Genomic DNA, 55101 nt, shown 5'->3' with positions numbered 1-55101 from the left:
GACAACGACTTCCAGATCCAAGTGAGTTTAGCTTCACTCATAATGTTTTTTTTTATCTTGTAGGGTTTCAGGCGGTTTTAGGGTTTCAGAGTCAGTGCGAGTTTTATTTTTTGTTTAATGGATAGCTGTGGCATTTGTTTGGGTTTATCGGAGGTTTAATTAGTTGATTTAATACTTACTTTAGTTGTTTATCAGAGGGATACTTCTGGCAATTGTCTCATTACTTGTGTTTAACCAGTTGTTTCTTTGGTTTTATCGGAGTGTTACTTTAGTGGTTTTTAGTTTATTTGAAGTTGTTGTCGTTGTAACTGTTTATGTTATTTTGGCATTTAGTCTGGGGTAATAGTTATAAGTGTTACCGCAGTATTATCTCGGTGGTATTCTCGTGTTATTTTTGTTAACGATGAATGTTGGTATTATTGTGGGCTATTGTGGTATTATTATGATTTTATTGTTGCGTCATTGTACTGTTGAAGATAATTTTATTGTTATGTTTTTTGTAGTTTTATTGTTGTGTGGTTATAGTTTTATAGTCATTGTTGTTTCAGTAGACGCACTTGTTTTACTATAGTGTTTGTATTTTGAAAATTTATTTTTCTTTAGAGTATTACATTTCTATAACTTAAATCATTGCATGCAGGAAAAGAGTAACAAGGGTGAACAAGCCAAGTACAGTTTTTTAAACCATTTGATACAAATTTGCGGGCAATGAGGTCATAGTTATTTAACGACTAATTGAGGGCTTGGTTATAATCATGAAGAAGCTGAAAATTGCAATATGTGTAATATTCATTTTAGTGGAAGGGATAGTTCCTTGATTACTCGAAATAAATGAGATGAAGTTATTTAGTGATTCAGCTAATCTTGAAAGATAAACAGTCGAAAAATCATTCACATCAATGATCAAATGTTGATTAAGAGGAAGTTTCAGGTTGTTCGCACATCTAAAGTTGAGGTAGTTATAATATTTGGTGCCAATGACGAAGATGTGATTTGTATCAGTAAGTCGTAATGTGTTTGCTAAATTGTGAAAACAAAATAAAATATAATTATAAGTTATGATGTTCTAGACTTTTTAAGTCTCATGTGAGTGGTGTTCCGTCAGGTGAACCAGTTGGAATACCAGTCACATGAGACTTTAGAAGTCCAGAACATCATAACTTGCAATACATTTTAGTCTATTTTCTCAATTTAGCAAACCCATTACCCTGAATTACCCAATATAAATCACATCATCGACATTGACATCATATTCTATAACTCCATCAACTTTAGACGTGCGAACAACATGAAATTTCTTCTTAATCAACCTTTGATCATTGACGTGAATAATTTTTCGACTGCTTATCTTTCAAGATTATCTGAATCACTAAATAACTCATTCTCATTGCCTCAAAGCAATCAAGGAATTCTCTATTCCACTAAAATGAATATTACAAATGTTGCAAATTTCTGCTTCTTCACTGATTCTAACCTAGCCCTTAATGAGTCGTTAAATAAATCTAATCACATTGCCCACAAATTTGACCAATAGAGTTGGAGCTAAATCTACAAACCAACGGACTGACCTCCCCTTTGCCGCATACTATTGATGTTTATTCGACTATCATAGATGTATGAAACCGTGGTTATTGTTTTATATTTCATTATGTTTATTCGACCGCCTGTAATATCATGGTATTATTAGTGAATTATTCGAGTATTATTGTTCTATATTTCGTTATGTAGTATTATTGTTTTATTGTGGAGTGATTGGAGTGTTATTAACATTGCAGTGATGTATTGGTATGGTTATACTATGGTATTATTCGAGTTTTCTTGTGGTGTCATTGAGGTTATCAGCTCTACTGTATTTTTGTTATGCATTGTGATGTTATCGTGGTTTTATTATTGCATTATTATGTATTTATTAAGTCGAGTATTAGTATGGTTGTATTATTGTAACATTTGAGTGTTCCTTGAAATTAAAAAATACTTTTATCATGTGGGACCCGACTTTACTCCCGCTCGAGCGCTCCGAATAAATTGATCGGAAACAGAATACGAAACACCTATCGGAAAAAAACACCGGAGAAAAACCGACAGGCGCACCACCTCTTCTGTCATTCGCCATATATTTAGGATTTCGAGTCTCCGTTCGCCGGTCAAAGTACATTCGTCAGTTCACCGTTAGAGTTCAGCTTATCAAGATGGAAGCCGAGCCTTCTGAGATGGAAACCCAAGAAAACCTTATGATAGAGGAAACCAAAGAGCCGTTGAGAGCCGAGCCTTGTATTTTTGTTATGCGTTGAGAATGGAAATCAAAGATGAGCCGTCGAGAATGGAAACCAAAGATGAGCCGTCAAGAATGGAGTCCGATGAACATAAGAAGAAAAAAACCAATGACCGTAAGTAGAAGGTTATTGAAGAGGGTTCCTCAAGGTAATATTTTATTTTCTTAGTTGTTTTTATTTGAAAAGATTATCAACAGTTCTTTTAAATAAAATGTAGTTCCTTTAATTAAAATGCAGTTCTCCTAGACAAAACTTGATTAATATTGAATAATAAAGGCAGAATAAAACTGTAATAATTTTATAATACTAGTTCAATAGTTAATACCGTAATATAACGGAAATATAACTGTAATAATGCCATAATAGTAAAAAAACAATACCATTGAAATATAACCTTAATAATACCATAATATAACTGTGACAATACTGTAATAATACTGCAATACTACATGAATAATATAACCGGAATATAATCATAATAATACCGTAATAATACCATAATAATACAACCACACCCAAATAACATCTTAATTATGACATTGAAATTTAAGGTTATAACACCTGATATTTGTTGCATTGTATTTGTTTTGTAGGTTTGTAAACCTAATGTCAATGAGCTATAGATGTTGTCCATCTGTAGTGAAAGATGTGTTGGATAAGGTTAGGCATTTAATATCTGAGGGCACGAAAAATGAGCTTAGAGCAATGAATGTTGAGCAGTTCTTGGAGCTCCCTCTTATCCTCAAGAGAATGACTTGACACTATAAATTTTGCAATGTTGGCAACACGATAAAATTGGTTTTCAAAATTGGAGGGAATGAGCTAAGACTGTTGCCCGATGAAGTTACCCTGCTAATTGGCATGCCCAATAGAGGTGTAGTGTCAAAGTAGAGTAAACATTCATCTTTTGGCATGAATGCCCAACAGGTGAAGAATAATTTATTGGACTTCACAAGAGGGGAGGTCTTCTACCCTTTTTACTATATTGTTTATAAAATTTTTGTTATCAAATATATTTTTTCCCTTTAGTAATTTTAGTGTACTCGAAGGACTTAACAACTTTGGAGAGAACATTCAAAATTTTGTCTTATTTAATTGACCGGTTGCACTCTGTGATTTTCTTATAAAGCAAATAAATGCAGTGACCATCAAATTATTGCGGAACCGGCCTATTGGATACATAAATGGGTTTCTTTATTTGCTTATGGTTAGTATATAGTATAAGATGAATATCGTTACTGTTTATTAATTATCTTTTATGTTGAATATTTAGTAAATTTTATGCAGCTCTGGTTTTTTTAGCATACATCTGTGACAACTTCTGGCCACCCAGAATATTGAGATGATCAACAACTATTAGTTTGAACTCCTCACAAATAGATGTGACATTTAAGAAGCTAACCACTAAACATGTCAGTCATTCGCACTGTTGTTAAATAATTTATTTCTGTAATAGTGATTAAGGTATTTTTATCCTGAAACAAATTGCAGGTCGATGATAAATTCCTGGATCTGAAAGAGGAGGAATTCAATTTGTTGGCCAATCCATATGAGGGACTATCCAATCCAGCGCCAGTTATACATTTTCAAAACCGTCAGCCTGAAGTTAGAGGAGAACCTCCTGTTACATTTGATATGGTTAAGGGCGTACCAACTCAAAGTAACAGCATTGACTGCGACATGTTTGTCTGTAAGTACATCAAAAAACTTATTCAAGCGGACCCAATTGATTGGAGTAAGGAGCTGTGCTAGCAGGAAGAAATGCCAAGGTTTCGAGCATAGTTAGCATATGAACTTTGCAGCTTGTATGTATTTGTGGTTATATTGCAAATGAAACATTAATCTCGGCCATCTGTAGTTTGGTTGTATTCTATTTAGAGTCACGTTTTATTAGAATATTCAAATCGGGTCTATCTCCGTTTTATTATAGTGGCATTTATGAAGCATTTGATTTAATGAGATAAATGTTGTATTGTGGTTTTATCTCTGTAGTATTCCCATTTTATTAGAAGGTTATGTTGTTTAACGACCGAGGTTTTACACATATTTTATTTCAAAATAATATTACAGTTTTATTATTTGAAGAAATATACACAGATTTTGACAACATCGAGTTCCCGAATTATTTGATTTACTGTAATGGATGTTGTATTGTGGTTGTATCTCAGCAGTATTGTAGTTTTATTATAATTTATTGTTCATCGACTATTTTTTAAGAATATGCGATTGTACTTCAGTATTTTTATGGTCGTGTTTAGGTTGTATTCTTATATATTGTGCTACGGCACTGGTTTTGTTGGAATATGCTGTCAGAGATTTCAATCAAACCAGACGGAGAGACATAAATTTTGTCAAGGTTTTATCTACAGCGGTTGTACTTTGGTATTATTACGGTCGTGTTTGGGTTGTATTCTAATATACTATTGTTCCAAGAGCGTTGGTTTTATTGGAATATGCCACCAGAGATTTCAATCAAACCAGACGAAGCGACATAAATTTTATCAATGTTTTATCCACAACGGTTATACTTCGGTATTATTATGGTCGGGTTTGGGTTGTATTCTAATATACTATTGTTCCAAGAGCGCTGATTTTATTGGAATATGCCTCTAAAGATTCCAATCAAACCAGGCAGAGAGACAAAAATTTTATCAAGTTTTTATCCGCAACAGTTGTACTTCGGTATTATTACGGTCGTGTTTGGGTTGTATTCTAATATACTATTGTTCCACGAGCGCTAGTTTTATTAGAATATGCCGCAATAGATTCCAATCAAACCAGACAGAGTGGAAGAAATTTTATCAAGGTTTTATCCGCAGCGGTTGTACTTCGATATTTTTACGGTCGTGTTTGAGTTGTATTCTAATATATGTAAAACAATAATATTACAATAGATCTATACAATAATAAACCCATAATAAACCCTGAATAAAACTACAATAATATAAAAGTCTTTACAGTTTAAACACTAATAATACAACAATAATAACTCCTAAATAAATAGTCTCTTACATTTTAAACATTAAATATAATGATAAACTTGTATTATGACAACACATTCTATATATTATCATCTATGTCCATTAATAAGCTCGTACATGTCCTTTTGTGTTGTGTTTCAGAAAATTCATGTTCATTGATAGTCGTAATGAGTAAATGTCAGGAAATAAGTATACCTGAAAATAATGGAAATCGCAAGACAAAAATTTCAGCAACATCGAGTTCTCAACATGACTAAAGTGATATGCCATTAAAAAAATATTTAGCTCGCATTGTCGAACGCTATCATGACTTAAACCAGTATCTTTCTCCTTTCCTGTATACAATATTACATGTTATCGAGTAATGATTCAACGAACTAAAGCAGCACCTAAAGTTATAGGTAACATTTACTTTATATTCCCTTGTTTTTTTCCCAGTCGCCTTTTAACCTCGCATTAGATATTCCTCTTGGGCGCATCTTCGTGGGATCATTCACATTTTGCTTTTTACTCTGTGTATTCTTCATATTTGATTTTAAAATTTTCTGAGGTTCTTGTCCGCTCATTATGATTTCGAGATCGATTGTTAGTCTATTAAATGCCTCCAACACAAGCTTCTCGGCAAGTTCATGACCTCGCGTTCTAGTGTCGATATGATATGCAAATTAATGAATGTGATTGAAATAGATAAGTCCACTTGAAGTATTTGGCAACATTTCTGACCCCTTACGATGTGCATAACAATAACTGTTATATATGTCTCCTTTAGCGTTAATAGAACCCGGAAGTAATATATATTTATGAGGGATTTTTGTTACATTTTTGTGCTAAAGAACCCTTAGAGCGTGAGAATATAATAAGGTCATCATTTCAAATTTTTTACAACTACGGGTAATATCAGAATTACCTGTGTCCAGTTTAACAATCCAGGGTCTCTTTCTGTCCTTATTATAAAGAGTTAAAATATGAAATTCTGAATCCATATTAGCGGAGCAGTCCACAGCCAGCCTGCACAAACCATGTAGAAACTGTGCTTCAAACATTGAATATAACTTTCTTGTGTAAAGTAGAGCAACCTGTCTCAACACGAGACTACTTTTTACAGTGGGAGAAATTGCTGACATTTAAAATCTTCATCATTCTCATTTCTTCTCCAATATTTCATGACATTTTCAAGACCGAATAAACATTCAGTGAGGGTGCTCATTGCCTTGGAAACACAATGACAAATCTTATTAGTTAACTCACTTCTTTGCGTTGATAGAATTTCCATTGCAAGAGTTTCTTTATTGAAAGCGATTGACCACTTGTGTCTGATATTATACAATTCATCCAACCAAACATTGTAGGTTTCCTTTTTCGATCATTTCACCCAATGTTTCTTCAAACTCCTCTTATGAGTCACACCTGCTCAAACATTTATTAAAAAAAGTTCATTGACTCTCTTGCTACCCATGCCAGAATGGAATTTTGAAGATAATTTATTGTAAATATGTCATTAACATAATCTATGTCTGGTGTGCGGAAGACACTCTTCAATGACTTTGGTATTGTTTGATCATGGTCGGTGAATATTGTTATGGGATGCTTGTTATCCATTATACGGATAAAGACTTTGAATAACCACTTGAATGATTCAATCGTTTTATCTGACAAAAAATCAACACCAAAGAGAATATTCTGTCAGTGGTAATTCACACCGACAATCGGAGCACAACATAAATTGTATTTAGTCAGTCTATAACTTGCATCAAATATTATTACATCCCCAAAGCAGTTATAATCAATCACGAACATCCCATCGCACCATAAAAAATTCACCAAACAACCCGACTCATCAATTTGGAAGTCCAACGCAAACATTAGATCATCCGCTTGCCGCGTAGTGAACAATTGTATTAGAGAATTAGCATCCCATAGTTCAATTTGAATTATTCTCTCTCTCTGTATGAAATATACGCATCCCTCTTCGTGCAATCAAGATTCTCCACTTCTTCGACCTCAGTAGCGAGGAATTTGAATGCATCACTGGTTCTAATCCTTGATTTTATCATTGATCTGAGGATATTAGCACTGATGTCACACATCTTTTTGCTGGAACACAATAGATGATTGTCACCGTCCTCCACCAACGGATGGTTGTGACTTTCCATGAATTTCTTAACCGACCAGTTGCCTTCTAAATCAACGAAATATCGGATCATGACTGAACTACCAGTCCTTGTGTCCGCTCTTTTGAACCTCACCGTGATAGTGTCCTTCAACTCTTTCTTGAAACCAGCCTTACCACAAACAAAGTCCTTTGTCATAATCTTCTTTAAATTCAGTTAGAAACCACTGTGTTCCTTTGGCACAGTAAATCTAATATGGTGTGCATATACACAATATTGTTCATAGACTTCATTCTCATTGTGGACAATTGCATGAAACAATTTCTCCGCCTCGGGTGACTGCAAATTTAAACATCAGAATTAGCAAAAAAAAAAATTAATACAAGACTACAATACATAAATCATACCATCATAATAACATAATACAACCCAAATAATACCATTGCAATAACAATATAACAGACCAATCAAATCCCGTTAAGAAATTTTACTAACATCATCGTTAAAAGCCTATAATAGAAACATAACACCGTGATAAAACCACAATAAAACCCTGATAACACAATTAGAATGACAATATAAGACTTCGATAAAATGTCTAATTAGATCAAATAACACTAAGATAACATTATGATAATGCAAAAATAATACCACATTACCATCCCACCATAAGGAGACCTTACAGGCAAAAAACACACGCATAACACCACAATAACACAAGCATAACACCACAATAACACAATCATAACGCCATTAAACGTCAACATAATACACTAAAACAAAATAAAGTTAGCAGATCCAATATTATTTTAATAACACTATGATACTACCAAAATAACACTAAATCCCCACGACAGTAACGTTACAAGTAAATGATACTGTAACACTTTTACACCATTACGATGACGATAATAGTTACCCATTAATCCCATCACGACGATGAGAACAACACTTCATTATGACAGTTATTTAACCCATTAAAACTATAAAGAACAATCATAAATGAAAAACAACTCTAAAAACAATCAGTATATCACCGTGATATTACCTAAATAACATTACGTTCCACCCTAACAGAAACTTAGCGTTACACGTCAGATAAAAACCGAGCAAACTTCAATAACAAAACAAATATTCCTTAAAATCTAAATCTGCAGTTGAACAAGTATAACCTATCTGTCGAATTTCTTCTGTCGCATCTAAACTCAACTCATTCTCATGATTTTCGAAAATATTTTGAGATTTCAGCTCATTGTAATGTTTCTAGCAAATATTTTGAGATTTTAGCAAAATTTACTCGTCAAGAAATACTTTCATTGAACTAGGTCCACCGAATACGAATGGTTCCTAGAAAGACAACAAAATGAGAATGCTGTGAATCTCTATACTAAGGGGACAAAATACGTATTTTTTCTAATTGGTAGGAAGCGAAAATGATAAAAGTGCGTTTTTTTAGCTTGGGCAAGATTCGGGCTGAATCGGAAGTAATATAATAAAGTTTTAAACCTAAATAATAATAGTGAGACCATATTCCACTAGACATTTTTAAATTGGCAAAGCTTCCATGAATAATTTTTACTCGTGGTGAGACCGATTCGGTGAATAGGCTGGCTGCTTGGGGGTATATCTGTAAAGACGAACGAACGAACGAATAAAGGTGTCGCCTCTATCACGCTAAGTTCCGCTTAGGTTTTCATCTTCCGGTTTCTGTGGCAGGGAGCGGCAGTAGCTGCTCCTGGCATCTCCTTTCTCCGTATCGGTATGTCTCCGGTTCTTAGAATCCTCCTCTCGATCTTATTCTCCCTCATTGATTATTGAATGCGAAGAATCTCCCTTCAAATCTCCTGAGATGGCTTTTGGTGCAGGGGTCTCGTTTTTTTTCCCCCGAACAAACCGTTCCAGCCTTTCTTCATTGATTTTCTGCTTGTTTGCTAAGTTTAGGGTTTCCATGGACGGCCCTTGCTTTTGGTTCACTTCAGATATAGGGTTTTTGGTATTTTAATAGGGACTAGCCATTTATTCTCCTCTCGGTTCCCCCGATCTATGACCTCTTGCACTCTTTCTTATCGCGATCGTTAATTATTTAATATACATATTATGTTCTTGTCGTCATATAATTATTTGCATCACAATAATGTGAAAAAGCGTGAAATTTTCTCTAATTTTTATTGCTTGTGTTTATGGCGTGCTTTTGTGGAGAATAAGCTTAGAACTCTCATTTTTTTCATCATAGCAGGCATGTTCATACAGCTTTAATTGCAGATTTAGTTGTCTTATTGTTCAAATACTTATAAATTTGATTATTTTTTAACTAGCTATGATTTATACATGGATCCGTGGACTATTTTAGAAGGCAGTTGTACTAAATTAGTCTTGTGGTATTTTTTGCAGGCTAATTCTTTTTTGCTTAAGTTATTCGAAGGGTTTTCATGCGTTTAAGTTGCGATAATGGCAAAGACAAAAAATCGAACCGTTTTCTTAGACATATCTTTTGATGGTGGATCTCCCAAAAGAATGGTCTTTGAGGTATTTTTTCACTTTATTTTTAGGATTAATTATTGAATTTTAAATTTTGAACAAGTGAATAGACATTCAAGATGATTACCTGCATATACATTCAAACATACATACTTACAAAACTCCTCCTAGCCTCATGGTTGACCAGTAGCTTCATGTTTAACAGTAAGAATGCATCGTATAGTCCATAAAAAAATGTTTGAACTCAACTTTTACACTACGTAAAGAAGCAAACATAGATATGTTGTATGGTTGATCAGATCGAACCATGTTGTGTGTGCTGTTAAACATTCTAACTCAAACTATTTGATGACTTGTAGCTCTTTTATGATGTTGTCCCCAAGACTGCAGAAAACTTTCGTGCACTCTGCACAGGTAATTATTTCTTATCATTTTCTTTTCTCCACTGGTAATTATTTTTAAACATTGTGCATTTGTGTTCATAATGCAAGTTGTGTAACTATGGCTTTCTTGTGGTTTATGGCCACCACACTGAACAATGAGCAATCCTTTGACTTAATGCATCACAGACACTTTAATCACGAGCCTTTTATCAATAAATTTTATTATTTGAACTTGATTTTGCTCTTCATTATGATGATAAAAGTTCATATGTACTATTTCTGTAAATTGTGTTTAAGCAGGTCCATCCGCACCATGTAAAGTTTTTTTGGAAGTTCTAGTTATGCAATCCTAATTTTTTCAATCATGGTAATAAAAGAAATTTATCTATTTTTGTGTTTTACTTATTTCAATCGATAATTAAGTTTCAAACTTAAAACTTATTTACAATTTCTATAATTTTATTTGGCTCTAAACTGAAATTATTTTGCTTAAACTTGGACATGTCTCACTTGAATTAGTTTGATTTAGCTCAAACCAACCCAAAATATGATTTATTTACATGTTTGTTTTAAGATATATCTGATGACATAATTTTACAAAAATATAATACATGCATATAGATTATAAATTTGATTTATAGTCAAAATTTTATCTAATAAGATTAATGTTTTGTCTTAAGTTAGCCTAAAATTTTATTTGAACATTTGATCTTCAATTTGAATTGAGTCTGACATGCTTAAAGTCAGTTCCATATCACCATTAAAGTGTATGTAGAAATTTATTTTTTATACTTGTCATGGATGATGTGCATTTAGGGTTGATAGTTATGTCAAAAATTTGAAACTATTAGCTTAAGAGTTATTGGCTTTTTTTCTTTAATTGAAATTGTAATTGCTTACTTCAACTTGCTTGTTGAAATTTTTTTCGTTGGAACTCTTTCTTGAAGCTGATTGACCAAGTACTGTGCTCAAGCAGGAGGATTGACCAAGTATTTTCCTATTTCAATTGGATTACATCAGAGATCGATTTTAAGCCCATAACTTTTTGCTTTAGTTATGGATGCTCATACTGGGCATTTACAGGAGGTTGTTTCTTGGTGTATGCTTTTTGCTGATGATATCCTTCTTGTGGATAAGGCTAAAAAATAAAGTTCAGGAAAAACTTGAATTATGGAGGTCTACATTGAAGTCTAAAGTTCTTCGTTTGAGTAGAATTAAAAATGAATACATGGATTGTAATTTTAGTATTAGCAACACTAGTGACATAGTTGTGACTATTGGGTGATTAAATCATTAAAAGATGTAAATGTTTTAGATATATCGGGTCTATTGTTCAAAGTGATGCTGATGTAGATGGGTATGTTATTAGTTAAAGTCATGTTGGTTGGTTGAAGTGGAGGAATGCATCGAGCCTATTGTGTGATAGAAAAGTACCGTTGAGGTAGACCTAAAAAGACTGGGCATATTTTATAAAAAAAATATCTTAATCTATCATAATTAAATGAAAACATGATACTCAATAGGTCAAAATAAAGAAATTGGATTCATATAGCCGGCCCCACTTAATGGGATAAGAGCTTGTCGTCATTCTTATTGTTGAACTCTCTCTTGAAGCGTATGCGTTACAAGAAAATTGTTCTTTTAAATAATAAGCTATCAAATATGTAATCCTTTTCATTGTATGATATTTTTTATCAAGTTAGTAGCTAGTTAGTTGTTGAAGAGCAAGTGAGCATGTTCATGGGCATAATTGAGCAGGGGAGTTGGTGTTAAAGTTTGTTCATTTCTCTGACATCTTTTTAAATTTCTTTTTTAAATTGATTCAAATATGTAAATAACTGAGCTTCATACAAAGATTTATCAAGTTGTTGTCAAGTGCACTTATCCACTCACAATCACTCACCCTTCACATCAACTTTACTTTTATTTTTATTATAGATTGGTTTGGGTTGAATTCATTTTTGGAGGCATGGTTGGTGAAGTTGGGTGGTGAGATAGTGGAGTTGGATAGAATCACCAAGGAGGTGTCAAAGATGGATGTGTGATCCAAACGTGGTCATTGTGGGCATGATTTGAGTATAGAGGAACTTTGTGCATTACTGGCTACATGGTTTGGATGAAACATGTAACCTATCATCAAAACTTACATGTGTGGCATGTGTCCGTATACGCAGTGTATGTCTATTATATTTCATATATAAATGTACACCTTTATAATTTATATGAAATATCAGACACGAATTTATGGATAATTTTATTCAGGAATTGATTTATTTATTTTTTGAAATTCATAGTCGTCACTCAAATTTTGGAAGTCGCGATGAATTTTAATACTTTTGATTTGAATTGAACATGGCCTGATTAAAAAAATATTTTATTTTGAAGTCAAGCAAGTTCTCTTGTTCGTTACTTGCATATCTATATTTAGGCTTGTTCTCATTGCATTCAGCTCTTGGCTGTTTCTTAGTCTCTTTATTTTATTTTAGATTGCATTTCGTCTCATCCTCCTTTTTATCATGGGAAATTACTTATCATGCTAACTTATTCTTATTTTAATTTTTTATAACTTTCAAAATTTTTGATTTTTCTATTAAGTTATACAATATTGAAAATGATTCCATCAATCATTTGAGCTTGTGCTGTTAAATTTACATATTATTATTACTTATCATGCCAATCTTTTTCTCATTGAATTCATTCAATTAAATTTGTTGAAGTAAACTTTTTTTATTATTTAAGTCGGTAATTTTTCCACTTGATACTACATGTAGGTTGTGCAAACCGAGCTTTATTATATTTACATTTTTTTTTTTGATTTATCATTCATGCCAATATAACTAAAAATTGGAATTATTAATTATTCTTAATGTTTAAATGAGAACAATTTGAGATTTCTTTATGTTACTTATTTAAAGCATGTTTGTTTAATGTCTGATACTTGTTAAGGTATTTTAAGTGCATGATTGCGTTGATGCCTGCTCATAGAAGTTGAAATCCTATTCATATTATTTACTGACTTTGGATATGTGTGATGCGCTAAACCATCACAGTTTTCATACTACGGATGCTAATTTTTTATTAAGTTTCATTTTATTTTTTGGGCTATATGTCAATTCAGAATTCAGAATATGCCATATTATGTGACTGACCGTGAATAGGCGTGATATGCTAAACTATTCACAGTTTTCATACTATGTTTAATAATTTTTAATTAAGTTTCATTCTTTTCATGGCTATATGTCTATTCAGAATATGCCATTTTATTATGTAACTTTATTAATTTTCATTTAACGTTAAATGAGCTATGATATGTATTTAACGTAACATAGACTATATTATAATTATTTCCTTTTTGATACACATGTTAAAATGAATGAATTCATTTTATTATCCATTTATTTTGTTTTATGACAGGTGAAATGGGTATAGGCCGCACAACAGGGAAACAACTTCAATATAAAGGATCAATTTTTCATCGTATTATTGGAGGATTCATGGCACAAGTATGTTACTCTGGTGCTTTTTCTATAAATTGTTAGTGCAATGAGTGATTGTTGGCATATTCTCGCGAGTTGCCTAGAATTAGATGCAAACAATTTTATATACTGGCCAGTTTGTCATGTTTATGATGTAGGATACAGGAAAGATGGTCAGGGCCCCTTTTCTTGGGTTTTAGTAATTAAGGTTGTGATTTGCTATATTATATCCTATTTAACAGTGTTATCCCTAGCCAAGGCGTTTTTGTTTACACTAGAGCTCTTTCTTTAAAATGTTCTTATATTTTGCTGTATTTTGCAGGGAGGAGATTTTTCGAAACGTGATGGTATGCTATCTGTTGCTTTTTCCCTCAACCTTAATGTTGAGCATTTTGCGCTTTTTGCTCATTCATCGCAAATGAATAATTTTGCATCGGCTGGTTTACGCACTATGATGTTTATTTTGATTGCACTATTAAGGTGTTGTTTTTTGAGAATTGATTGGATTGCTTTTTTGTTCTTTTTTTTCCTCTCAATGTAGTTCAGTTTCTAGTATGGAACTAATAGCAGTGTTATTTCTCAAGGAAATTGATACTAGAGTTAACCCAAACACAACAATGGGTAATCCAAATAGTATAACTGAAACCAAATGGGAATTTACGACCAAACAACTGAAGTAGGAAGTAAAAACAACCACGACACACAAACTTGATTACGGTTACTTCAAGGTGGTGGTGGTGGTTCAGGCCGTAAGGGGCTAGGTAAGGCGTTGTTAGGATAGGAAATGTGCTGGACTGCAGAAAAAACAGCGGCACAACAGCGGAAGGCTGCTGTCCTGGGCGGCAGCAACCCAATAGGGAAGTTGGGACAACGTTGGTAACCAACAGGAATGGGGGGAAATGGGTGGCCAGGAGGCAGGAATGGTAGGGATGGTTGATGGCTGCAGGATCACAGCAAAGGAATGCTGTCTATGGGCGGCTGCAGTAGGGATGGTGGCAGGGGAACACCTGGGAGCGTCATGGGGAAGGATGTGGTGGCTGGAAAGGCGGGAACTGCAGTTAAAAAAAAAAAAAAAAGCTAAAAAGGGTTGTTTTCCTGTGGCTGACGCAAAGATGGCAGCGGCGGTGGCGGCATCGGCGGGGAAGGAAAGGTTGTGGGGTGGTTGGGAAAGGATAAATATCACCTCGAGAGCGAGATGCAGCTGGAGAATCACTATTCCTTGGATACAATTTTCGAAAGGAAAGACATCGACGGTTCTTCTGATAGAAACACAATCAAAATTGAAAACCTAAAGTACAAAATTCTATTGTGTAAGCCCTGGATAGCTAAAAAGTGCCCCCATACAATTGGATGATAGTTCACTAGCTTGGGGGGCTGGCCAGCCTTCAAAATGCTGGGCCCGTGCGGTGTAGTAGCGGATGCGACTCCCGCTTCCGCTATTTGGCGCTCTGGCGCCCGCTATGTTGATGCCCGCGTCAGTGGCATACTTGAAAAAGAAAATGAAGGCCTTTCTTTGAAAATGCTAGTTTAGTTTTTTTTTTTTTTTGAATTGTCTTGTTCTCATAGCTGACAACAGCTACCTGTTCTGGTAGTAGTGTCATTTGAAGAGAAATAAGTTTATATTGTGAATTCTTATGACAGCTAAAAATGATTTTATTTTTTCATGTTAGTTTTTCTTTCATTATATGGTGCCACATCGAAACTGTGATGAAGTTGCCCAATTTATGTTATTCTTATCCAAGAATTGATTAAATATACCACGAGAGTAATGATAAAAAGTGTTAGTCATGGCTTACAAAAGAGATTGATTATGATTTAGTGCTTGTCAAGTTCACCAAAACTTTCATTAAAAATGATTGGGTCTTTTATTTTATTTTTTTAAGTTGCCAACCTATAAATTGATTTATATATATGATTGTACATGAATAAGTGCACTTGATGAACAACTCAATTCTTGTTTTGTATAAGGCTCATTTATACTTATCTATTTACATAATTGAGTAAGTTTGAACATATTTTTAAAAGGTAGTCATATAATTGAACAAGCGCATCAACCCCTTGTTCATTTATGTTAATGAACTCATTGGTTGTTTAACAAGTAGCTTGCTAAGTTCTCACTTAAGAACTCTTTTAATGATAGTTTATTGGCTTATTTGATGGCTTCTAAATATTATTCTTGTATCAATTTTCCCATATTTTATACACTTAGAAAATTATGTAAATTTGTATAAATATATATCAAATAAATAACTTCATATAAATTTAATTTTCTCTTATTAATATATAAATTCCTCCGAACAATTTAAAAAATGCTGAATGTATAGTACTAATTTTGAGCAAAGTCAGCAAACCCAATATGGCTAATTTTTCGGCTATATGTTTAAATCATTAGCATCAAACATATAGTTTGTTAGGCTTTATTGGCTTTACCGAAGCTTGATCGTGGTTAGCTCATTTGTATCCCTATTTATGTTTGAATAAAATCTTTTCAATTTCTTATTTTTTGCGTAATAATTTACCATACATTCTCTATTATGGGAGATTTTTTTTTTGGGATTTATAAAAAAATTACTCACCCCTCTTAGTGGGATAAAGGCTTGTTGTTTTTGTTTTTATTTTTAAAAAAAATATTCCATATTTAGTTTTCAATTTCTAATCCCACTCATTCCCATACCCACATATGGTGTTTCTAGGAACTCAATGCAAGTATGAGTTTCTTACTGCTAAATTGGTTCCTTTTAATCCAATTTACTTTACTCGTATGCCATTTTCCACACAGAAGAGTGCGTTTAATTTTTCAAAACTATATTTTTGTTTTGATTTTAGCCTTTGATGGTGTCAAAGGACGTTATGTATTATTGAATTTGTTTTGTGTTATTTTTTAACATATGTTGTTGGGATTATGCATTTTATATTCTTAACCTTAGCGGTTTAATTCCATGCAATTCAATGTTAGTAATGACTCATGGGCTTCCTTTTATCTACTTAATTTGTAGGTGCATACATGTTTCCAAAAAAGAGCTTAATTTTTAATCCTCCCTTACCAAATTGGTTGCTACTAAGTTTAGTTCTTAATGGGCAAAATTGGCAGCCCTTAAAATGTTAAACGCTGGTTAATCTTGAATTATTTTGTGGTTGATCCATGTTTTGGACCTATTTTTAAAAGCTTTGAAACATGGCTGCACATTTCTGAGGAAGTTTTTCAATTTAGGTGCTTTGATTGTGATATTGCATACATGTGTGCTGTAAATCTTGATAGAAATGAAGGGCGTTGCTGGAGTAGCAGCTAGGGTCTAGCATTAAGCAAGGAATTGGGTTTAGTTTAAGAGCGATTTATTGATGCATTAAGGAAACATTGAACTTGTTTTAAGGTCAACTTGTAGTAGGGTTTAAAGCTAGTTGGCGTTTGGATTTGATGTGTTGAAGATTAAGAATTGGTCCAAGCTTTGAGAAGATTTTGGTGAGGATCAGAGGATAGGTTTTATGCAACATTTTTGAAGGACTAACAAATGTTTAGGCAATGTTTAAATGAAGAATTAATGATTATTTTGGATTTGTATTGAATTTAATTTGGAGTAGTTTTATGGGCTGGATTAGGGACATATTTTGATATTTAATGTGAGCAGAATTTATATAGATTTAGGTTTCAGAGAGTTGGTGTGGAAGTCGTGAGGGGGAAAAGGGTTGACTTTATAAAAGTTGTGAATAAATACTTTCAGACTTTTAACACCATATGAGCACTGAGCAGAAATGGATGGTAATTGAATTTTTAAAAGTTAAATGTAAATTATAAATGCAAATTTAAAATGAAAAATAAATTTTATTTTAAATTAAAATTCAATTATATATTTGAATTAAATTAATTTATTTTAATTAAATTAAAATTTTAAAATAAAATAAATTGTATTCAAATTAGAATTTAAAAATAAAAAATAATGGCTAATTGTGATGTTGATTTACGCATCGATTATTTTCCCTAGTTATTTCATCAAAATCTGATCAATCCGAAGCATTGGATTTTTTTTTTCTTTGTATCCTTCTCGTGCGAGGAGTTGGTGATTTTTGCAGTCCTGTTGTTATTTTAGCTGAAATTATGTCATTCTCAGGATCTCTTTGTTTTTCCGTTCTAACTCTTTTTATTTTTTACATATTTAAAAATCAAATCATCTTCCTTTTTATTATGTCTTACAATTTTTTTTTCACGTTTTCAGGAACTGGTGGAGAGAGCATCTATGGTGGAAAATTTGCGGGTAATTATGGATTTAAATTGTCTAATCACACCTCAGTATTGTGTTTTGCCAATGCAATGATGATGATTAGTTTCAATATTTATGTGTTTTACTGCTGCAGATTGATTTGTTGTGTTTTGCTTACTTTGTGAAATGGATGCTTGCGCTATTTTGGGCTTTGGCCTTGTTTGATAATATAGAGCTGGAGAACATATGGTTTCGGTTAAGTGAATTAATTCTTTGCTCTGATTACATAGCCTTGAAGTGTTGCAAATGTAATGTTTTTCTTGTTGGTAAATGGTCCTGATAACATATGTCAACTTTTGTTGTTATTTCAAACCTTTCTTTTGTAATTCAGGCTTCATTTAATACCTGGAAGAAAATAAGTTATTCAATCAATTTTGGTTTATGGGGATTACTTTTTGGTAGTTGATTTGACATTATTTATTTCTGTGATATCTTGGTTTACCTAGGCCTTGAATTTTGTATGACCAACCATTACTGAATCAACCTACCTCTGTTGTTGGATCCAATCAAAGGCTTTTTGAAGTCAGGCTTTTGAAAATATGGTAATTATCTACAACTGCTGTATCTTTCTATATGGCAATGGTAAATACAAGTCATTTTAAGGGTCCATGTCAGGTGTTTCTACGTTTAAGAGTTTAAAATTGTTGTTGACGATGGTAAGAGCTTTTTGATCTAGTTTTTTAGGCCACATCTTCAGTGTTCCCACATTATAGATCTTAAAGCTTGAGTTTCAAGTATTAACAAACTTTTTTGCTTGCTTTTCTCTAAATGGGAAATCTAGCTGTTATAATTTCAAGGTGCTTGCTCTTGAATGATCTTATACCTTTCCTTTTGTAGTTCATTTTTATTTAAATGTTCTTTTGGTTTTTTTTGTTTTTTTGGTTGAAAATTTTGTTTAGAAGTTGGTTGGACGCAATGTCAATTTTAGTTTTCTAAATGATTCTTCGTTTTTTTTTCTTAGAATAATATTAAAACCCTTTGAATTTTTTCCCCCAAGAATTGATTGCTTTCAAAATTTCCTAGCCTTAAACTTTTCATTTTTGGGTTAATTATTTTGAGGTTTTACAACACTTTAGACATTGGGCTACTCTTTATAGTCTTGTTATTGTTATGTTAAAATAAACGTGCTGTCTAATAGATGTAGTTGCGGCAGCGTTTCTCTTGATCCCCCTTTCAACATATCACATACATAAACTTGAGGGCCTGTGGATGCAATTGTAAAAAAAAATGATGTTCCTTTGCTCATCACTCATTATGGGGTTTTGGGGGCTTATGCGACCGCTATAGGGTCTGATGAAAAACTAAATTATCTCAATCTTTTTTTTATTGTCTGGATTTTTGGTCAGATTTGTTGTTTGGTATAAATAGGGAATCTGCTTTCAATTGATTTGTTTGAATATTCTATTCCAATTTTCATATTTTATTTGAATTGTTCGGAGAGAACTTCTTACTTCCAGTTTCTAGAAACTTGACCTTCTCAATTAGCGCTGCATATACCTGTCTCTTTTTTTCTCCATTGATGTATTCTTTAAGCTGACTGTGGTAACATGTATTTAATGTTTTTACCATTTTTACTTGTTTACCATTGCCCTATTTTATTGTGCTGATTTACATTGGTTTTTCAGTTCTGTTTTTTCTGTTTGCATCTTGTTACGACCTCTTTAACTAGTTGCAGCTTACATTTCATGCATCCTATGAAAACTTCTGCAATTCTAGTGGTCTTTTGGAAGATTAGCTTGAAAGAAATAATTAAAAATAGGGGCATTTACTTACATAGCCCACAATTCTTATGCAGAAAAATATCTCACACCTAAACTTTCATATTAACGTACATATCACCCGAACCTTTATTCTTACATAAAAAATAGCATTATTACCTCTTTTTAAATGAAAATACACATTTTCATGCATAGGTTTAAAGCACCAAAATACTGTCTGTAAATATGGAAGTTTTGGTGTGAGATATGTAAATACCTAAGAATTGTGTGCTAGTTATATTTACTTTCCTTAAAAATTATTACTAAACTTTTCATTGTTTTTTCCTTTGACGTATTTATTAAAAATAGATCCGTTTTTTTTGTCAACTAATGATCTTAAATTTCAATTTTATGTCTGGCATGTACTAAAAATATTTGTCATGTCACTCTTTTTTATGTATATCTTTGAAGAACACTTGTAGTATTTGGGGAAGAAATTATGAATATTTTGTGAATTATTTGTGAGTGTTTTTTCACTTTTTGTATGATGACTGAGCAAAAATGATGGCTGAAGTAGCGTCTCATTTTTTTAGCTTATTGGCGTCATTTTAATTAATTTGCAGATGAAAATTTTGTTCTTCGCCATGATGGTCCAGGACTTCTTTCAATGGCAAATGCTGGACGTGACACAAATGGTTCCCAGTTCTTTATCACTTTTAAGGCCACTCCCCACCTTGATGGGTTTGTTTCCAATTACTTTTCTTTCATGTATTCCTTAGTTTGTCCATGTCTGTTTGGATTTCTTGCATAAACGGAACTTAAGGTTTGTTATCCTTTGCCATTTTTGAATGGAATTTTAAGGTCAGTGCTATTTATGAGGTGCATTAAAGCATTGTTTCTGAATTGTAGTGATCTATCAGATTTCTACATACAATATGACTTGGTTAATCACTACTTTTTTTTTGTTTAGTTTTCTGCTCAGTTTTTGGACTCCACGAGCAGTTGAAATTTCTGTAGATTGTTATGCTTGGAAGTGTTTTTTTGGGTCAATCTGAACATTTTATGCAGTAATGTGTAACTTCTTCTTTGAGGAAGAAGTCACAAAATTGTAAAACATAAGAGCTCGTCTAAAGACCAAAAACTTCAAATTTGTCTATGCGGGAAACTTTCTTCTTGGCATGGATGAGTAATAAAATTCGAAAATTTCCTTCAAAACAGTTCGTCGCTCAATGGGAAAACAAACTTATCTATCATTCTTTAAAATAATATTTTCTTAGCTTTTCACTTCAAGCTGATAGTTGCTTGTGGAGCTTTTAAATTTCAAATTATTTTGAATATTCTCTAATAAGTGGCTTTAAGTTTCTAAAGTTAAGAATTTGTAAATGATGTTATTTAATCTTCCCATTTGATTTTGTAGATAGTCACATTATTCATTATATGAAAATTTTATCCATAATGTGACAGTTAAATACCCACATTAGAGTCTCAATACATAAAATTGGGACGTTCATATTTTTAAATTCATAATTTTCTTTCATTTATCAAAAAATATAGATATAAATTTGTTGGTTAAGCACATTTTGCTTTACTTAAGGAATAACTTATTTTGTCTAAATTAAAACTGGACATTCTTTTTTGTGCAGAAGATTAAAGTGAGGGAAGTAATCAATAAATATGAATTGAAGTTTGAATATATTACGTCAGTGTCTAAGGGCAATTTTTGTTTTTTGTTAGCCAAAGGACAATATAGTCATTTGTCATTTAGTATTGTTTAGTATAAATGTGCTAATATGTTTAGGGTTAGGGTTATGCATGAGATTGGGTCTTGAGTCTTAAGATTAGGCTTTGAGAATATAGGATTTGGGAGAGATTGCCTATATCTCGAATTTTAGGGGCTTATTTTATGCATTCATGTTGTATTGTTTGATGTTTTTGAATAAATGTTTGCTTGCCTTAATTTTTTCCAATAATCCTATCAAATGATATCAAAGTAATTTATCTCGACTATTGAATCGTTTTAGATCAGAGGGGCTCGCTGCGCACAAGCACCTGGAAGGATTTCCGAAATCAAATTTGGGACTTTTGGGAAGGAAGGTTTCATGCGATCAAACTGACCAGGGAAGAAAATGACAAGATCGAAGGGATCACACAATTCAACCTAGCGGGAAGCATACGACATAACCGAAGGTATCGAGCAATTCCAATGATGTGATTGTACTTGGATTGTGTATAGGCAATACAATTGTGATAGAGCTGACTGGGAAGTGACGATTTGGATCGCTGCGTACAGTGACAAGAATATTGTGATACAATCATGATTTGACTTCATTTGGGCTAATTTGGAAGATGTGATCAAGGCCATGTAACATCACCTTCGTGACCTCACGAAACAGTTGCAATTTGAGCTAAGCTAGGATGTTGACTGGATCAGGACATGCATTTTGTGATCAAAATGTCTGGGAAATAATTACAACAAAGAAAATAAATAATTTGGAGAAGTAATTGAAGGAAGACGTGAGCCAACTTAAATTTGGGATAAAGGAAAAATTTTCCTCAGTTGAAATCTGATTCGAAAGATTGGAGATGAAATCCAAGACTTTGCTAGCGGTTGAATTTGTAAACCTTAACCAAGAGTTGACTGAAGAATCTTTGGCTAATTGAAGGGGAAAGATATCGAACTAGAGGAACATGAGGAGAAAAGTATAAACATTGAAGAACCCTTTCCTTGGGCTCTGCTGGGGGGGGTGTGAGAGAGATTGTCATGAGAGTTGGTTGGGCCGAAATATGGAGGTGTATGCAAAGGGAGCATGAGAAGGAAGTAGAGTAGACGAGATGTGATATGGTTATGATCAACAAACCTCGATTCATGGGATAAAATACTCAAAGAAGAGGAAATTGGGGTGGAGATGCTAGAATTTGGAAGTTGAAGATGCTGATCTTCAAGGGAGAATATCACTTCGAAGAATTTTAGCTTGGGATAGGAAACTATAGTGGGTGGGTGGGAACCCGACGGAGGGATGTATCCAACTGTGCTAGTATTTTTTGTGGTGGTAGCCTTTCGGGTGAAAGGCTATTCAAAAGTAATGATGGGAAAGAGGCAAGTGGTGAAAAATGTGGGAGTTTGTAAGGGACTGATTTGAACACTGCAGAGTATTCAGGAGGGAGACAAGATGATGGTGTTTTGCAGAGAATCAATTTGTGCAAGAAGTTGGTGATGTTGAAGACTATTATGAGGGTGATTCAGGATGCAGAGTCGGGATTCTTGATCGAGTGGTATCTCATGGAAGAAATACATATACATAGTTAACTGAGATATCAGTGATTCATGAGCTATTGAATGAGGCATTTGGGGCTACAATATTCTCTAACATTGATTGAAAGTCAGGACAATCAGATGCGACCGAAGGATGTGGACAAGACGACATTTCGATACGGTGAGTGTCACTAAAAGTTTTATGATTAAATGAAAATGATTGCCAGGTGATGACACCACGTGAGAGCAATACGATATTGATCTAGCAATAGTTTTTTCACATGGAGGACAATGTGAATTTTTGGGAGGGGAGTATTTTTATGCTAATTCTTAAGGGCGATTCTGTCTTTTTTTATCCCAAGGGCGATTTTGTTATTTGTCATTTATTATTGTTTAGTATAATATGACTAATATATTCAGCGTTGAGATTATGCATGAGATTGGTTCTTGAGTCTTAGTGTTAGGGTTTGTGAGAGGTTTCCTACCCTTTAAATTAAAAGATTTGGGAGAAATCGCCTACCTCTCGTAGGTCCTTTTCTTATGTATTTGTATTGTGTTGTTTGATGTTCTTCAAATAAAATATTTATTTGCCTTAATTTCTGCTATATTCTTATTAGAGTTCGGTACAGTTCGCATGATTTTTAGATTATTGGATCGATATTTGGTAGTCATGAGATCAATAATCATATGTGCTAGAAGTTATATTAGGAAATAATTTATTCCTACGAGAAGTTATGAGGAATAAATTATTTATTGAGATAAGGAGTTATTTCATTTTCTATTTTATATTTATTTTATTGTATTAGGAGTTATTTATTTTCTTGAATTATGAATTGTTTCTTTTCCTATTTTATGTTATTTTCTTTGTCTTTAAATAATTAATAGGAATTGATTATTAGAGATATTTTGTGATGTATTTTTCCCTTCATGTTATTTTCTTTTTATTATCTTTCCTATTCTAGGATTCATGTAAAGGGTTATTTTTACCCTCCATATCAATGAAAAAATTCTTGTTTAATTCTGCTTAATTCCGAATTATTATGAATTTCAAAATGGTATTGGAGCCTAATTTCGTACTCTAGCCACAAGACTCCCTTCCTGCCATCCTCTATGCAGGAAGGGTGGTGCACTCGTCTTGGTATTGGAAAGAAGGATTTTTTCTTCTCCTCTCCCTGCAGGCTTGGCCTGTCAGTTTGCCCTTCCCAAGCCAGGAGCTTTGACTCTGCCGCCCTCTGACGAGCGGCCTCTCCCGGTAAGTTTCTGTTGAACCTTTGTCCCCATCTTTTCCTCTCACTGGCATCCCTTCTCTTAGGAGTTATGTGTTGATGGCTTCTCTGCTGTCCCTCCCAGCCCCAAGATTTTCCTGTTGTTCTTTACTTGTAGTAGGCCCCCCTTCAAAGCTTTTCTTTGCAGCAATCGGGCTTCCCTTATTTTCTGCAGGTCCCTATTACTGGAGGTCATTCTCGTTGTTTTTGGTGCTTGTTCCCTGCAACAGTTTGGTTTCCTAGTTTCCAGCAGCCCGACTTCCCTGATTTTGTGCAGTCGTCCAGATTTCCAGTAGTTCGGCTTTCTGATTTCCACCAGTTCGACTTTCCTGATTTTCCACAGTCTTACAACAACAGTCCTCTCTTACCAGTGCTCTGCATCCCAACTGATGCTAGGATTTTCGAAGAAGATCCACAGGACTTCATTCGAAATATTTTCCTGCTGCTTTTTCTTTAAGTTGTCTACTTCTCTGCAAACTCCTCTGCAACATTACCCGTAACAGCATTCCGCCTACCTATAAACACGGCAGAAACTGCATTCAAAGACAATCCTAGTCAACTAAAAGTCGGCTTTTTTCTACAGGTTGTCTACTTTCCTTCAAATTCCCTTACAACATGACATGTAAGAGTCTCCTGTCTATCTACAGACACTGTAGGAACTACACTATAAAACAATCACAGTTGTTTACTGTAACATTATTTGTAGGAGCCTTCATACATGCAGTTCTGCAGTAAAAGAAAACAACAATTCAGTTTAAAGACATCAAATTCTACTTGACGGGATCTCCCTCGTATATTGTTTGATCTTTTCAAATACAAATTGAACATTGTTTTCTATCATATTTAAACTTGAGGGGGAGTGTTAGAAGTTATATTAGGAAATAAATTATTCCTATGAAAAGTTATGAGAAATAAATTATCTCTCGAGATTAGGAGTTATTTTATTTCCAATTTTATATTTATTTATTTGGATTAGGAGTTATTTTTTTTCCTATTTTAGGCTTTCCTATTTTATTTTATTATCTTTATCTCCGAATAATTAATAGGAATTGATTATTGGAAATATTAGGCGATATAGATTTTCTTTTATTTAATTTGTTTTTATCACTTTTCCTTTCTAGGATTCATGCAAAGGGTTATTTATACCTTCGTTCATTTCAATGAAAAAATTCTTGTTTAATTCCGCATTATTCTGAATTTCAATAATAAGTTCAATATTTATTTGTTGTTAATTACCGAGTGCTTTTTAATATGGTCTTTAAAAACAATATAGTTTATATCCATGCGATCGCTATGTTTACCAGTTTTATCATCCTTTGAAAAGAAAATTGTAATTTAGTTGGCACAAAATTGTTAATTGGCTTGCTATATTAAGCAACGACTCACAATTCAAAATCAAAATTTCTCAATAACAATGCCTGTAATGTAGCCTCATAACAAGCAAAAGCAACTATACTTTGCTTATTGATTCTCTAAGATAAAACACCTGTAGCTGGGAAGAAAATTTACGTTGAGCTTGATTTTCTTATATTTGGACATCCACCAAAATCAAAGTTTGAATGCCCGCCTACTTCCAAATGATCAGCGTTTATATCTGTAAGCATGTAGTTTTTAGTTAAAAATACATCGAACTTCCCACTATTGCTACACATGGGATAGTTTTCATTTTCTCCTCTCTAAATTGTTTTGTGGACATCAATTTTGTTGAATTTTTTATCTTCCATCGTGGGTAAAACGGTAGGAGCACAGTTTATCATTTTAAATCTTTTAAAATTTTTTTCAATTAGGTCTTTTGTGTAAAAACCAATAATCTTAATTATTTTTTTCAAATAAGTTTTCTTCCAATTTCATAAGAGGTTTCATATTCTTCTTTTTGAAGCTTTGTAAAAGGAGTATAAGTTTTCCCTTCAACAAACCCGGATAAGTAGCAGGTAAAATATCACCTGCATTACAAAAAGAGATACATTTGAGTGCATGAACTGAAAGGGGTATGTATCCTCAATGTTCTTTATGAAACCATTTTAGTGAATAGCAATATGTTATTTTATGGACCATAGTGCAAATTTTTAATATTTTTAATGAAATCATTCTAGTTTATAGTAGTAATGCTATTTCTTGTACCGTTAATTGTAGGCTTAGGCTTGCTTTAGTTCTTACATAGACTTATTTAATTTGCAAGGCAGATGACTGCCGTTATGATCATAGAAGTCTTCAAGCCGAGTCATGTACACCTCTTGAAAATTCTCATTTAAAATGTAATTTTACATCCATTTTATGTAACTTTTATTCAAAATAATTTTCTAAGGTCATGTCTATCATCAATGAATCATTGAGACAAAATAGATTGTTTTATGATAATTTATTGCCTCGTGTTTGGATTGAAGCTCTTGACAAGTCTAGCTTTATATTATTCAATATCACTCAAGCTTGTTAGGGCATTTATACCCTTTTGTAATCAAAGGTTTTAGCTTCTTTTGGTAATTAACGATAACCCAAACTTAATTCTTAAACGTAGATTCCAACTGCTTTCATGGTATATTGTCATGACATATATTTACTCAATTCATGCCGAATAAAAATAAAATTAGGATAATTTTCTAATTTGACGTTAAAATCAGACTCTTGTAGGTGAGGTGTAGTTTGCAGGAATTGTTGATTTTCCCTGCTTTAAAGATCATCTCAATTTTAGTGTCTCTAAATTTGTAATTTTTAAAACTGTTTAAAAGTTATTTTTTGTTTGTGTAGTTCTTTAATTGGTTGCCCTTCAAAGTGATCTTGTGGATCTTATTTCATTTTTTGTTTTAGGTTGGCCATTTTGATCCCTATCTTTTGAATTTCGCTTGATTTGGAAAACCACTCCCGTTATGCTCTCAGTCCTTACGTGAAAAACTTTGCTCATATGGAGTTCAAAATTCTTAGGAAATTTAACAGTCTCAACAATTTTTGGCGTGTTATGAGGATGGAAAATCTATATTCTTTGGAGTTTATTTCACAACCAATAAATTAAATTCTATTAAATTTTAGTTGTACTATAATTTAATTTTTGTTGAAGTGAGTTTTATTAACTTAGCCTCAACAAGATATCATATCAGTAAATTGTTTGAATTAGGTTTCCATCTCTTTCATAACTTGAGCAATGTTTGAGGAACAACTTTTGATTAAACTCTTTTTATAACATATGCTGTTCTCGCTGCTTGCTATATATCATTGTTGCTACTGACTACTGCTTCACTTCAAAGAGATGAAAGAAATTTAGGTTTCATACTCATACTATTTATCACTTTTGTTCGCATGTACTTTCTTCTTCCTACCACATTATTTTGTTGTGGTATATCTTGCATTGTATATGGAACATGCATATCTTATCTTTTACAGCACATTTTAGTGCCTTCTTTTTTTCAAACAAAAACTGGAGATAAGGATTTCTAATTTGGTCAATCAATAATTGGGAGAGCACATCTACCATTGAAACTTGTAGGATGATATCCGCAAATATTCAATGTGCATGACTACCAAAACCTGGCTATTTCTTTTTGCACATTTAATGGACTTGTTCGTTAGCTTAATATCAAAAATGTATTAGATGTCATGACTTACTAATCTTTTTTTCTTGTTTAAATAAATACAATCTAAGCTTTGGTGGTATAAGTTTGGAGAGTTATTTTTTTCATTACGATGCATAAAAAAATGGTTGAATTTAAACGATGTATCAGATTAAACTTATATAAAAAGCCCAGTAGAAAACTAGTTCCAATAACATATATTTTTTTTAAATTTTGACCATGGAGTTTTCAAAATATAAAATTTATCCTACATTTTACCAATATAGAAAAAAAAATCCTAGCAAAATTAGGGCATAAAAATGTTTTCAAAATAAAGAATAAATCCATAACTTAGAGCTAATCTAAAAGTTCTTATGGTTTTCAAATTTGAGTGCAATAAAATTTCTAAATAAATGTTGCTTGCTGCGTTTCAGGTTACTTAGATGGAGAAATACCTTGTTGGTATCGTCCTTATAAATTTAAGAGCTAAAATCAATCGACTAAGTATGGTTTGAAACATCAACAAAGATGGATTCATGACATTAGATATACAAGCATACCTTTTATTGGGATCCTTTTATATTTAATGTAGTATTTTTTTTCATGCATCTCTTTGCCTCGCAATTTTAACATTGCGGTTTCTTGCAATTTTCTTTCCGTTAAGAACAACTTTACCCTTTCTTGAATGACCCTGAGTCATTAGATCAGCATTTTGATGCTTCATCTTATAATTCTCATGTTTTTTCCTTTTGAGCTCACCGTCAGAATTTCAATAATCAACCAATTTTTCTCGGGCAATCTTGAAAGAGCTTTATTATGCTTGTAAGAAATTCACAAGAAAATGGACTCGGAAGGTGTTGAAAATCTCAACTTGTTAAGATATTAATTGAACTGCATGCTCTCTCATTGTCCATAAGATTATCACACAAATCTGCATTGGAGAGATGTTTGTCCAAATTTCCAAATTGCTTATCAGCGGCCTTCGTAAGACCCTTTCTCTTGGCACATTGAGAAATGGAACCTATAGTACTTTACGTGCTCAAGGATTCATTTGCATTAAACTCGTCGTTAGATCCCTTTTATTTTTTGTATGCTGATATCTTTTTTGTTGTACTTGATTTCAAGGGAAGGTGTTAATTTTGGTTCATGTCTTGAACTTGTGTTTGATTCGAGAATGATCCAATAGGAATACAATCTAACAATACCAAACCTGTTTATTAGACGGGTCTAAAATCCCAACTTGTAACTGACTTGACTAAATCTGAACCCAACCTCCCTCAAAAAAAAAAAAATGCACGTAGTCTGTCCTAAACCAGCGTGAAATTAATATAATTATGTGAACTGGAAACGGCAATTTAGAAAGGATGAAAGAAAATATAACTTCAATTGAGTTTTTTCTTTTAAAAAAATAGTCAAGTCATTTCATTTGGGTTGCTACATGAATCTATTTTTTGAGTCACTTGAGGGAATTCTAGTGCAGCCAAATCTTAATCCTTATTTTACACTATTAATTTTTTTAAATGGCTTATTATGACGTTATTTTTGAATTTTAATGCAATGACAGTAATTGAGTAAACAAGAATTGACACACAACAATTGTAATATCTTAAATTAAAAAATGAAGAACTAACTATTTTAGTTATTGAATTTTCACTTGTACAATTTACATTTCTTCTTCATTTTTTCTATTTGAATAATTCAAAGCTCATCTCATAGAAATCATTAGACATTTTAGCAAATGCATAGTTTCATTAATTTCTTCATCCTGAAATGCATTCTCAAAATATTTTAAATTGCTTATTATGACATTATTTTTTAAATTTTCTGCAATTGCATTAATTGAGTAAACAAGAATTGACACACAACAATTGTAATATCTTAAAACAACAATTTGAAGAACTAATTATTTTGTTATTGAATTTTGACTTGTACAATTTACATTTCTTCGTCCATTTTTATATTTGAATATTTCAAACCTCATCTCTTGGAATCATTGGACATTTTAGCAAATGCATAGTTTCATTAATTTCTTCATCTTGAAAAACTTTTCCCATAATTAAAACATATCACAACAGCCAAAAATTAAATTGGTAAATGCTAGAACAGTATTCATAGATTTCATTGATTCAATTGCCAGACGAATCCAGTTCTTGAAAATTGGTTAACAAATCAGATAAATAGTTCATTGGATAAGACCACTATAGCAAAGAGAAGAAACGAACTTTGTGCAAAGGGATTACTTAATGAAGTTTTTAAATCTCAAATGAAAGTTACAGAATTAATCCAGATGCAAAAAAGCCCATTGCTGATTAAAGGTTTTCTTGGAAAGCAATTGTATGATCCATACGGATTGTATGATGATTTATAAGAATGCGTACTAGAAGACACTCTTAATAAATAGACAGCATAAATTTCCATGAAAACTTATGACGATTAGACTTCCCATTTGAAATATGTTGCAATCTCTGAAATAGGCTGAAATCCATTATAATATATGGTGCCATTTTTTTACTCGGAATTTTATTTAAAAACAAATCTATAGTATATCAATTTTCATTCGCAATCTGACTTAATTTGGATCCGAGTCTACTCTATTATCCCATGAAAGATTGTATACTTTGAATTCAACTTTTTGCAGAAACAGATACTTCTGATCATGGATGATTATTATTTTTTAGAAAATTTCATTAGATGAAATGTAATCTTATGGTCTATGCTAGAGAGGAATCTTGAAAGCTGATCATTCGTTGGAAAAGTAAACAGGCAACCGTTATACAAGATCTGGGATTCTTTTAAAAAAAAATTACTTTCTATTTACACCGCAGTTTGTTTCTTCTTTCTATAACTTTCAAATTATTTTGAATTTGTCCTAATGGGTCCCTAAATTTGGGACGTTGAAGGGACATGCTGCACCTACTTGTATTAGTTCAATATTGAGATCATATTGATGTATTTATCTTGCGTTGGTTTAATCACTTTTTGAATGTAGGCACCTGCCACGTGGATTTTTAAAGTCCCTTGATTAAGGGGATGTTTGGCTACAAGTTGCATTTAGTAATTCCTTTAAATTTTAATATAGTAAATTGTGGCAGTGTTTAATTTTTAACATTGTTTTGAATTCTATATGTTGAATTCGACTAGATAAAATGACTCAATTCTGATAAATTATTGGGCAAATGCTGCAGTTTTAACTTGACTCCAAAATCTCGGATACAATCAAAGCTTTTTTTCTTGTTCTGCCACTCTTTCTCTTCTGCCTTTCCTCTAGTATCCATCTGATTTGATTTTGCTTTCCATTGTGTCTGGTCCTTTGAGATTCACATAACCCAGATGTTCTCCTTCACATCAAACGTGACATGGTTGTCACTATTCTCATTGCAATTCTCCCTTATCTCCCTTGTTTCTGTTTTCATTCTTGTCTCATAGTGTATTGCACCATTTATTTTTATTCTGTCTTCCCAAAGGGAAGAGGTGCTACAAATGTAAATTAAATCCATGGAATCCCCGTATTGAGCAAATCTGAGAATTTAAGTTCTTCGAATTTTTTACGTAAACCCTGATCACATTCTGCTACAATACTGCCCCGATCTTGCTGTCTCATTTGAATTATATATGTTTGAAGCTTGTTGTTATTGCTCTATTCACAGGAAGCATGTTGTCTTTGGAAAGCTTATCCTGGGACATGAAGTTTTGAGAAAGATGGAGCGAGTAGATGTTGATGATAGTAGGCCGGTTTTTCCAGTAAAGATAGTTGATTGTGGTGAATTTGATGATGAAAAATTCAAAGGAGCACTTGCTGCTGAAAATGGTAACTTTAGTAATGACATCTTAACTTTCATTTGTTATGCTTAATTTATTTTTATTGCTCGTTAATATTTTTAACCATGAATAGCTTCTAGTTTTTTTTTTTTTGAATATTTTTTTTATTGTTTTTGTTTTATGTCACTTGTCACTGAGTAGTGAGCATTTACTTGGCTGATCATACTTAGAGATTCCTTTATGTGAACTATTTTATTTTTTATTGTAATTAAATTGTTTGGTGAAATTTTACCTGAACGACCAATACTCACCAGACAAAAAGAAGGGCAAGTCCAAGTTGGGCAAGGATGTATCTTCTGATGGCAATACCGACGAGGGAAGGCGGAAAAGGAAGCGTAAAAAAGCTAACAAAGGGAGAAAAAGAAGGAAAAGAAGAAGATACTATTCTTCGGATTCTGACAGTTCATCTGATTCGGACACTGAACTTTCCGATACTGATAGCGAGACAAGTTCTTACTCTTCTTCGAGTGATACTACTAGTTCAAGTGATGAGAGGTATAGGAGAAGGAAAAAACATTCAAGGCGTGACAAGTACAAGCGGGCAAAAAGAAAAAGAGATAAGAAACGAGAGAAGAGACGGAGAAGACGCACCAAAAGATCAAGGCACAAGTCAAGAAGGTTATTTGTGATTTTTCATTTTTATTTTATCATTGTTTCCCTTTTTTGTAATTTTATTTAAAATTGTGACCAATTTGGTTGATGATCTTGCCTTTGATGATCTTACTTTTTTACATGCGAAAAGCATTTTAGGCTAAAATTAATTTCTAGGATTCCCTTTCCTTCAAAGTAATTACATTAGTTTGACAAGGACTTTGTAATTTTATGGGTTTGGTATATTTTTCGTTGTAATAACATTCTTACATTTTGTACTGTGTAGATTCCTAGAAGTACATTGTTTTTACCGTGGTCCAAATGTTTTGATATGTTGCACTCCTAATTTCGTTCTAAACTTATTGTGTGAGGACTTTCATTAACCTGCTGTAAGATGTGATCTCTAGTTCTTCTATGTACATTTGTATGGGAAACTTGATTCTATATGCATTTGTTTTTTGCTTGTTATTTTTTTTTAAGATATGAATTCACTATCAGTTGAAATGTGAATAACCGATGCCATCATTTCTTTCTTCCTTTTTGAGAATGATGAATTGCTGTTAAGTGAAATGATTGTAATCAACCTACCTGAGCGGATGAAGGTTTGTGAATTAGGGATGTGATAACGACGCACTGAACTAACATTCAAATTTATGACGAGAGAAATTGATGTGGCTCACATATAACACTCAATAGTTGGCCAATTCTGGATTTTACTATGTGATCTAGTTGATGAATTCACCTATGGGTTGATATTTTATAAATTATTTACGGTCAACCTCGTTTGACAGCACTGTTTATTATTATGAAATTTTGCATATGAATTCTATAATATATTTGATTTTTTCTGCAACTCTTACATTCAATAAGTTTAAACTAGTTTTGTTGGCTATAGGTATTCAGACAATGACACTGAAACAGAGAGCTCTAGTGAGACGAGTTCCAAGGAAGGTGGAGATAACAGACATGGACGGGTGCGGAAGTCTCATTTGCCATCTCATAGTTCAGGTATGATTATTATACTTATATTTTTTATCGGCTGAATTCTTAGTATATGCGCCATTCATATGACTGAACAAATTATGGAGAAGAGTGATATGATTACCAAATTTATTTAGCTTATGCATATATATTTTCATTAAATTTCTTATTTAAAATTTCGAGGTCTGTATTACAGTTATGTTCATTTCATATCTGATAGTGGTAAAATCAATAACTCTTTGTGATATCCCTATTTCAAATTTGCATAATTTTGTTTGATAATGCAATGGAGTGTTGTTAGGTATTGAATTGTAGCAACTCACAAAGCCCGGGTGATACAAGTTGCATCAGCATCACAGCTTATTGAATATGATTTGAGTTTGATTTTTCTCTTTTTTTTTTTTTTTTTTTTTTTTTTTTTTTTTGGTAAGAGGCATGCGGTCAGGTGCTAAATCACCACCTAGTACTTTTTTTTTAGGCATTCTGTTCTTTTCTTTTTCATCTTGGTGTTGCACTTCTAATTTTTTCATTATTTTAGTTGATGTGAATATATTTCTCTTACCAATGTTGCATACAGCTGGGAAAGCGATTGTTCATGGATCCCAGTTTGTTAATTCTAACTTACGATACTTTTGTGCTTAGGGTATTGCACTTATATTTATCTTTAGGCCTGAAATTCTTTAATATAGTATATCATTTTTAAGTTGGCAAGGTTCTTATGCCTTCTTTTGCTCTTTTTGTAAATTTTTATCACCTGGTTTTCATTAAATATCAATATCATGCTAGTTTTGTAAAAATTTGGTGCTCCTAAATCTTTCTTTCCTATTGTAGTTTGACTAAAATATTTTCAAATATCCGGCATGCTTTAAGGTCAAATTTTTCTTTAAACCCATTAATTTGGAGCCTGCTAAAAGTCATAGCAATATCCTTTTTGGCTTTGCTTTTGTGGTTTTCGTTGAATTTTATAATTCTTTTCTTTATGCTTGTGTTATGCCAATACTAATAGTAATTTAGTCATCTGTCTCCTAAGGGCAATTTAATTTTTTATTTTACTATTAATTTTTTATATAAATAGGGCTAATATGTGTAGGGTTAGGGTTTTGTAGAAAATTGTTATCTTAAGTCTTAGAACTTGGGTTTTGGGAGAGATTTCCTACCTATTAAATTATAGTATTTGGGAGAGTTCGCTTACCCCTCGAATTGTAGGTGCTTACCTTTATGAATTCATGTTGAGTTGTTTGTTTGATGTTTTTGCAATAGAATATTTATTTGCCCTAATTTCTGTTAGGAATTGTACCAAGCTGTATCAATGCTCTCGATTTTCGGGGAACCAAGAAAAGACCTTGACACAAATTAAGAAAGGATTGTGGCATACTAGCTCGAGAAGACCGACAGGATCATGTACATACAAACGCGATAGGAACTAGCTGGGGCAGCCGAGTTTGCTATGTTTAGGGATCACGACGTACAAGGCCAATGATTTGGAAAGATTGCTTTGTACAGGGAAGCAAACCATGGGACTGCAGCGTACAATGACTCAATCGACTTGTGATACAGTTGCGATTGGACAACAAGATCACCTTCTTGACCTGATATTGTGAAACAATCACGATCTGAGCAAGCTGGGAGGCCAATGAAGGGATCATGACACAAGAATTGGGAGGGCTGATTGGATTGCGACATACAACCACTTCCTTCATGATACAATAACGATTGAGGAAGTTATGAAGTCCTTCATGATCGCATATCGCGAAAAATTGCGATTGCTAGAAGCAGCGGTGAGATCGGTAGGCCTTAGGGCATACGCCGAGATCTAACAACAATAGTGCTCTACGATAGCTGAGAAGCGTGATTATATCTATCCGAAGTTAGACTTGCTAAGATTTTAGAGAAATGATAGTAAGGAAAGTTGATGCCTTGGAAGAGAGATTGGACGGAGAAGTGGGGCAACTTAAATCCGGGATAGAGGAAAATTTTTCTTCGGTTAACAATCATTTCGAGAACTTGGAGGAGATGATAGAGAAGCTTGTTGAGATGCAATTCAAGACTCAACTAACGAATCAACTTGCAAACCCTAACCAAGGGTTGATAGGAGAATCCTTTACTTGATCGAAACAGAAAGTGGTCGAATGTGAGGAACATAAGGATGAAAGCATCCACTATTAAGAACTCTCCCTAGGACTTTGATGGGTGGTAGATTAGAAATTTTCGATGGAAGGGGTTGGGCCGAAGCATAGAGAAGGGGTTTTGCAAAGGGTTGGGAGGAGCATGAAGAAGGAATGAGAGAAACTATGGAGGGAGTTTCATGCTAGATGCATGTGGGGAACACAGGAGGAAGGGGAAGTCAGGATGGTTATGCCAGGGTTAGGATGTTGAAGATGTCGATCTTTGAGGGGAAGATGCACATGGGTTGGTGTATTGGATGGAGTGGTGAATTGACTAAATGACGAGGAGAAGCTCAGCTCATGGTGTTAGGGTTATGTTTGGAGGGGAAAACCCTAGCATAATTTCATCGGGGGGAGGGTATTTACCTGATCTATTCATGTGAGGAATTTAAGTATTGTCTGTTGAAATGTTTTTGAGCCATATGAGAAGGAGACCTACACTAGCAATTTTATATCGTGTATTAGGAGGGGATTGTTATGAAATATATGGAGAGATTCAAGCTATTGCTGGGATAGTTCATTGGGATTTTTGAAGCGCGATTGGAGGGAAACTTCATGAATGACCTAAAGCCCGACATATTGGCAACTCTCCGACTATTGAGATTGCGGGGATTGAGGGAGACGATGAAGCTCGCCCAGATGGTGGAAGACAAGAACCAAATGACGAAGACTAACAAAAGCTACACCATGAGAGGATTTTACAAGAGACCTTGATATCAATGACTCAAACAGTGTCATTTCAGAAGGAGGCATAAAAAAAGGAATAATTGGGCTGGCCATGTGGTCAATTTCAAGCGGCTCAAAGAGGCAGAAATTCAGGACAAAAGAGCAAATGAATTATGTTTTCGATGTGATGAGAAATATGCTTAGACACTAGTGCAAGGATCTTGCGCTCTGAATCCTTTTAGTTTGTGAGGGGGAGGAGACATATGGTGAGGAGTCAGAGGAAGAAGCGGTGGAGGGAGAGGAGCATTTGCACATGGATGTAGCTGATGTATTCTTCAACTCTGCGGTGAGATTTACTCCAAATCACACCATGAAGGTTAGGATAAATCGGGGAGCAGCCGGTGGTGGTGTTGGTGGAGGGGACAAATTGTGCAACCAAAAGGTGAGGGGACATATCAGGGTGGCCACTCACAATATCAGCTCAAATCAGGCAGTGGACTAGCTAGAGTTGAAGTTGGTAGATACAGAAAGCTTTGGGGTCATGATGGGGATAGGGAAGGTGGAGAAAAGCCGAGTAATTTGTAGGGAGCTTTCTTCCCTCAGACTTAGGAAGCACTAATGTGATTCTGAAGATAATGTTACTAGAGAAGATTAGAGAGATGAGAGTGGATTGAAAACCTTTCATTATGGAGATTAGGGTGGACGGGAGGAATGTGGTGCTCTGCGGTGACTAGCTTGAGCAAGATTTTGGTGTCGATGAATCCATCGAAGGTGGCAACTATTTTGGAGGGGTCACTACGTAAGACTTGAATGGAGTCGAGAATGTTTATGGCTTTTACATGATACTATCCAGAGTTCGTGCTGTAATTTGATTGTGTGGCCGTGGACGAAGAAATTGAAGAAGGATAACTTTTAGTGGGGAAAGTGACAACCCAGACTTCTGAGAAGTTAAAGAAGGCCATGACGAGAACCATACATAAGCGAGTTAATGAGTGCGAGCCAAATTATTTGATTCAACTATAATTTTTTTCTCCCACTTTGAGGACAATGTCTTTTTGGGAGGGTTGTATTGTTACGTTGGTAGCTAAGGGCAATTTAGTCCTTTGTGTGGCTAAGGGCAATTTAGACTTTTGTTATTTATTATTGTTTAGTATAAATAAGGCTAATATGTTTAGGGTTGGGGTTGGGGTTATGCAGAAGATTGTTGTCTTGATTCTTAGGGTTAAGGTTTTGAGGAGATTTTCTATCTCTTGAATTGTAGGTACTTATTTTTATGTATTTGAGTTGAGTTGTTTGATGTTCTTGTAATAAAATATTTATTTGCCCTAATTCTCTGCCAAGAAACGTACCTGCTGACAAAGTTTATTGTCACGAAAGCTCTGTTGTGGGCCCAAATGTTAGCTGCATTAATGGATCTAATAGCTCAGGAAAATCTTTGAATCATGATGATTCTGTTTTATCAGACCCAAATCGAACATAGCTTGCCTCACGCACCTCTCTTGTTGCCATTATGTTTTAACTTTTTATTCTTTAACTGTGATCTGGTAATTGTTGAACTATTTTATGATTTTGAGGTTTATAATTAAGTTTTGATTAATTGGTATTAAAGATTTCAGAGATTTTTTATCATGCAAGTAAATCTATTTGAACTTGGTCATTTTGAAACAATTGACTGAGTTCTAATTAAGTATTGATTAATTTAATGGTTCACTAATTTTTTTATGAAAGGTTAAATTATTTAATAGTAATTAAATTGTGTAAATTTTTGTTGCAAGGCCATGGAACCATTCTTGCCAAATTTCAAGGTGATCGAACTATTTTTAGCCAAGCATGTAGACGACCACATTTCTCTCGTTAGAATACATTTTGTATACTCTTTTTTATGCAAGACCATGGTATTCATTGACATGCTATCGTTTCATAAGCTCAAATTACTCGTGTCATATTTTGAGTCAATTATCTAGTATTTTCTGTGTTTTATAGGATAGTATGGCTCAACATGCATTAGCTCATATGGCTTGTTAGGTGACTTAATTTAGGCTCATTTGTTAAGAAATTGAGTTGGTCTCAAAAAGGGTACATAGTATTTCATGCAACAACATATTATTAGCTCATTTTATAAATCTTAGAAACGTCTCAATCAACATTTGCATATTAGATTTCAAAGTCGAAGTGGTAATCTGTCCCTTATAGTATTTATTGTTGTCCTTGTCAATTGACTCAATATTGATTCATGCGGTAAAATTAAAGAGTGAACTTCAGTTGGGTACATGCACCCGTTTTGGTAAATGCGCTAGAAATAACAGTTTGATAACGTTCCATTCATTTTAATAAATGCTTTGAGCAGAAACAATTGCTTGATAAAAGCTATGCTTAAAGAAAGTCAATTTTATCCAACTCTTGGAAACTTATATTCTAAATTTTATGATTTTTTAAAAGATATACAATGATAATCACAAATGTATTCTCATGCAGTTGATAAGCAGGAGTATCCAACACTAACATGCGAAAAAGTCGACGTGAGAAGATGCAAGTTTTGATCCGTTCCTAAGGGGCTGACAGCATGGACCCATATGCGAGTTGTTTTTGGTTCATTTAATTTATTTAAGGATAAATTTGTTTTTCTAAATGTGACATTCTTATCTATTCCAAAAGTTTAGGTTAAAATAATTAGTTGGTCATTGTATTTAGGATGTAGATAGCTAGAATTTATGAAAGTTGATTAGGAATTTTGATTTTGAGGAGATATTATCTCATTGATTAAGACACTCCAAACTTTATATTTTTTACGTAGACATCCTCTTCCTCAGTTAACTAGAAGTTAGTTTAGAATTTTAAATTTGAAGGAGTTATTTTCTTGTTGTTGCTTGAAATTCTACAGTACTTGATAATCGGATTGGAATCCTCACTGTCTGTCTCTGTGTCTCTCTTTCACTGCTTCCCTTCATTCTTTTCATATCATCAACTATATGAGCAGGCTTTCCACCATAATTTAGATTTCAAACCCTCGTTGTCTGTTCAATTGCCCTCTCCCATAATTTTAAAGTATGACGCATCAACTCAATACCTCTATAATTTGCACACTCTTGTGCATCCATTTTATTTTTAAAAGTGGGGTCAAAATACTCTTCATTCACTCCTCAGGCATCTTTGTAGTTTTTAAAAGAATATTAAAGAGTTTTGGAAGCCAAGAAACTCCCAAATCTCTTAAAAATTTCCACACTTCAATTGGGATATACACTTCAATTGGGATATCATCAGTCAATTGGGATATCATCAGGTTCTACAGATTTACCACCATTGATTTTCTTTAAAGCCTCCTAAACTTCTTTTTTACTAATGTGACGGTAAAAATGAATTGTTTTGTTATTATTATTAATGATATTGAGATCAGTAAAGTATATCGTATTTTCAGAAACATTGGAGAAACACACAAGCATCAAATGAAAATTTGCAAATAGTGACAATAGAATAGTGTTCTATCAACATCATCCAAATAGCACAAATCCTGACCGTACAGTCGAAACTTGCCAGCTAAGTAATCTTTTTAATAATGCCATGGGCTATCCCTAAATTTTTTGAAACTGGATTTTCTCTGCGGTGAATCGCATGCGTAGTCTATTATATGCAGTTTGGGATGAATTCTCTGTTTATATACTGTTCTGTGATGAATAATCAGAAACCTAAAATTTAAATTTCCATATATTTGTTGAAGCAAAAAGTGCTTGCTTTAACTCAACTTATATTTAACTCATTTGGGTTATTTTTTCAAAAGAGGTTTGTCCAAAACATACATGCATACATTCATTTGTATGTGTATGTATACATACACACATGGATCGTTTATTTAAAGTTTATTAGATTTTATTTTTTAGAATTTTTGCGTGTGATTCATGAAGATTATGACCTTGATGTTGAGATGAACATGATTTTTGTAGAATTTATGCCTAATGATATGGTTATGGTTCTTTTAAATTTTAAAAAAAAAATTCGTCAGGACCCTTTTAAAACGTTTAATTCCAGAAAGGCGAGAATTTTTAAGTTTTATCCGACATTGGAACAAATGTCTATAACTTAGATATTTTTGTGAACTCTGGCATAAACTTGATTTTTCAACGTGTACAATTTGATCTTATTTAATGACTCTGCGGGAAATTGACTAAGTTTTTTTTATTATACTCTTCTCGATCTTCATTGTGAGTCCACCTCTAATCTTCAACTATATCTTTTATGTAAGTTGTTTTGGAAGCTATGTTAGAAGATGAGATTGTAATTGGGGATGTAAACGAGTTGACTTGAGAGCTTGAGCTTGCTTAATTTTATTGAGTTTGAGCTTAAGTCTATCAGTTTGAGCCGGTTTGTTTACTATAAAAGAGAGAATGATATTAATTTAAGCTAGCTTTATAATAAGATGACAAATAGATTGCACAATTAGGATATAAATAATGCAAAATCATGTAATATATAATACAAAATATTATTTTTTTAAATACTTTTGATACCTTTCAGATAAATTCTTGATATTTAATTTATTTTGAGTATATTTTATACTAATATATTTTTTTTAAACGAGCTTGCTCACGAGCTAATGAGTCGAGTCGGGGCTGGCTTGATCTTGGCTTGTTAGCTCATCTAGCTCAGTTCTCAAGCCACTTATCGAGCCGAGCTTGAGCCGGCTCATGAGTTTGCTCGACTCACTTACACCCCTAGATTGTATCCATTGTTGATGGTGGATGTTACGTTGCTTATATATAATTGACTATGGTGTTTCATGAGTTATCAGAGGATGCTCAAACTTATGCCCATATTTGTTTAATGAGTATCGAATGCTGAATTTAGCAATGCCACATTTCTCATAATTGGGCTGAATTTTTTTATAATATTCATTATTTCTCTAATTCAAAGCATTACATCAGCATTAATTTTTACTTGTTTTAAACCTTTTCTAATATTTGTTTTCTTTCATTATTTAGTTCATTTTACATGCTATTTATAGGCATGAAGATTATGACCTTTTCGTTGAGATGAACATGATTTTTGTAGAATTTAAGCCGGATGATATGGTTATGTTTTTTTCAAATAAAAATAATAATTTTTATCCGGACCCTTTTAAAATATTTAATTCCAGAAAGGCGAGAACATTTAAAACTTATGCAACATTGTAACAAATTTCTATAACTTGGATATTCTTGAGAACTCTGGCATACACTTAATTTTTCAATGTTTACAATTTGATCTTATTTAATGACTCTGCTGGCAATTGACTCAATTATTTTGATTCTACTCTTCTCGGTCTTCATTGTGAGTCTGCCTCTGATCTTCAGCTAGACCTTTTATGTAAGTTGTTTTTGGAGGCTATGCTGATGGTAAATGTTACGCTGGTTAGATTGAATTGACTATGTTGTTTCATGAGTTATCAGAGGATCATATTTGTTTGATGAGTATCAGAGGCTAAATTTCTCGTATTTGGGATGATTTGATTGTAATATTCATTATTTTTCTAATTTAAAGCATTACATCAAGCATTAATATTTTACTTGTTTTAAATCTTTTCTAAGATTTGGTTTTTTTCATTTGCTAGATTATTTTACGTTTTTTTATATTTGAAGGCATGTAATCATGTTAACTGACAATGTTTATAATGGTTGAGGAAGGTTTAGATAATTTATGTTGATGGCATAGTTGCAATTTTGTTTTTGGTCTGTTTTAATTCACACATAAGGTCGATGAGTTTATGTTGGGTTGGTGGCCTGGGGCTACCAAACTCTAATTCATAGGATTCAAAATTTTAGAGGTCAAGTAACTTAATGCGGGGCTTGGCATTATCATTTTGAAAAAGTTGTCAGAATTTTCCTTTGTTTATTAAAAAAAGAATAGAATAGGCGGTTGTGTGACTTGCCACATCTGTTGAGGTGCAAAATTTTATTTTCCAAAGCTAGGGCATGACCTGAACCCTTGCGGAGGTGCAATTTCTCTCTATATTTGTTGGATTTCAGAAGATGTACTGGACCTACTGGATCTGCTTACTTCTTGGTTCTATGGTCTGGCTTCTGAGATATGTGCTGGAATTGGGATGATTTTGAAATTTCAATTTGTGGGGAATATATTTTATTGTGGAATAAATTTATGCTTAGATGTGCCTACTTTATCTTTTAACATGGACTATGAGGAGAATATAAATAGTTCATTTGAGGTATGTAGTTTTTAAATTTTGATTCAAATAAATTTTTTTTCAATTTTAAGAATGCAACATGGATGTGCGATTCATTCTGAGTGTGGTACACATATTGGTACATCTTGTCTTGTACAACTTTTATGGTTTATTTAAGCTGTTTTCTATTTTGTTTTCTCATTTATGGTTTTCAGTCTGAATATTAAGTCAATCGTTTCCTTGAAAATGCTCCTATTTGCATTGCAGCTGAAAATCAGACCAACATAATCTCAGAGAAAGAAGTTACTACTATTCATCCAACACTTGAAGATTCCATTTTGAATCCTTCAGTGGATTTAGCTAAAGCCTCTAAAGAGAATGGGGAGCTGCGCATCAATGGCATCACAGAAGCAAAATCTGATAGAAGTGCAGATTTTCCGCCTGCAGTTGGTGACAAACATATCAAATCTAGGTATTTCGATATTTTCTGTCACCTTTTATGGTTTTTTGTAATCTAGAACCAGTGTTTTGTCTTACACTGATTAGCAGGAGCCTTAGCAGGAGTCCAAAGAAATCTATGAGCAAGAGCATGAGCATAAGTCCCAGAAGTCAAAGCAAAAGTCCACGTGAAATACCCAAGAGGTCCATTAGCAGGAGTCCTCCTGGAAGTCCCAGTAGAAGCCCGGGTCATGCATCTCAAAGAGCTTTTATCAGAAGTCCAGTTAGAAGTATAAGCGGAAGCTCTGATAGAAGCATCAGCAAAAGCCCGCATATGGTCATGAGCAGAAGCCCCGGCAGAGGCATCAGCAGAAGTCCTCCTAGAAGTGTCAGCAGAAGTTCGATCAGGAGAAGCATTAGCAGAAGTCCTATAAGGAGGAGCTTAAGTCGAAGTCCAGTTCGAAGGACCAAAAGTCCAGTTGCACGTAGCAGAAGTCCTCTAGAAGTTCGTCGTAGAAGCATTAGTAGAAGCCCTGCAAGGTCTCTGCCTAGAAGAAGTGATAGCAGGAGCTCTGGAAGGGCCCCTGCTCGATTGAGTGTAAGCAGAAGCCCTGTTATACATGAAAGGCACAGCATCAGCAGAAATTCATTGAGATCTGCACGGAGGAAGAGTATCAGTAGGAGCCCTGTGAAATCCTCTCATAGAGCTACTAGTAGAAGCCCATTGAAGGACACTCGTAGAAGCACAAGCAGAAGTCCTGCAAGATCAGCTGGGAGAGTCACAAGTCGAAGTCCAACAAGGCAGAGATCCCGAAGAAGTTTGACTAGAAGTCCTGCTAGGAGGAGTTTGTCAAGAAGTGCTTCCCTGGATGGATCACCCAAGCGCATCAGAAGAGGGAGAGGTTTCAGTCAGCGTTATTCTTATGCAAGGCGGTATCGCACCCCATCTCCAGACCGTTCCCCTGTCAGATTACATCGATATGGTGGAAGGAGTGAGAGGGATAGGTGATAAACCTTATTCGTAATAATTCTCGATGCATGCCACTTCTCTTTTTTTGTTAAATTACTTCATTTGCCATTTTTTGTGTTTCTTGATTAGATATTCAAGCTATAGAAGTTACCGTGATCGATCTCCGCCTAGGAGATATAGGACCCCTCTCAGGTACATTTGCGTTTTTTACTTTAAATCAGATTCTCCAAAAAGGATGAATCTGGCTGTTTCTTATTTGGATGCAAAATTGTTTTAGTAATGAAAATTGAATAACGTTCTTGGGAACGGCGGGAGGCATATATAATTTTAAGTTGCTGTCCTCCTTTCACGTTGATATTATATATGAAATCTGCATCGTTTGCTATTATCATTCACAGATATAGGGCTAGAAGAAGTCGAAGCATTTCGAGAAGCCCTATCGGTTACCGTGGCAGACCCAAAGGTGGATACAGTCGTAGCCCTATACGCAGTCGCTCACCCCCATCAGAGAGGCTCAGATCTCATGGTAACTTCCGGGATGCATCTCGTTCTGAGAAACAGAGATCAATTTCTCCAAGCAGGAGTCCCTCTGGATCACGGTCCAGGTCTAAATCGCGGTCCTCTCCTGATACTCCATCTCCTAAGCCAGGCAGCAAGGAGAAATCTATGTCTAGATCTCCGTCAAGCAGTCCTCGTGATGGGAAGAAAGGTTTGGTTTCTTATGGTGATGGCTCCCCTGATTCTGCCGGGCAGAAGTGAGGGCTTCAGGCATCTGTAGTAGTTTTTACTCTTTTTATGGAGAGAGAACGATTCCTGGATCCATTTAATGCTTGTTTAGTGCCTGTTGTTTCTAGGAAATCTATTTCTGGATTGGTCTGTCCTGACTAAATATGCTCTGTTACTGATCTGTATGTTGGTACTTTTTTGTTCGACTGTCTTCATATTTGTAGGATCTGCTTTTATAATTCTGGTGTTATTTCTACTCCAGGAGGTGGTAATGTTTCTAATGTTATTATTTAGATTTTTCTGATGCTATATGGAGAGGTAGTGATATTTTCTGGCGAAGGCAGATATGCTGTGGTTACTACTATGAAAATTCAAAATTGATTAAAAATGGAATTTTTAAACGAACCAGTATTTGTGAGTGGTCAAGCTACTCTTGGTGCTGTTTGTAGGTTTTTTACCCCTTCTTTTATTGATGTTATAACTTGTGGCAAATTGATACCTTTATTCCAAGTTAAGTTAAAGTGGTATGGATTTATTTTATTGGCTAGTCATTTTGTTTTGTATTTGTTCATTTGATTTGGAGCATCGAATTGCCTCATGTCATTTATGAGTGATATTTTGATCTTATATATTTTCTCAAGTTGGGCGGGGTACATTCATGCACTTCGCTTCATTTAAGTAAAAATACTTTTCATTGCTTTGTTTATAATTTAATTGCCATTAAATTCAATTTAGATTATCAAACGCAGAATCCTGATCATTTTAAAAATGGGATAAGATGACAAACATCTGAATAACCTGGTCTTGGACTTGTAGTTTTGCATTTAACAATCATATTTTCTGCAGTTTGTTAACATATTCTCCTTGTTTTTCAATATTTAAAATATATATATATATATATATATTATATATAAAAAAATTCAATAGCATCAAAGGCAATGATTTTCTTAGCATTCAATAGCATCAAAGGCAATGATTTTCTTAGCAAGGCATCATGATTTATTTGGTTTGATATAGAAAAAAAAATAGTTAATGTTCGCAAGAGATCTAAAATTATTACCTTTAAAAATCAGCGCACTTAATTTATGCTTGCAGTTTTAATACTATTAGGTGGATGTACATTTCATTTGATGGGGGAGACTCATCATTGTACAGCCGATTGTAGAATCGACTAGAGCATCTTTTTTTTTTGGCAAGACGACCGTCTTTTTGAGAGGTTGAGTTCAATTAGTAGTCGATAAATATTCTCCACTTGGTCATTCAATCTGGACATCATAACTACATTAGCCAACAACTATGAATATTGAATTTCTTTAGCAAAACTAACATCAAAGAGCTTATGTAATTTTTTTTTTTATGAATAGGTTCGACTAGAGTTGTTGCAACTAATCCCTTCTTTTATTTTTGTGGAGCTTTGGGATTAATAGCGTTTATGACAGGCTGCATTAATGAGAATTCTTGACATATTTGCCATCGATTAGTCGAATATATCTCGGCACCCAATTGTCCCTGAGAGTTGTAATCAAAGTCGACTTCATCTCAATATTTCATTATCCCAAAAAAGTGCAAAGTAACAGTCTCAGATTCAAAGAGACTATCCCACAAATAACCTGGAAGATGTGAGGATTTAGATTGTGACGAACGACAACCTCAGAATCCTAAAACGGGTTAGGACTTATATCGCACAACATGATTGTGCAAAAGCCTAAAGATAAGGTGATGATTTATGTCGCACTAGGCGGACAACCTCAAAATCCTATGAGTTATGTTGTCTAATTCTAATAAAAAACGTGCTGTTGTAGATCGTCACGTAATTGTAGATTGTTGCTGTATAGGGCTGCCCACAAAGTTAGCTCCAGGCTCCTCAGCAAAGTAGCAGTCTTAAATTCTAAGGTTTAACAGATTTTAATAACAAGTTTTAAGTTCAATCAGGGGGCTTAAAGTTGATTAGAGCGACAACAGTTAGGATCTCACGGTTCCCTCGTTCCATTATGTCTATTCTCTTTTAAATTTACTTAGCTTAAGCAAGTTGTTTAAACCCATTTAAACCGGAGAGATCTCGTTAGCAACTATGTGTTACCTCATCCGAGAGACTCGTAAATTCATAAGGAACTATTATAAAAATGTTGTTTTTGCTTTGGTTTTGAAAATCTTGTTAATTTTGAAAAAGGGGATGATTGATTTTGGAATGTTTGTTTTTTTTTTTTGTAGGTGAAGTGAGGTTTGCAATCAAACATGTATAATATTTTAAAGCAGAAGTAAATTGCAGTAAATGACAGTAATTAAATATCACTATAAAAGCACACTTGCCATCTTCTCGCTGCTCCCACTGAAAGATTAGAACTTGCAACATGTATATAATTTTGCATAAATTTAAATAAATTGCAAGAGTTGATGATGGTGTAGTTACCAAAACCTAAGTCATAACTTGGTAAGTCCTAAAGGTTTTAATAGTTGATTTTCTGAACAAAGAATAATAAACTCAGTTATTATTCAAAACATCCAAAAGGTCATAAAAGCGTTTGGGGAGCAATCCCTAACAACTTTTAAATTCCTTTTGAAGTGTTTCGAGTCTATTGGAACCTATTATATTGTTGAGTTGATCATCCCGAATTTTAAATTTTATTTCAATGAGTTAGTACACCTTATGCTAAGTAAACCTGATATTTCAATTATCTCGAGAGTGGGGTACTCAATTAATCAGTTAATATTTTACTTATGATTTATATAAGTAGATTCTCCTAGGGCAAGCTTAAGTCATTAAATATTTTGTGCCCATCACTAAAGTTGGGTCTATATAGTTTAAATGTGTTAATTATCAATTATGTTAACTTTTTTAAACTTCATTAAGTAAGTTTAAATATCAAGCCTAGCTCACCACTAAGCCCTTAACAATCTTCATGAGTTAATTTGCAATTATCAAAATTTTAATCTGTGAGATATATTCTTATTAAAAGTTCATATCATCATCAATTATGGACTTCAAATTAATGAATTATTATCTTCCTAACTTAAGCCAATAACTTTAGAATCACTTAATTTTAATTAACATCCAAATCTTGATAATTCATAAAATTACAATTTTACCCTTACCATAAAAAGATGGTAAATTAGTTTTAACCTTTTAACCCATTATGTTTCAAACATCCAAAAGAATTCATTATGATCAAAAGTTACCCATTTTAACTTAGTTAATCCTAAATTTTGATTAAGACACCAAAATCTAAAATTAGCACTTTGTACTCATCAAATATAATTCAAATGATTTTGAAATTTTTTGAGTACCCACTCATGGGTAAACTAAGGTATCAAATGAGAAAATGTGATTTTTTCAAAATTTTATTTAATTTAAATGATCATTTTAACTTAAAAAAGGACTTTCAATATTAATATATTTAACTAATCAAAGTGAGATTTTTATTCATGGGAAAAATTATTGGAGGTTCACCTAGGTTAGAGGACCACTTGGGCAAAATTTTATAATTTTTCAAGTTATATTTTAATTATTTTAATTATTTATTGATTTTAGTTTTTTAATGAAATAGAAAATATGTTTTAATTACAAAAATTACATTTCATATCTTTATTAAATCTCTCTAAGTCCAAGAAACTCAAAAAAATAAGTTTTTCATTTTTGTGTTTTTTAATTTATTTATTAGAATTGTTTTAATTGAAAATTAGAGAAAATACATTTTTAGCCTTTAAAAATTTCTATTTAACTTAAAAAATATTTTAAACCATTTTTTGTATTTTTGAAATTTTTAATATTTTAAAATTATTTTTAATTCAAAAAAAGGCTTAAAAATAAAGTATGTATTTAAAAATATTTTTTATTTTTCCTAAGTACTCCTGATCACAAGGAACTTAAAAAATCAGTTTTCACAATTTTCCTAATTATATTTAATTTATTAAAATTATTTTAATGCCCAAAATGCCATTTTATTTAGAAAATCAACTTTAGTTATTAAATTAAATCAAATAAATTTCAAATTTTTACTGTGAGGTAAAGTAAATGTTATTTATAGTGTGGAATTGATTTTACTAATTTTGAAATATAACAAATTTATTTTTAATTTTTATGAGTTTTTTAGGGTTAATTAACTATAGTGACTTATATAAATATTAAAATTTAATTTAAAATTTTTCAGAAGTTCTCTGACTATAAGGAGCCTATCAAAAAAAGTCTCATGATTTTTCTGATTTATGATTTAATTTATATAATTATTTTAAGCAAAATAACCATCTAAACTTAGAAATTAGGGTTACAAGTGTGGAGATACTTTCTGACTTTGGAAAATCACAAAATACCTCTATTGTCATAGGGAAAAAACCCCTAAAGTCCCAAGCCATTATGATTATTATACACTTAATTAAAATTAAAATATTGCAGAGGCTAATTAATTAATTAAAAACTAGAGACACACCAAATAATTCCTATTTTTATTGCACATTAATCTACTCTTTCACTGAGAAACAAAGCATTTTTATTTTATTTTAATGAATTTTCTACACCAAGTAATGAATTTTCTAAGATCTGGAATTAAAATAAATCAAAAACTTATTTTTCTAGTTATCCCAGTCAACGTCGCGTCAACCTAGGATTCTCTGAAGCTTCGCGTAGTGCTCTTACATTCAATTCTGCCATCTAACTCAGTAACCACATGACACGACTTTTTCGTTCCATCTATCCGTCTGGCGCGATCTGGACAGTCCAACCGATACACGTGCGATCCAACAACTCCCCGTCATCGTCCCCGATGGCCAAAAACTGTGAAACACACGACTCCAAACCCTAAGATGTCAGCCTAGTCTCAACCAATTCACTTTGGGTTTGTTCCTACACCTTCATCTGCTCAAGACAAATACATCTATACAACTACATGTGTATGAAATACAAGTTCTCTTCACAAAAGCCCAAGCTGAGCCAAAAATTAGGCTTGAGAGTTTATAACTTTGCCCAAGATGTGAGGCTTCGATTGGGTGCTTGTGGAAGCTTTAGTGGAGTATAACAAACCTCCTGGAAGTGCACTTTCCTTTGGTGAATGCTCCAAGTATGAGGTCGACCAACATGTTTTGCGGCCTTGGTCAAACAGTGGGTTGGAGGGCTTAAAGTGAAGGGATTTGAGTGGGAAACTTCTCCTTAAGCTCTGGTGAAGCTTAAGGATAAATCAATTTAATTTGGGGGTTGGTGGTGTTTGGTGGAATAATAGGAAAATGCCCTGGAATTGAGCTCCGATGGTGAGGAGAAGGGCTGGGAGATGGTTGGAGTGAACTCAGGGAAGGTTGGAGAAGCTCTGGTGAAAATTTGGCAGAGTCTCCCCAGAAGGTTAAGCACACACCTCCTTTGGCCGTGGAAGGTGGGGTTTAAATAGAGGAGCTTGAGGTGGTTGGTTGGGCCTCAATTTAGGTACTAAGGCTTGCTAAGGTGGAGGGTTGAGCGGTGCCAAGGATCAATTGGAGCTGGATACATTGGATGGGTGCAATGAGTTTGATTTAAGGTGGGGTGGCTCTCGGTTTTGAGGCTCTTCGGCGACTAGGCCGGCCGACTAGGCTAGAGGAGCGGCTCAGTTGGCTTAGGGTTCTCAGAAGTGGATTTAATGGTGATTAGCTTGGAGGTTTGATGCTTGATGACAAATCTCTCTTGGTTTGGCCAATTTTGGAAGGAGATCTTTTAATTTAGGGGACCCTTGGTCCATGTCTCAACTAGGTTGTGTTAGATGAATCTAGGTTGGTTCTTAGGGTCCAAATGTTGGTTGTGGTGGGCTTGAGTTGGTCAATTTGGCTAGGTTTGGTCACATGCATGGCTTGGGTTCAACGTTTGGGTTTTGGGTAAACTTGAGTCTAGGTCGCACTTGGGCTAGGATTTGGGTGAAGTGATTAATCAATTTGGCTTTGATAATTGTCACGAAGGGTTTGGAAAAGGAATTGAGTGATTTTAAATTGATTTGGGGGTTCAATTTGATGGAATTTGGTTCATGGTCAATTTTCAGGCATTTGGGTTAGACTTGGGTTTGAAATGGGCTAGGGTTTTGATATGGTTCAATTTGATCTAAGAGATTGTCATTAAGAATTTTGCATATCAATAGGGTGGAAATTTTAGAGTTATGAGGTTCAATTTGGGAGGTTTAAGCTTTCAGTAAAAATTGGGGGTTTTGTCTTAAGTTGGATTTGGGTGAGCTTTGAGTTCAAATTTGGCTGTTCAAACTAATTTGGGGAAGTGTTATGAAGAATTTTTAATTAAAATTTGGGGAAATTGATTTGATCATGGGGTTCACTTTAGGGAAGTTGAGGGTATGGCTAAATTGTGGATTTTGGATTGGGTTTGTAATTGGGCTTGAAATTGAGTTTAAGTGGGCATGCATTTGGTTTAAATTGAGATTGAGATAATGAGAATTTGAGTATGGACTTGAAATTGGGGGAGATTAAAATCAATTTTGTGGAAATTGTGAGTGAATTGGGGAATTTGAGCCTTCAAGGGAAATTTGGGGTTTTTTTTTTTGTCAAAATGGGTCAATTTGGTCAAATTAGGCTCAATGGAGTGATTCAAATTGATATTGGGGACGCTTGAAGTGATTCTTGAAATTTTGGGAATTTTTGGAATATGAAGGACATTTTGGTAATTTTGGGAATTAAAAAGATTGATGTATTTTGGTCAATTTGAGTGATTAGGAGTGATTTGAAATGATTTTTTGAAGAGATTTTGAGAATTTGGATAATTTTGGGAGTTTTTTTTGGAAAATTTTGGGTTTAGGGCAATTTGGTAATTTGGTGAAATTTGGGGCCAAAGAGGGTCAAAATTGGAAATTTGACAATGTTGGGATCGATTGAGGATGTTAATTATGAAGCCACCCTATTTGAGCCATAGGACCGAGGGATCTTTCATTTTGGATCCTTCAAGTGTTGGTCTTAGCCAAACCATAGACTAGGGCTAATGGTTTAGAGGACCATCCATATGAGTTTCCAATAGAGTAGGGGATCAATGCTAGGTATGTTTGGTAAAGAATTTTGGTTGTGAGTGCAAGTGAAAGTGTGTGTGTGCAGGACTGACTAATACCACACCACCCAGGGCAAACCCTAAGGCCAAACGATCCTATGGGGACTTCTCTTGAGCTCCCCTGGTTCCACCTACTAAGTGCTAAAGGTTATATGTGGAACTTCAAGATGAGCAAATAAGAGTTTAGAATTCCTATTGGTGAGGGTACCATTACTAGTCTTCTAGTAATAGTCAACAGAAAAGTACTATGGCTAGAATCTAGGCTCATAAAGAAGAAACTAGACATCAACCAAAAGTGAGTTCAACATACATCTACGACAAAAAAAAAATCAGCTATGATAATAAATTATCTTCTCCTTCTCCCTAGAAATTGATAAAACAATCACATAATAAGCTGTTATATGCTCTTCAGAAAATCTGAACAATGGCCTTGAAGTTCGAATGATGTGCAAGTTCCCCAAATTCATCTTCTCATAAATGCTCTTAAACAAAATGTTCATTTAAATCCCAACGATTTATTAAGATATTGCCTATTTGCAAATTCTATATCAATGCGGTGATCATGATTACATCATTAAATGGGTTCTCCTTTGCGAGCAGATTATCAATCGATTGCGGAGTCAACATTGGTTTTAAAAAGGGACTTGCCAACTTCATATTACCTGATCGGAATTTGCGAAAATTTTATGGCTCCACCACCAAGCATTAAAGAGACCGCCCTTGCTAGATATATATATAATATTTTTAGGACACGCAGGTGGCCACTGGGCTTCATCCGCAAAGGCCCATAGAAATATTTTTTTTTTGTTGTGAATGGTTTCAGTAACCTTGGCCATAAGGACTCTTTGTGGTGACACCTGGTAAGGCCAAACTCGAGGTGCCAACCATCTATCCAACCTTCTACCAACTCACTTATCTTCAAATTAAACTAGTCCTCTGAATATACATTTTTTATTCTTCTCAGTTCTAATCTTAATTTTAGCTCGATAAATTGAAGCCATTTTCTCGACGAGACCAAGCAAAAATCTATCTCTGTTGGTGCTACCAATTTTTTTTTTTTCTCACTATATAAGTGAGATAGTGAGTTGTATTTCTTATAAAAATATGATTATTGGTGAGCTCCAATATTTTGGAAACAAAACTTGAAAGGGACAACTCTCTCTTTTTGCTTGTTAGGATAAAACTATTTTTCATAACTTTCAAATAAGTTTAAATTGAACTTGCTAATCTAAATTTTTAGGTTAGGATTGACAATTGTAGGATAGAAATTTTCCTTGGAATTCATCACGTTTTCTGTGGGAACGACAATCAAACTCTAATGCAAGTATTGTTGATATGTCAAATATACTTGCGTGAGTCAAGTGCTTTGCAACACTTATGTGTGTCGGATTTGTCTTGTATGGGCAGGTTGATTTTTAGAAAAAACGGCCGTATTCCATGAGTCTGACAAATGTTTTGCTTGTGATCGTTGGGAGCCAGCCGTGAGATTCATCTGATACACTGATTATTGAGATCAAAGTTAAATAAAACAGGCGATGTCTTGTCCATTCAATTTAAAAATCACATTTTCATTTTTTTTGTGTGTGTAAAGCTGGGAAAAATGATTGGCCATGTATGCTCACAAGTGGGGGCCACTGCAATCCGTTCAGATCTCAGCACAATTTTCTCCTTACCCGCTACTGCTCCTTTTTTAAAATATCGAGTTGTCTATCTCTTTTTTGGGGCGAATTTTGAGGGTAATATCAAGTTGTCCGAGTAGGCCCCAATTCCCTCGAGTTGTCTATCTCTTTGTTGGGGCGAATTTTGAGGGTAATATCAAGTTGTCCGAGCAGGCCCCAATTCCCAAAAATCTCGCCCATCAATTTAAGCGAAACAATGAGAAGTGGCCTGTAGTAAAATTAAGACTGCCATTGCCCTATCCTCTCTACATTCATATTCAAATCTTAGCCCTGCAATGGATGCCTTCTTCTCAACCTCCTTAATGTGCTCCACCTCCACTACTCATGTCCGACACTCTAGGAGCCGGAATATGATCCGCCCGATAAATCCATTTGCTCCAACAGTCATTTCCGCCGTCAAGAAACAAGAGAAGCCACAAAGTGGGACTAGGACGAGCACCAAACGCCGTTCTGATGGTAATTCTGGATCATCGTCTCCGCTGCAGCAGCCTCTTCGCGCCCGAGAGCCATCATCCGCAGCCGCTGCCTTTTGCATCGCATTGGACAACCTCATCAACAACTTCATCGACCTCCCACACCTCCGCCCTTCAGTCGACCCCCGCCACGTCCTTTCCGACAACTGGGCACCTGTCAACGAGCTGCCACCGACATCTTGTCCTGTTATTCGAGGCGCCATCCCCGCGTGCCTACGCGGCGGTGCCTACATTCGCAATGGGCCCAACCCACAGTACCTACCGCGCGGGCCTCACCACCTCTTCGACGGCGACGGCATGCTCAACGCCCTCCTTCTCCCTCAAGGAGGGGACGGCACTGCTCCCGGCACCCTCTGCTCCCGCTATGTCCGCACTTACAAGTTCCTCCTCGAGCGCGACGCCGGGGGACCCGTCCTCCCAAACGTCTTTTCAGGCATCAACGGTGCAGCAGGTATCGCCCGTGGAGTCGTCGCAGCCGCGAGGATTCTGACCGGGCAGATCAATCCGGCGGAGGGGTTTGGCCTCGCCAACACAAGCCTGGCCTTCTTTGGCGGCCGGCTCTACGCTTTGGGCGAGTCTGACCTCCCTTACGCCGTCCGAATGTCGCCCCAGGATGGCGATATCACTACCCTTGGCCGATGCGATTTCGAGGGAAGGCTTTCCATGGGTATGACCGCACACCCTAAGAAAGATCCGGCTACGGGGGAGCTCTTCGCCTTCCGGTACGGGCCGGTGCCGCCCTTCCTGACTTACTTTCACTTCGATGCCGAGGGAAATTACAAGACAGGCGAGGACGTGCCAATCTTCTCGCTGACGCAGCCGTCCATGGTGCACGATTTCGCCATCACAGAACGTTTTGCCATATTCCCCGACATCCAGATCGTGATGAAGCCGATGGATATGATTGCCCCCGGCGGAGGATCACCAGTTGGGTCGGACCGGGGGAAGGTGCCACGGCTTGGGGTTCTGCCCAAGTACGCCCAATCGGATGCTGGTATGAGGTGGTTCGAGGTGCCCGGGTTCAACATTATGCACACCATCAACGCGTGGGAGGAGGACGACGACGTCATAGTACTCGTGGCGCCTAACTTGCTGTCGGTAGAACACGCACTGGATAGGATGGAGCTGGTCCACAGCACAGTGGAGATGGTGCGCATCGACATGGGGAACGGGGTTGTGTCAAGGACTCCCCTCTCCGCCGAGAACCTAGAATTTGGCGTCATCCACCCGGGCTACATCGGGCGGAAGAACCGATTTGCTTACCTCGGGGTGGGGGATCCCATGCCCAAGATATCCGGGGTGAGGAAGCTGGACTTCTCCCTGCGCGGTAAGGGTGACTGCGTTGTTGCCGCTCGGGACTTCGGTCCCGACTGCTTCGGTGGGGAGCCATTCTTTGTGCCGGCTGGGGAACGCGATGAGGAAGATGATGGGTACGTCATTTCGTATTTGCACGATGAAAGGAACAAAATTTCCAAATTTATCCTGATGGACGCCCGCTCGCCGCAACTCGACGTGGTGGCGGAAGTGATGCTCCCAAGCCGGGTGCCCTATGGCTTCCACGGTCTCTTTCTCACGCAGGCCGAGATAGGAGCTCAGCGACCGTACTAGTCAGCTACAAAACAAACAGCCCTGCCTGACCTCCCTTTACTTTTTGGCCGTTGCAATGATACAAGAAGGTTACCTTTGATAGTATTATTTTTTACGTTCACTTTATATGTATATATATATATATT

The 55101-nt window shown here is 34.6% G+C and overlaps 2 protein-coding genes across 3 annotated transcripts in view; both read left to right on the top strand.

The window, feature by feature from the left end:
• Positions 1 to 9021: 9021 nt before the first annotated feature.
• On the top strand, positions 9022 to 44483 carry LOC110033122 (peptidyl-prolyl cis-trans isomerase CYP95). 2 transcript variants are annotated; one of them, XM_020736993.1, is made up of 14 exons: positions 9022 to 9124; positions 9757 to 9891; positions 10203 to 10257; positions 13641 to 13729; positions 14025 to 14049; positions 17914 to 17952; positions 20279 to 20396; positions 31363 to 31523; positions 31789 to 32152; positions 33021 to 33133; positions 42356 to 42560; positions 42650 to 43531; positions 43626 to 43688; positions 43895 to 44483. In XM_020736993.1, exons 2-14 carry the CDS (start codon positions 9814 to 9816, stop codon positions 44253 to 44255), a joined length of 2553 nt encoding a protein of 850 aa, XP_020592652.1. In that variant the 5' UTR covers positions 9022 to 9124; positions 9757 to 9813; the 3' UTR covers positions 44256 to 44483. The 2 variants fall into 2 exon arrangements, with proteins under 2 accessions (XP_020592652.1, XP_020592651.1); XM_020736992.1 differs by having other exon boundaries at positions 42638 to 43531.
• Positions 44484 to 52760: 8277 nt separating this feature from the next.
• Positions 52761 to 55101, top strand: part of LOC110033126 (zeaxanthin 7,8(7',8')-cleavage dioxygenase, chromoplastic) — a 3985-nt gene continuing 1644 nt past the window's right edge. Inside the window, exon 1 of the mRNA XM_020737004.1 lies at positions 52761 to 55044. Coding sequence (XP_020592663.1) covers positions 53171 to 54976 — 1806 coding nt within the window. The 5' untranslated portion in view covers positions 52761 to 53170 and the 3' untranslated portion in view covers positions 54977 to 55044. The remainder of the gene's footprint in view (positions 55045 to 55101) is intronic.

Source organism: Phalaenopsis equestris, unplaced genomic scaffold, assembly GCF_001263595.1.
Source record: "Phalaenopsis equestris unplaced genomic scaffold, ASM126359v1 Scaffold001093, whole genome shotgun sequence".
In the NCBI taxonomy this organism is placed as follows: domain Eukaryota; kingdom Viridiplantae; phylum Streptophyta; class Magnoliopsida; order Asparagales; family Orchidaceae; genus Phalaenopsis; species Phalaenopsis equestris.
Note: the sequence above shows the minus strand (reverse complement) of the source record. Positions and strands in the feature narration are given on the sequence as shown.

Coding starts and splice junctions, on each gene's coding strand:
- LOC110033122 (XM_020736992.1), top strand. CDS start 9,814: ATGGCAAAGACAAAAAATCGAACCGTTTTCTTAGACATATCTTTTGAT. Junction 9,892..10,202: donor CCAAAAGAATGGTCTTTGAG/GTATTTTTTCAC, acceptor GATGACTTGTAG/CTCTTTTATGATGTTGTCCC. Junction 20,397..31,362: donor GCCACTCCCCACCTTGATGG/GTTTGTTTCCAA, acceptor CTCTATTCACAG/GAAGCATGTTGTCTTTGGAA.